The sequence below is a fragment of the Rhipicephalus microplus genome, unplaced genomic scaffold (assembly GCF_043290135.1).
Source record: "Rhipicephalus microplus isolate Deutch F79 unplaced genomic scaffold, USDA_Rmic scaffold_19, whole genome shotgun sequence".
NCBI lineage: Eukaryota > Metazoa > Arthropoda > Arachnida > Ixodida > Ixodidae > Rhipicephalus > Rhipicephalus microplus.
Window position 1 is genome coordinate 2,193,160 of NW_027464592.1, and position 72,089 is coordinate 2,265,248.

Here is a 72,089-nt window from a genome sequence, read left to right on the forward strand (position 1 = left end):
GTCGAAAGGTAGCGCAGGGTCACGGCCGAACAACAGAAAAAAAGGAGAGAACCCAGCGGTGTCGTGTCTGGAAGAATTGTACGCGAATGTTACAAACGGTAACGTAGTGTCCCAGTCGCGGTGATCGGCGGAGACATACATGGAGAGCATGTCGGTGAGAGTGCGATTGAGGCGCTCCGTTAGACCATTTGTTTGTGGATGGTAAGCAGTCGAGAGCTTGTGTTTAGTGGCGCAGGAGCGGAGGAGGTCATCAACCACTTTGGAAAGGAAGTAGCTGCCTCGGTCGGTAAGGAGTTGTCGAGGGGCGCCATGATGTAAGATGACGTCCTCCAAAAGGAAATCGGCCACGTCAGTTGCACAGCTGGTTGGAAGGGCCCGTGTGATCGCGTATCGGGTAGCATAATCGGTTGCTACTGCAATCCACCGATTACCCGCAGCTGACGTAGGAAAAGGGCCAAGCAGGTCCACGCCAACACGGTAGAATGGGTCTTGTGGGATGTGCAGTGGCTGAAGACGTCCGGCCGGAGGGGCATTTGGTTTTTTCCGTCGTTGACAAGGGTCGCAGGCTGCAATATAACGGCAGACGTCGCGGTACATGCCAGGCCAGAAGAAGCGCCGGCGAACTCTGTCGTAGGTCCGTGACACGCCGAGGTGACCCGCTGTAGGTGCATCATGAAGCTGGGCGAGAACAGTGTGACGCAATTGAATGGGAACGACGAGTAGTCTTTCGGGGCCGTCAGGACGCATATTGCAACGGTACAATACACCATCATGTATTTCAAACATTCGAAGGGAAGGGTCGGGCCTCTCCGATGTGAGCCTTCGGATAATACCGTCCAAGAAAGTATCTCGTCGCTGCTCGATTCCAATGTCATGAAACGCGGATAGAGAGAAAACGTCGATAGGAAGGGTGGTTTTAGAGGAGTCGCCGTCTGGAGGGTCGACAGGATACCGGGACAAGCAGTCCGCATCTTGATGCAGGCGGCCGGTTTTATACAGGACTGAGTAATCAAATTCTTGAAGGCGCAGCGCCCAACGGCCAAGACGGCCTGAAGGGTCTTTAAGGGACGAAAGCCAGCACAAGGCGTGGTGATCTGTGATTACTGTGAATGGCCGGCCGTACAAATAGGGACGAAATTTACCGACTGCCCAAACAAGTGCCAAACATTCCCGTTCGGTTATTGAATATTTTCTTTCAGCAGGCGAAAGAAGGCGGCTGGCATAAGCAACAACACGGTCTCGTCCTTGTTGTTTCTGGGCGAGGACTGCACCGATGCCATAGCCACTTGCGTCTGTACGAACTTCTGTTGGAGATGAAATATCAAAGTGGGCGAGGATAGGCGGAGACGTAAGCAGACACACTAGATTTTGAAACGCATCTGCTTGCTCAGGGCCCCAAATGAAGCCAGCGTCTTTTTTGAGAAGTTGAGTGAGAGGGCGTGCTACGTCGGCGAAGTTTTTAACAAAGCGGCGGAAGTAAGAACAGAGGCCAACGAAACTGCGAACGTCTTTGGTACAGGTTGGTACAGGGAAATCTCTTACTGCGCGTATTTTATCTTGATCAGGGCGAACCCCCAGGGAATCAACGAGGTGTCCGAGGACAGAAATTTCACGACGGCCGAAGTGGCACTTTGCCGAATTGAGTTGCAGGCCCGCCTTACGAAAGACAGATAAGATTTTCGATAGCCTTTCAAGGTGCGTCGCAAAAGAAGGCGAAAAAACGATAACGTCGTCCAGGTAGCACAGGCAGATGGACCACTTGAAGCCGTGCAACAGAGCGTCCATCATACGTTCGAAGGTGGCGGGCGCATTACATAAACCGAATGGCATCACTTTAAACTCGTAAAGGCCGTCGGGAGTGATAAACGCCGTTTTCTCACGGTCCATGTCATCAACGGCAATCTGCCAGTACCCAGAGCGGAGGTCAATGGAGGAAAAATATTTTGCGCCGTGAAGGCAATCCAGGGCATCGTCTATGCGTGGTAAAGGGTAGACGTCCTTCTTCGTTATTTTGTTTAAATGGCGATAATCGACGCAAAATCTCCAGCTGTTGTCCTTCTTCTTTACAAGTACAACAGGGGACGCCCAGGGACTGCATGAAGGCTCGATGATATTCCGAGAAAGCATTTTGTCGACCTCCTGTTGGATGATGCGCCGCTCTGCATGGGAAACACGGTAGGGTCTCCGATGGATTGGACTCGTATCGCCTGTATCAATCCGGTGCTTAACAACGGACGTCTGGCCGAGTGGGCGGTCGCCAAGGTCGAAGATGTCCCAAAAAGATGCAAGCAGGGAACGCAGGTCGTTAGCTTGTTCTTTCGGCAAGTCGGGGGCAATCATCTTGGTTAACACACTTTGGTCTGATGGAGGAGTAGACGAAGTTTTTTCGGCACTCGGGATGCTGTCATAACTTAGAGTGCAAATATGGCAGTCTGCCGCCGGCACGATCTCGGCTAGAGATATACCACGAGGGAGGACTTGTGTACATAGTGAAAAATTCACTAAGGGTAGGCAGGATGCATTGGCCGTAATAGTGATGACGGTGTGAGGAAACGCAACGTTGTGCGAAAGCAGGACGTCAACATTGGGGGACACAATATAAACACCGTCTGGGACAGGTGGAACAGGGGAGACGCCTATGTAAGCTACTGTTCGTTGAGGGAGACGCAGGTGTTCTGTAGAACAAAGCCGACTTGGAGGGCAACTTGGAGGGCAACTTGGGCGGCGCGTTGACTTCCCACAGGCCTGCCAAATAGCTCCCGGAGCTTTTGCTTGCATAACTCCCAGCTAGTCAGTTCTTCCTCGTGCGTCTCGTACCAGACCTTTGCGGTACCTCTGAGATAAAAAATCACGTTGGCCAGCATGAGCGTTGGATCCCATCGCATACGTACACCCACTCGTTCGTATGACTTCAGCCAGGCTTCTACGTCAATGCCATCAGTGCCAGAAAAGGTACCTGGATCTCTCGGGGGCTCCAAGATGAGGGTTGACGGTCCAGTTGGAGAAAGCACGGACGTAGTTGGAGAAGGCACGGTAGACGGGGAAGGGTCGGCATTGTTGACTGCAGTCGCCATGGGGGAGACCACTAGGCGCCCGCTACGAAGCTCCGTTTTGCGTGAAGTGAGTACCCAGCACCTCCACCAATGATGTTACGGGAGAATAACTTTACTTTATAAAACGAGGAATAAACTCGGTGGTGGACAAGATGGCGCCCAGTTGGCTCACAGATCTGACAACATCGTCCTCCTCTTTGTCTTCTTCGTCGTTCTCATCCTACCGTTACAATATGCCTAGCGTAACTTCCCTGTCTTCTATATTACCTACTATAAATTCCTTTTGACGTAACAATGCTACCTCTGTCGACAGCCCTGACCTAAAACTGTACTGGGCTGAAGTAAATACCGAATGTTTTGCCAAGAAGTTTGACAGTCTCATAATTATTAACTTTTCTATGGGCTTTGAAAACTATGGTTGAACAGATATGGGCCTATAGTTCAAATCATTTTTGTCTCCTCCCTTAAACAGCACTGTAACTTTTGCATGCTTCATACGTTCTGGGAAAATACCTGTGCCTGAAATAAGGTTATATTTGTATGTTAAGGGCATGACTAATATCTCTATGACAGAATAGACTGGGGCCATCTTTAACCCATCAATACCTTTCAATTTACTTTTCTTTAGTTTTTTTTAAACACCCATACCCGCGTGCTCATTTGTTGGGGAAAGATGAACCGACGAAACTACTGTCTGTGCGGACAAGTAATGTAGTGTGGTAGTGTCACTGACACTGTCTACTAAAGTAAGGTGATTTGAATTTCTCAGCCAATGCTCTGCCCCTGTATGTTCGATCGCCTTCAGTTATCTCTTCTACACTAAAATTACCTTTATGTAATGCATTAACTGAATTTAACTTGCTCCACATCTCCTTTACCCCTGAGACGCCCTCGAACATGCAAGAATAATAACTGCGTTTCGCTTTTTTTATAACTTTAGTTAAATTATTTCTATATTTCCGAAAGGAATTTAATGCGTCTGGATCACGGTTCTTCAAAAATAGTTGATACATGCTATTTTTCACATTTATCAATTTATTGGGTTCTTTGTGGTCCATGGTTTCGGCGAACGTTTAACCTTCTTTATTTCTTTTTAGGGCAAACATCGCTTGTAAATACGGGAAATTATCTTCATAAAACTGTCCTATGCTGCATTTGCTGATGAGCACGAGAGCACTGCTGCCCAATTTGTTCTGCAGATTTCATCTCTAAACTGCGAAAGACAGTTTTCAGTTATATTCTGGCCCTGAAATTTGTAGGTTGGGTTTGACACGACACGGCACTTATCTATAACTAAATATATTGGCAAATGATCACTAAGTGTAATGTTCACTGTCCCAGAAAACAGACTTTCACGTGGTAAGCTGGTAATAAAAAGGTCTAGTAACGTAGCACTAGTTGCTGAAATGCGATTTGGTTGCAGTATCACATTTGATAACAAATACGAACCACGAAGCATACAAAGTTTGGCCTGTTTTTATGTATTTGAAAGCATGTCAATGTTTAGGTAGCCACCTAGGACTAATTTATACTGATGTATATTAGCATGAGAGAATATCGTGTCCAGCTGCTCGAAGAACTCACCTAAATTACCATCAGGTGGACGGTACACCACCGCAAAAAGAAACTTCCCACATTTCAAACTTATTACCCCAATATCTGACGTACATAAAGACAGGTCATCAAGCAGTTCATAATTAATACCTTGTATAATAAAAATACATACGCCTCCACCTCTTCTAATGGGTCTGTTAAAAAAAAACTGCATTATAATCTTCTAGGTGCATGTCATCATCAGCCGTAAACCACGTTTCTGTCAACATGATTACAGAGAACGAGAAGCCGAAATCACTCATAAATACACAGAATTCATCCTGTTTTCCTCGTGCTGACTGCATACTTAAGTGAATAAAAGTAAGAGGTGAATCGCATTTCTCCACCGCATTACGCTTTAACTCTGACGGAGTAACACAAGAAGTGTTCATTTCAGATGCTGATGGGTCAACAGGAAATCGTACATTGTAAAGTTTATATTCATTGCGACACGTAAACCATGCGTCAGAACGACAGGTCAACAACGAAATTGGCGACAACTATTCTTATCGAACAAATTTTATAGCCACAAACTGGATAGCCAGCATCAAGAAAAATAGTAATGAAAACAAGCTACTGCAAGAGCACTGGTGCATCCCAAGGCATTAGGAGGGAGTGTATTTTCTCAAATAAAAACTCACACGCCAAAGTTTTTTGTGATATCATCCTCATCATCATCATCAGCTTGACTACGTGCACTGCAGGACAAAGGCCTCTCCCATGTTCCGCCAGTTAACCCGGTCCTGCGCTTGCTGCTGCCACTTTATACCCGTAAACTTCTTAATCTCATCTTCCCACCTAACCTTCTGTCTCCCCCTAACCCGCTTGCCTTCTCTGGGAATTCAGTTAGTTACCCTTAACGACCAGCGGTTATCCTGTCTACGCGCTACATGCCCAGCCCATGTCCATTTCTTCTTCTTGATTTCAGCTATGATATCCTTAAGCCCCGTTTGTTCCCTAATCCACTCTGCTCTCTTCTTGTCTCTTAAGTTTACACCGACCATTTTTCTTTCCATTGCTCGCTGCGTCGTCCTCAATTTAAGCTGAACCCTCTTTGTAAGTCTCCAGGTTTCTGCTCCGTAGCTAAATACCGGCAAGATACAGCTGTTATATACCTTTCTCTTGAGGGACAGTGGCAATTTACCTGTCATATCCTGAAAAATAAACAAACATTAACCCAACTTCATGAGCATGCGTGGTACTTGACCCACGTAGGAACAAAAAATAAGCATGAAACAAACAACCGAAATTTTCGTTTATAGAGGCGCCGCAATATCTATGCCCACAACACAAACCACCTTTTTCGCTGCACTGCTTTCACGAAGAATTGTTCATTTTGTTTACGTCATCACTGCTTTCGATTTTGATTTTGGGTGCGTTTTCATTCTGCTGCGCAAAGATTTTTCATCGCGCACCCACAAATATCGTGTGCTAAAGAATTTGGCTGGGGATTCACCTTGATAAAGTGTGGGGGCTCAATTTGTTTTTTTCAAAATCTGGGTCAATACGTGTTTAACGAAGACGCACTGCGAAAAAACGAGTGTTTACTTGACCGCACTCGACTGCATAGTTCTGAAGGCCACATGTAAGACAGGATCCTCAATTCCCTCTCAGAAGAAAACGAAGACTGCCCGATACTTTTCAGCTCCTAAAAGCAGAATTTTTCAGTAATGTGGCACCAATTCTGTTTAGCAGTTCAAGAGTACTATTTTAATGCAGGGAGCGGACATCAAAAATGATTAAAGATGGACTTGGATTCAAACAGGTAACATTCATTCGTACATCGTCTGATGCCTCAAGGCGGCGCCTCAAGGCAACATTGAGTGGCCTACCAGAGGCAACACGAAACATCTATTTGAATTTTCTTGAAATGCATAGAAAGCTCTGACATTCCGTCATCAGCATTCCTGGTCACGCGAGATGTGACAGCACAAACTGTGTCTAGACTACAGATTATGTGTCCTAAAGAAGCAAAACAAAGTAGAAAAAAAAGCTTTCGTGAAGTGATAGAATTCCTTTTTTGCTTTCAATAGGCCGTGGGCTGCAGGTAATAGAGAAACTATATGTAATGGACCTTAAAACAGGCATCTTTTGTTACTTTGTAAAATTAAGAAACGAACGATCTTTGTTCAGAATATAAAATGGCGTGAGTAAGCTATGAGAGTGCGTCCTTTCACCACTGCTTTTCAGTTAAAGTACTGCCTCTAATTTACGAAAAATATACTAAAATATGTCAAATAAATAATATCTATTTCGAGCCGAAGGATTTGAAGCATGTGCCCAGCACAGCAGCACGCTATGTTTAGTCCGACTGTTCTAAAGGTGGAGACAAAGTCGAAGCAAGCGCAATGTCCGAACTGGGTTTTCATGCCAAAACAAGAACGCTTTTAGGTGCACTCAATGTTTGTCTAGCTTTCTGTCAAAACTTCATGGCAACTACACGACGGCAGTACCCGTTCAAAAGCCTAAGTGGAAACATACAGCCAGCCATTCCACTGGAGCCGAATGTCAGTGTTCATTTCGCAACGGTTACACTCGCCCGCACTCGATCCACTCAGCCTCATGGATGGCGGTCTCTTTGACCTTCCTGTAAAGTTGAAAAACATGGAAGCTCGAACTTTTTTACGTCTTCACTTAGACCCTGCAGAACTTGATATTACACTCGAAGAATTTCACAATGCATGCGTACCCTAGAGTCAAACTTTGTTTCTAATGCTGCACGCTGAGAGAAGAACTACCCGATTACCATGGCATTCCCTTCCACAATACTCGAGCTTTCGAGAAAACCTTGAAGATTGATTTTCATAAACTCAAATCTGTTTCCTGTTCGTGTATTCATTGCATTGGGGGGTCGTTTCATTGAGTCCATTTTTCTATTGGTCATAATACAGCAGCCGACGATGCAATTTGAACACCCACTTGTATAATTGTACCACGCTTGAGTACGTAAGAGACGTAAATAATATGCCTATTTTTGCTTGTTCCACATGGGCTCCTTGAAACAAGAACAATGAAAAAGGGCTGCCATACCCACGAACTGAATGATCATGAGCGGGTGAAGCCCTGGAGGTAAACCTGGTAAACCATGAATCTTTCGTACATTTTGCCAACTCGATTTTATTACAACGCTCTCGCTAGCGTACGTCGCGGCACTAAATCGAACGATTGCCTTCCACCAATGACACACGCCTTGTGTGACATCATTTTTATTTGATAACATCTAGTATCTTTCATCATCAACTACAAGTACTGCTGTCGAGTTTATAACATCTTGCATTTTTTCATCATCAGTTAGAAGTATCACCATCTAGTGAACACTGCAAGAACTAAACGAGAAGTGGCTACATACAGAGGACGCACAGCCCACACCTTAAGGAGCTTCGTCCCTAAAAATCTGGCTGATTCGAGGTACCTTCGGAAGCGATGTCATCCAAAGCATCCATAGGAAAGATGGTGGTGTAGCATATCTTTATTGAGCGAAACGCAATGAATTGGCGCTAAAGATTTGGGAAATGCACGTATCAATATGTATTAAACAGCTGCGTAAGTTTTATATTATCAGTTTTTTACGGCTGCGTAGCAATGCCAAAAACAACGTGGATATTAGCAACACCAGATGCAGTAAGCTGATATGAGGCGTAGTCGTGGCAGAAAACGCAATAAGGGTAGACGGAATGTACGTTTGGCCGATGAGATTTAAAAGTTTGCAGGTATAGCGTGGCAAGGGAAAGTACAAGACCGGTTTTATTGGCGGATCATGGAATATGCCTCTGCCCAGCAGTGGGCGTATAGTCAGGCTGTTGATGACGATGATTATGATGATATGACACGTAAGGTGATATGAAGCGTTGGTACTCGCAAGAATGTGAGCTTAAGTGTTTCACACTACACACTACAACATCAGCTTCAGTGGATGGCACCTGAATACACTTGACTCCTGACGTGACGGCTGTATCATGTAGCGCTTGTGTCGGCTGTATCGTGTAGGCTGTAGCGGTGTGTCGTGTGTTCCTTCTTTCTCGGTCCGCTTTTTTGCGCTGTTTACCTCAGTACACATGGAATGTTATTAAAACTCAATAGCCATCCAGCTGCGACAATTGACGTTTCACGAACATTAGGGTCTATTTGAATAGTAATTCCGAGAACTGGCGTACCTCTGTGGTAGAATAATTTATTGAGACGTAGATTGCTTGGGTTTGACTCCTGCTGAAGAGGTTTTTCGCTGCTGATGTCAGCTTTTTCTTAAGACGCACGCGTGAAAATACCTAATGTGTGTTCTTGTCCTTCCTGGGTGAACATAAAGTGTAAATCATCTGCGGTACATACCTACATACCAGCGGCACATACCTATCCGTGGGTATCTGCCACTGCCTGGCGGAAAGTGTTTGATGATGTACGTGACAGGATCGTGACATTATTCATATCCAGACAAGTGAGTAGTATATATCAAACCACCTTACCTGCCCATACTACTTTTGTTTACACTGAGCCATGGGGCGGGAGAGGGAGGGTGTTGATCAGATCACTAAGATGTAGGCGAACAGATAGATAGATAGATAGATAGATAGATAGATAGATAGATAGATAGATAGATAGATAGATAGATAGATAAACAGACAGACGCCAAAGGGTCTGCAGTAGGCGAATAAATGTTTCGCGTTTAAAACTGCGAAACTACCGTGTGCGTTGACGTCGTTATATTGCACGTCTGCGGCTCCAGGCATTATTTCACAGTGTGTGATTATTGCTGACCCATGGAACACGGCACATAAGTGCAGTCGTACCTCATTACTAATAGGCTGACGTTCCGCGCCCACGCTTTTCACTCTAAAATTGCTTCCCAGCATTCCTAGGCATTAGTGCAACGACGATGTAACGTGGCTTTATTTCACCTACCGTGGAACGTCTTTGAACGCCGAAAAAAAAGGGGGGGGGGTAGATTCCACGTACAGGAGGACTCATTGATATGCGAAGCACGAATGAGGGAGGTTGATATGTCCTCTTAAAACCAGCACAACGTTACGAGCTGGATAGACATAGTACACAGAAAACACAAGTTGAAATTTCATGTGCACTCACGTATCTAGATAAGATGCAAGTACGTTACTTATAGTCGCGTAACGACGGGACCATTAACGTTTCAAATATCAGCACCAGCAGCGGTAAGCGTGTAAATTATGCCGTACTTGACTTCTATATCTGGACTATCACGTTTGCCTCTGGCGTTTGAGTACGTCATTCATTCACGTCTCGTAATACAAAATTTGATGTATCTGAAGCAAGGAAAATGGCCACAAGCGCGCTATGAGCGTCGCAGCTAGTCAACTTTTATATAACACGCATGTCTTGATTATTATGTTTGCATGTGTCATTTAGCGTCGTCATTCATTCACATTGCGTAATATAAAATTTGCTATATGCGTAGCTAGCGAAACGGCCATGAGTGCATCATGAGCGTGGTATGTAATCTTGTTCTTATATGACACACATTTGATGATTATCATGTTTGCACCAGTCATATGCCTTCGCCATTCATTCACGTCCCGTATTACCAAATTTGGTATAAGTGAAGCAAGCGAAACGGCGGCCGACGCATCATGAGCGTAACAACATGTTTTACATGACACGCTTGTCATGACTCTGAAGTATTATTCACCAGTCACATACCTTCATCGTCCATTCACGTCACGTATTACGATATTTGATATATGTGAACCTGGCAAAATGACTGCTAGCGCACGGTGATCGTGGTGTGTAGTCATGACTTAAATGACATGCATGCCATAATTTCCACATTATTGCCTGATGACTCGACTATGACTGAGTGTGCGCGCATCAGCTACTTATTATGCCGTGTTTATCTCTCTTGCCTATCTCCTCTCTATCTTTCGTCTCCCTCATTTCCTTTCCATCCACAGGGTAGCAAATCTGCTTCTTGTAACGCGTTTTGTAATGTCCTTTTGTAATGTATTGCCTTTTGGCCTAAGTAATGCCCCTGCCACAATTCGCCGCATAATAGGTACGGTAACGCGAGGCTTAAAAACGAAGACCTGTCTTTGCTATCTAGGCGACTTCATCATCTTTTCGTCCAGCTTCGCACAGCATTTGGAACGGCTAGACAAAGTTCTAGTGTGTCTAGCTATGGCTGGTCTCCAGCTCAACACTAAGTAGGGTCGGTTTGCCCGTCGCAGCATTAAGGTTTTTGGTCAGATCGTCAGTAAACATGGCATTGAGCCAAATCCCGACAAGATTGCTGCGGCACTTCAATTTCATACACCAACGGCATCCAAAAACCTTCGCAGCTTTCTTGGCGTAGCACCGTACTTTCGAAGCTTTGTGCGTGATTTCACCACTATCGCCGCTCCTCTGCACAAACGTCTGACTGCGATCCCACCCTTTGTCTGCTCGGATGCCTGAGAAACCACTTTTCACACTCTCAAGCGATGCCTCACATCACGGCCAGTGCTCCGCCATTTCAACCATGCAGCACCTACTGGTTTACACACTGACGCCATTGGACTTGTCATCGGTGCGGTCCTGCTTCAGCGTAACGACGCATTCGAAGAACAAGTCGTGGCCTACGCTAGCCGTACTTTTTCTCCTGCTGAGCGAAATTATAGCATAATCGAACAAGAATTCCTCGCCATCGTGTGGTCTGTGCAATAGTTTCACCCCTATTTATACGGTTGGAATTTTACAATCGTGACTGACCGGCATGCTCGGTGTTGGTTATCAACTCTCATGAATTTGTCAGGACGCCTTGGCAGTTGTGTTCTACGGTTACAGGAGTATGACTGCAGCGTCACACATAGGTGAGGTTGGCAACACCAAGAGGCTGACGCTTTGTCACGCTGCCCACTCGCCAAGTGCCTAACTTTCACCTTCCATCTGCTCGTCACTGACCAGTCAAGCGACCAAGCAGACGGCTGTTGGTCTGAAAGAGTTTGTTGCCTCGGCGAAACCTCTCTCATCCACAAATTTCGCAGCACTCCAGCATACAGATCCATACGCCACACAATCATCGGTAGGCTCACAGGTGTATCCTGGTCTCCAAACAGCCACTTGGGACGACAGCTAGCTTTCACATTTCAAACTTCAGGATGAAAGATTATGTCGGCAAATTTCCCATCCTCTCGATAACCAATGACTTCCGATCGTCTTTCGCCCACTTCTTCTCCAGGTTTTACAAGCTTTTCATGATGACGTGACAGCTGGCTACTTAGGCTTTCCCGAAACTTACGACCGCATCAAGACTCGCTGCTTCTGGCCAGACCTTTCCGCTTGTGTGGCGAAGTACGTCGGTTCGTGTGCGTCATGCCAGCACCAAAAACTTGCGACACCTCTTCCAGCGGGGTCGTTGCAACTTCTGCCACGTCCGTCGACACCTATTGAATTCGTGGGAATAGATTTTACGGACAAGTTTCTTTTACTTCCACCGGTCACCATTGCAATGCTACTGCCGTCAACCACCTTACTCCCGGAGACGGCAGCTTTTCCCTCCCGTGCTACCTCTGGAGCCATCCATTTTATCCAAAGCACCCCGTGGTTGCTCCTTCGTGATCAGGGAGAGACATTTCTTTCGCAAGTCCTTACTGAAGTCGTCCTGGCATTTTAGACCATCCATAAGACCACATCAGCCTACCACCCGCAAACGAATGGTCTGACAGAGCGTTTTCATCGATATTTGTCCAACGTGATCTCCATGTATATAAACCAAGATCACAAAAAACTTGGACACTATATTTCCTTTCATCACATTCGCATACAATAATGCCATAAAACGTACGACTAAATTCAGCCCGTTTTTCCTCGTGTTCCGGACACCAGCTTTTTGTCCACGTGCTCTGCTTCATCTTCGTCTCTGCCAGAAAAGTTTGCTGCTCGCGTCCACTTTGCCTTGAAACTGCCCGCACAAACACCGCTACATTTGAGGACAAGAGCAAAGTCAGTATGGATACGAAACAACGGGTTGTTACGTTTCGCCCCGGCAAAAAAGTGCTTCTGTGGACACCTGTTACTGTACTTGGGCACTGTGAAAAATTCCTTCCCAGGTATCTCGATCCATACACCGTGCTAGAACAAATATCTGATGTAAACTATCGCGTCACTCCCGTCAGTGTGCCTCCCCATTGTCATCACCGCAGGACCGAGATTGCTTATGTATCTCTGCTGAAACGATATATTCGGCGTCCCACCCTCTCAGACTTGATGCTCTCTTTTGTGATAGGAGAGGAAATTGTGTGAGCGCTGACTATTCACTTCATCATCGTCAAATGTACACCCAAAAAGATATTAGACGAAATAGTAATGTATATAAGAAGAAATAAAGTGGGTGAAAAGATAACTTGCCGCGGGCAGGAACCGAACCTGCGACCTTCGAATGACGCATTCAATGCTCTACCACTGAGCTGCCACGACAGCTATTCTCCCAGCCACTTTATTGGGTTTGTATGTGAATTCAACGTGGGAGTGTAAGTCAGCACCACCAGTAGCCATGGCGGCGAGTGTGGCACACTCTTTTTGAGCCTGTTTGGCGTCGCGTAGCACGTGAATTAATTACGAGTGGGCAGTCCCTCGTATACCACCTGAAGGCACGAAGTCTGCCAGTACGAGGCCCTCGTTAATGAATAAAGAAAGAAGTGTTTACTTAAGGGCTCGTTTTTCTGTGTTCTACACAATACTAATGATATCTAACAGACAATAATGCCAAGGAAAGTATAGGGAAAAATATTAGACCGAATTATAACGTAAATATGTAGAAAGAAAAGTGGGTGAAAACATAACTTGCCGTGGGCAGGATCCAAACCATATATATATATATATATATATATATATATATATATATATATATATATATATATATATATATATATGTATATATATATATATATATATATATGAATAAAACCTTCAAGTTCATTTTAGGCGCTGGTGTTGTTCTCTCTCTTTGTCCGTTTCTACACGGAGCGACATTAACCAGCAGACAACGTACCCACTTTATTCTAAAAAGGCATAAAATTCAACCAAATCGTAAAAACAAAACCACAATGGACGAAAAATTACACGACATATCAGCAAAAATGTGCACTTAAACAATGTTTTCGGATCGTTAGTTCATTACGATGAAATGCCTAGAGAAAACGTAGCACTTCTTGGCAATATTTACTGCTCATGCCTGAAGAAAAGCGCGAACATGTGAACGTGACAAGTTTTATAATAAAGGCCAGGTGGCTTGTTCGGGCACTTGTAATGTTTGCTACTTGTAGTTTGCTACTATTTAGTCCTGCGTGGTAGCACTTTATGAAACTTGTGTGGTAGTTCTCTGGTACGTTTTCGGGTTCATTTTATGAATGAGGGGGCAAATGTGACTTCGTTTGGAGAAATGACAATGATAATAACATATGGCGTTTAATGACCAAAATCAGGCTATGAAAGTGAAGCTCCTCCTATTGAGTGGCTTCGGAAGTTTTGACAACCTGGGGTCCCTAATGAGTACCTTATTATGAGTAAACCGGCCTCCAGCATTTTCACCTTCGTAGAAAATGTGGCGGAGCCGATCTTCGATCCCGCAACTATCGGGTCAGCATCGAAGTCTACAGCTTCATAACCAGTAGGCCACGATGGCAGGTAAGGAACAATCGCAATTGCGCGAGTAGCCCTTTTCTGTATTACATGGCGTGTATAATTGTTCGTGAATGTTGTCGTGCGCGTGACCAGATTACAACTGTTTATGTGCAATAAAACATTGTGTAGCACTGTGTAGCAATGCTGAGGCAGACAGGCACACAAATCAAGCGTATTTATAAGACGAACTTGTGCCCACAAGTCTAATGACTAAGATCGTCGAAGTAGCAGTTAGTTGAATTCTACAGATCCAACTGCCTTCTTCTTCCCCGTAGCCAGAGCACACATGCGCGTGGCGCATGCCAGCTAGGTCTGGCCTAGTGCTTTCGCCACGATGGTCGCGGCGGGCTATTTGAACGTGGCCAACCTGTCGCGGCATTATCCTTCTCCTCGGATGAATCGTCCCGATTCTCTAATCAGTGAAAAGATGCATGCGCCCTCTCACTCGTTTTCCGACGATCTGTCATGATAGGGGTTCATGCGGACTAGGTGCACCACTTCCGTGGGGTTGCGGTGTCTTGAGCTCTCGTGTCCAGCGGATCTGACTTTGGCAGTGACGTCGCTAATACTGTAGAGTACTTCATAGGGGCCGAAGTATCGACAAAGAAGCTTTGCTGAGAGTCTGCGGTGGCGCACGGGGATCTATATTCACACTGCGTCATCAGGCTAATAAAGTGCGTCACTGCGTCGCTTGTTGTACCGACTAGAATCGACGTGCTGTTGGCAGAATTTTCGGTATCTTGCCATTTGCCGTGCTTCCTCGGCGATTTGCAAGAATTCATTCAAGTCAGGTGGATAGCTGCTTTCGTCTCGGAGTGGAAACAGCACATCTAGTGGGGTGGTTACTCTTCGTGCGAATACTAGTTCGAAAGGAGCAACGCAGGATATTTCTTTAACGGCTGTATTATATGCGAATGTGATGTAGGGTAGTATTGCATTTCACTGTTTATGTTCGACATTGACATACACTGATAGCATGTCGGTCAGAGTTCTGTTGAGTCGCTCGGTTAAGCAATTCGATTGAGGTTGACACGCCGTTGTTTTCCTGCGATCGTTATTTGTCATGCGCATCAGGCATTGCATTAGGCATTGCATCAGGCAATGCGGTGCTCCCAACCGTAATTATGAAGATGGGCGCACCATATCTGAGGACTATGTTGTTCACAAAGAATTGGCCGACTTCGGCAGCTGTCGCAATGCACAGAGAGTTGGTATAAGCATAGTGGGTCAGATGGTCTGTGGCTACGGCTATTAACTTTTTGCCTGCACACAATGTCAGGAAAGGTTCTAGGAATTCTATTCCGACTTGTTGGAATGGGGCATCTGGAGCTTCTATTGGCTGGAGAAGGCCGGCTTGTTTTACTGGCGTAGTTTTTCGCCGTTGATATTGACGACACGTTTTCACGTAGAACGGTACTGATGTGAGACAAAGGTCAATAGTACTTTAGGCAATCCTGGCGAATGTTTGGTTCACAGCCATGTGTCCAGGCATTGGCTTGTCGTGACATGCATGCAGAATTTCCTCTCGTATGGCTGCAGGTATGGCTAGTAAAACGTTTCGCTGTTAATATTAAGTTCCCCTTGTAACTGACACTTTTTCGGAGGCAAAACGTGGAGAGCCCTCTGGAGTATATGCGAGGGACTTGAACGTCTAGACCTTGCAGGTGTTGTATAAGCGCCAGAAATCTGTGCCATGTCGTTTAGAGATTTTGGATGCGTCAACAACGCCTAGAAACGGGAAGTCTTCCTCTTGGATTGACAGGGATGCATGGCAGGCAGTCGGCATAGCTGTGCTTTTTTTACTAGATTTGTATACGAAAGTGAGGTCATACTCCTGCAGCCTATGGGATCTTGCCAGTCGACCTGACGAATTCTCGAAAATTGCAAGCCAGCATATAGCATGGTGCTCACTTACAGCTCTCAACGGTCTACCATGAAGGTGAGGTCTAAGCTTCCGTAATTGCCAGATGACTGCTAGACACTCTTTTTTCAGTTGCAGAGTTATTTGTCTGAGTCTTTGAGAGTTTGATATTCGCATAGGCCAACAATTTCTCTGAACCATTTTGCTACTGGACCAAGATGGTGGCGAAGCCGGCATTGCTGGCATCGGTATAGACTTGAGTGTTGGCTGTCGCATCAAAAAGGGCAAGTATTCGTAAACCCTGTAGCTGTTTTTTTAATGCTTCAAAAACATCCTGTTATTCACTTTCCCGTGTGAAGGGCACGTTGTCTCTTGTTCGTTCTTTTGTTTTAAAACTTACTTTGCCTTTTATCACATACGCATACAACATGGCAAAGCAAGAAGTCACTGGTTACATTCCTTTCTTCTTGATCTACGCAAACCATCCCCAAAGATTGATCGACACATTACTTCCCAGGTCTCCGCAAGAACAATTCTCGGTAGCTAGCATTTTATGTCGTGCCGAGGAAGCTCGTCGATTGGCTTGACTCAGAACCATTTCGTCTGAAGACCAAGCCTAAACTGGCTATGACGCTAGACACAGGTCTGTCATGGTTGAACCTGGAAACTTCGGTTTGCTTCAGACGCCTGTGCGAAAGAAAGAATTATGCTCTAAGTTTTTGTCTAGTTAGAGCAGAGCATACGTCATAGTTAGACGTTCGATTGTCAAGGCGGTCGTCATCACCGAATGACCTGTGACAATCGGCGATGACGACAAACCCAAACAGGGCACGTTTCCCGGGCGAAGCATTATCATAGCCAGGCTACGTAGCTCGCTCGGCAAGCTTTGTCTCGACCCGGAGCCATTGTCACGCTACAGGAGTCGACCGAAGCGAATATAAGAAGGAAAAAGCGCACGTGACGATGACACTCCTGAAGCGCCGTTGCGGGTATGAACATCCTGTCTCTTGCGCTGCGCTACGTATCTCTTACTTTTCACCTTGTAAATGAATTAATTTCATCGTTACAATATTGTAGCTATGCTGAGGCAGATATGTTAATCAAGCAAACGTAAGTATTAGGGCAAACTTGTGGCCACAAGTCTAATGACTATGGTCGTCGAAGTCCAAGTTAGTGGAATTCCAAAGATCCAACTTTCTCCTTCTTCTTCGTACCCAAATCGCACGAGCGCGTATAGCGCACGCTGGGTCTGGCCTGGTGCTTGTGCCACGATGGTCGCGGCGGACTACTTGAACGTGGCCAACCTGTCGCGGCATTATTAGTATACATAGAAGAAGGAAAGGAGGAAGTGATGGTGAGTAGAAGGTGAAAAAGATGAAAAGAGAGTAAAGCAGAGAACAAATTAAGAAAATATTTAGAGAGAAAGAAATCAGGTGATGATAAAGCAAGACAGATCAAATGGGCATTTAGGGGAATAACAAATGATATAGAAAAAATAGGTAGAAATAGGAAGGAGGAATTGAAGGGAGTGAAAAGGAAAGAGTATTATAATCAAAAATAACATTATGGAGTTTGAAAGAAGTTAATAGACTCAGACAAAAAGTGGGAGGGGAGAGGAAAAAAAAAACAAAGAGTAGAAGATAAAAAAAAGAGAAAATAAAGCGCCACAAAGAAGGGCCACGCAGCCCTGCACTTTTGTTCAGGCTAGGCACGAACAGTGCGAAAATTCCTTATCATGATTTGTTTTTCGCAAAAAACATAACTAGAGCACTATGCGAAGAGTCCTTAGACTTGAAGGGGTCTTGGTATTATCGCCAACGACGATGTGATGAAACAAAGTTCTGGCAGGCTGCGATTTAGTTTTTTGTGACAGCTAAACTGATTGAGATTTAGACGCTATGACCACTCCCACCGGCCCGCTCTCGTATTCGCATACAAAAAAAAAAATAATTGTTTTATTGTGTATTCTTATTTCGTAATTGCTATTTTGTGCTGATTCTTCTGAACTCAAGCTTTTCACGCCACATCTATGTGGCTCTTCTCAATCCTCTGAAGGCAAAAAATACTCGCGAAATCTGATTGCCACTCCACGTAAATGACGACATCCTAATGACGCGTAACCAGGTTTGAAAAAAAAATATTGTGCCAGCTTTCTTCAACGTGAAAGCAAAACCAATGTTCGAAAATAATCTTCTGTGAGCGTGAGCTTTCAGTGAAACGCAGAAACCCATTAGAAATAATAAAACGAATCGAAGCAATTTTTTTTATTTATGACCCAGAAACGCCACCGGCTCAACGTTTTAAATTTTTTTGTGTGATTTACACTGAAGAATACATTTCACGCTGCATGTCGACAATGTATGGTGATGCTCTCAAGCGTGGATATTGAGGCGAGAGGCCTCTACGGAATAGCGTGAAGCAATTGTGCTTATATACGCTAATTTAGCCGTATTGACCGCACTTTGTTATGAGTTACTACTAAACTTTTTTTTTTCAAATCAAGTCATTTGAGGCGAAAAAAAAAGTAAACGTAGAACATAAATTACTGTATACGTAAACAATGCACGTGAATTGGCTTGTTCGCTGGCTTGCGTGGCTTAACTTCCCAAAGCGGCTCAGAAGTTGAGAACGGCCATAGCAGAGGTCTGTGGATAATTTGGGCGACATAAGGTTCTTAAACGGGCATCAACATTGCACGGCACTCATGATCTCGATTATTTCACATTGAAGCAAGACATAACACTTTCTCTATAAGAGGAATCTGTATATGTACATTTTATCGAATATGTGTGCTGTGTACATACTGTATATCACAATATATTATCTGGGTGGGACTTCATAGTACCCTGCTTGCTGCTAAGGCCAGTCTCTGGGTGAACTGAACCCGAGATTCTGTACTGTGCAGATGCACCTTAGAGTACAAAGTCACATCAAACTGCAATCTCACTATAAAAATTCACTGCTTCTTGGAACGTTGTCTTTGCGATTCCAGTGCCCAGACTGTTGCCCTATAGTAGTTACCCATCAGCGGGCTGGGTCCCAACATTCCGACGGGGCGGTTGCATTTGCTGCCCGTAGACAACCTTGCTTCATACTTTTGCAACGATTTGTTGAAGGGAAATTTTTTTTAGCATTCTCTACTGGCCTGCGTCAATAGTTGCTGGCTCAGTGGTCATCAATACCTTTTGAGGTCGTACTTTATGAGTGAATAAAGCTTTCACAACCGCTGCATAACTCAAGAAAATATGATGGGGGCTACATGGTCTTGAGTTTTGCAAGTGAAAACATGCATTGATGGTAACAGCTTTAGAGAGTGTTTTATTTGTGCTGTGAGACGCAAATACAACCATAGTTTTGGATTATGATAAGAAAGAAGAACAGACAATCCTTCATTTGACTGAGTTTATTTTCAGAATTATTTAGCAAAGCATGTTAAAAAAAAACTTCAACACAGACGTATAACTTTACCGATGGGAACACGAGAGTAAGCCGGAAACATACTATAGTCATCAGTAGTCACGCACAAATTATAACCATGAATACGCGTTAGAATAATTTTGTAATATCAGCGCAATAACCTGTCAATAAATTACCCTGCAATATTAAGGCCCCTGTACTCGTTTGCCCCTCCAGCCTGAGTTTCATAAGTACTTACCGTTTTTCTTTTTTTTCACTTGTATAACTGCAAAACAAATCAGCACAATAATCCCGAAACGGCAAATATAAGTATTTTATGCATGTGACATGCAATCTTTTCAGAAAAGGCAGCGTGGCTAGATGCTCCCGTGGTAATTTACTCGAGCCTCTAGCCTCTAGCCTCTAGCCACGGGTTAGATTACCAACAAAGTGGTAATCTTCAATTTGTCGGCATCAGATCTTGAGTAAACTCGGGTAGCGAAGAATAGTTGGCTCGCAGATATCTGTGTGCTAATATAATCAATAATGCATAAAGTATCCATCCAGTAGGTAAGTATTGCTGACCGGACCCCGTTACAGTACCGTTCTACACACTCTTAAAAGCAGTCGCGTGTTTACAACACTTTACATCAGCAATAGCGCTCTAGATTATTCGACGTTTTCGTTCATTCCAAAACTCAGGTCGCACGGTGATTCTCTATGGCTGCCGCGCTGAAACGAGTACAATAACGGCGTGGTTGTAACTTGTGCCCAAAAGTCTAATGACTATGATTGTCGAAGAAGCAGTTAGTTGAGTTTCACAGTTGTTGTTGTTGTTGTTGCCCCTTCGCACTGGCACATACCCACTATGGGGGATTGGCCATGAAATCTAGAAGTATCCTATATGAGATATATTAAAAGGTTTATCCTTAATGAAAAAACTAATGATGTAATAGAAAATAATAATTAACTAAAAAGGAATATTAAACTAAACAAATAATTGAAGATTGAATCAAGAAGAGAAAAGGTGAGGTAATACTACAGTGGAAGACAGAAATTTTGAGTAGACCAGACAATCGAGCTTATCTCACCCGGTCACAATCAAATGAATATGCAAATTTCATTCAAAATTAGACAAGTGTCTTCAGAAATATATTTAAGCAGGCATTATTATGACATGCGCTTTGATTCTCGAATGAAATTGCATACAGCATCGAATACGCTCCTGTGGCAATGTCCCAAGCTAAAGGCACCGAAACTTAGAACATTATCTGCAGTTAAATTTAAACCTACTGCTTGAAACGGAACAATTAAAAGTCTTTTCCTAATTAATGAATAGTTTTTACATGTTATAAAGTAATGCTCTATTGTTTCCGTTTCTTCACAGAATGGACACAGGGGGGATATCGCCAGACCAGCTCTGTGCAAGTAAAAGTTTAATGGAGGGACACGACATCGAAATTTGGTTAAAATAACTTCTAACTTTTTAGATTGACTCCACTGAGGTTTCCAGGGGTATGTTAGGTGCTGATAGTCCGTATATTTAGTAATATTTTCCATAATATCCGTATAAATAGCCCATTTTCTATATCTGATCGACACTATGTGTTCCGATTCTGGTAGTACCGAGATCACAGGGCCATCAAGTGTGGCTCGAGATAGTGAATCGGCTATTTCATTCAACCGTATGCCACAGTGTCCCGGGACCCAGACTAACTTCAGGAACTTCACATGAGGTGGAACTAATGTTTGTAATGTCGCTAGAGCTCTTGATTGTTCTGAAGCTGTGAGAGTAGTACACAGCGAAAGAGAATCAGTAATTATCATTGCACTCTCTTCGTTTGAAGGAAGTTTTCGTAGCGCTAAAATAATAGCCAGGAGCTCAGCTTCGAAAACCGGAGTGAAGTCTGGTAGTCTTACCGAGAATGACCAACCGAGGTAATCTGAGACGATTCCTACTGCTGCCTTTTCTTTATTCACAGAAGCGTCTGTGGCTATTATGTTCTTTATTTCCGCATGAGCTATGTAGTCTTCTAACCTGTCATTTAAGTAACTCGAAGATTGAAACTTAGATAGTGGGGGAAAAATTTCATCACATTCTATCGTAATATTGTGATTTAATGCTTTGGTTCCAATTACCGATCTGATATCCACCTTTATGCTTTCAAGTTTCTTTTGTACAAAAATAATCTGGGGAGTACGAAAGCGTGGCCAGTGAGCGAGGAAGAAGGCGTCGGGGTCACTAATAAAGGCATATGCAGACCGTCTCGCTGATAAGCCGTAAAATTTCAAGTATGTTTGTACTGTTAAGATACGGAATCGGCAAAGAATAGTTGGTATGCGAGCTTCCTGATATAGTACATTAATAGCGACATACCTGGGGAGTCGCAAACACAACCGTAACGCTTCTCGCTCTAATAGAACTAACGGTTTAATTTTGTACGTAGGGCCACCCGAAAATAATATACACCCAAATTCGAGTATTGGGCGCATGTACATTTTATATATCATTAATAAGGTGTGTCTACGTAACCCATATTTTCTGTTGCTCAACCTTCGCAATAAGCCTGAAGCTCGTTGTGCCTTTGCCACGTTATAGTCTATGTGAGGGCTCCAGTTAAGTTTCTCGTTATAAATAATGCCCAAATATTTGATAGACTCTACTTGTGGAATCGGTTCCTGATTATAAAGTACTGAAATTTGAATAGAATCTGCTATAGGGAACACCAGGAGCGCACTTTTACTGATGTTTAGAGACAATGAAATTGAATGCAGCCAAATTTCAAGAGAATACATGTACTTTTGCAATTTTTGATGCAAAGAATAAATGTCACTATCTGCAACGAAAAATGCAATGTCGTCTGCATAAATGTAGACAGTGATATCTCGTTCAATGGGAATTGAGCTCATCAACACATTGAATAACAGCGGAGATAGGACCGCCCCTTGAGGTACTCCACGTTGCTGTTTGAATTTAGATGAGTGACATCCATCCTTTGCGCAATAAAATTCTCTCGATTTTAGAAACTCTGCTACCCAATCAACAATATAACGCGGAAAGTCACATTCGTGTAAAGAATTCAATAAAATTGAGTGCTCAACGCTATCATAAGCTTTAGCTATGTCTAGTGTTACTAGTACCGCGTATTGTCGTCTTTTTCGGGCAAGCTGTATTCGGCTCTCTAAGTCGGCATGAGCACACCAAATTGAGCATTCGCTACGAAAACCTATTTGAAATGGTTTCAATATTAGCTTGTCAGCCATCCAAACTTTTATTCTATTATTGAGAACTCTCTCTATAATTTTGATCAGGTGAGATGTTAGAGAGATTGGTCTGATGTTGTCAATGTTAAAACCTGACCCTTGTTTTTTTAATATGGGAATCACTCTAGCTATTTTCCAGTCATGTGGTATCCAGGCATTGCTTAAGGAATAGTTTATAAGGTTGAGGACGTCGCCGGGTGATATCTGGAATAAAATTTTAATCATAGGAACTGTTATACCGTCAGGACCAGGAGCCGAAGAGGGTAAGTTTCTAATTACGCTTGACATTTCGGACAATGTCACTTTTTCGTAGTCAGTCTTTATAGAGGACTTTTGCCAGTTGATTGTCAAAGTCGACGAAAATCTGTTAGCTAAACCTCTTCCTATTGCCTCTAACGAATTAGTCATTTCTTCCGTCGATAACCTGTCATAATCAGAGTTAGCTAGAGACGGCAGAATTTTGCGCGATCTCATATATCGGAGTTTCACAGATCCAACTGCCTTCTTCTTCTCCGTAGCCAGAGCACACGTGCGCATGGCGCATGCCAGCTTGGTCCGGCCTAGTGCTCGTGCGACGATGGTCACGGCGGGCTATTTGAGCGTGGCCAACCTGTCGCGGCATTATCCTTCTCCTCGGATGAATCGTCCCGATGCTCTAATCAGTGAAAGGATGCATGCGACCTCTTACTTCTTGTCTGACGATCTGTCATGATAGGGGTTCATGCGAACTACGTGCACCACTCCCGTGGGATTACGGTGTGTTGAGCTCTCGTGTCCAGCGGATCTGACTTCGGCAGTGACGTCGCTAATACTGTGGAGTACTTCATAAGAGCCGAAGTATCGGCAAAGAAGCTTTGCTGAGAGTCTGCGGTGGCGCACGGGGATCTATATTCACACTGCGTCATCAGGCTGATAAAGTGCATCACTGCGTCGCTTGTTGTACCGACTAGAATCGACGTGCTGTTGGCGGCATGTTCGGTATCTTGCCATTTGCCGTGCTTCCTCGGCTATTTGCAAGAATTCATTCAAGTCAGGTGAATAGCTGCTTTCGTCTCGTAGTTAAACATGACATCCAGTGGGGTGGTTACTCTTCGTGCGAATACTAGTTCGAAAGGAGCAACGCGGGTTGTTTCTTGAACGGCTGTATTATATGCGAGTGTGATGTAGGGTAGTATTTCATTTCACTGTTTATGTTCGACATTGACGTACACTGATAGCATGTCGGTCAGAGTTCTGTTGAGTCGCTTGGTTAAGGAATTCGATTGAGGTTGACACGCCGTTGTTTTCCTGCGATCGTTATTCGTCATGCGCATCAGGCATTGCACTAGGCATTGCATCAGGCGATGGGGTGCTCCCAACCGTAATAATGAAGATGGGCGCACCATGTTGTAGTTCAATGGTTTGCTGGCCAACCTAAAGTATAGTGACCACTTTGCCTCGTCGTGGTGTTGTACATTGTTAAGTTTCTGATGGTGTGAACACAACAGTTGCTCTAGTTATGAACCAGGATGGCCTCGCCTACAATTTCGTGTTAGGAACGAGTGTTTACTTCTTGGTTTAACAGAGATAGAGCTGCAGGAAACAGGATTTATACAAGGCAAGCCTAAAAATGCAGTGCACGGTGCCACGATCATTCAGGCTGCGAGTTATATCTATCAATCATTTTCTTTTATATTAATGAAGTTATCTAACTCCGCAAAGACATTATTGGGAAGGAAAACATTGCCAGTGGAGGTGCCCCAAATTTATTGTGTCTACATCACTGAAGTAAAAATTTATTCGTAATTGATGAAGTTATTGTTGCACTACGCAGTTCTTATTTTTTTTTCTTTATAAAACAGCGGACAAAAAGTTCAAGCAGGGTGAGCACTATAATACACACGATACACACTAAGCAATAAAGAAAACAGGGTTTAAAAGTGTATTTTACAGAATGTTTTTTTAGTTTACGATAGAGGGTTGTCGCTTAAAAAAAGCAGCAATTGAACAACTTGGCCATAATACAATTCTAAAGAGTCATAAAGAAACAATGTTATTTGTACAAATAGTTGTTGGCGTTGGGAAAATGCTACCATCAAATTAATCCAATCAGCAATTGTTTATGGAGAAAAAGGAGTAGCGAAAAATGCGTGCCCACGCGAAGATTAGAGTTGAAGAATGCGGATAGTGGTGCCGAGTGGGTCTGCTTTACAAAGCTGAAACGTATGCTGTGGTGCCTAAGCATAGCAATGTTATTAAGAAACTCTAGTCAACCTTTTTTTTTCCGAACTTGCAATATATTAATAGAATTTGCAGTTAGTAATGCAGCCAGGGAATCAGTTCACTTAAATTTACTGTAAATAGGCTGTACAGCTTTCTGTTGAAATATTTCTAGATTTTCAATGCTAACATTTTTGTAGTGGTCGCAAAAAATGGAGGCGTATTCAAGATTTCGCCTGATTAAGGAAAAGTAGGAGAGGCGGGGCGAAGTAGCCATAGTTTGTGGAAGGCAGCATAGTAGATGTTACCAATGCGTAAATTCCTGGATGAGAAACACGTTAACGTTAAACCGATGTGTTTATAGGATGCTGCTTAGAGCAAAGGTGCTTAAACTAAACTGTATGTGTAGTCCAGGGAACGTTTCTTGTGGGTTATAGGAGATAAACACATGTATTTGTACCAAGGAGCATTCGCTATTCGTCATACCTTTTTGAAACATTTGGTGCCACTGCATGTGAGGGTGCCACCCGCATAGGTGGCGGAACATCTATTTGTTCCTTTTTTGTTAATATTTGTAATGTCAAGTCTGAGTACATCTTTCAACCTTGAAATAACCCGTCTTTTCGAACATTTGCAAAATTTCCACAATGCCTAAGTTAGTAACAGGCTCGCATTGGTCACCAATGCGACCTTAATAATAGTTTTTACAAACAGCGATAACTAGATTGTCACATTTATAACCATTATGTTCTAACTTTTTGACTTTTTGCCTAGATGTATTGTTTTGGTTGCTTGTAACAAGTTTCCTCCTGGTACCTGTCTGTACCAACTCTTCCGCGTTGTAGAATATGTTGTAAATGAGGCATAATGAAGGTGTAAAATGAAGAAGTGCAACAAAAGCGTGCTTAAATTGTCTTCCCGCGATCTCAGTACTCCTGGCGTAAGAAAGACAAATAAGCAACCAAAACTGAAACTGAACAGAATTATTATAAAATTCACTACATCGCCCCAAGGGGAACTCACGGGATGCGAAACAGCAGTGTTGGGCATTGGTGGCGTAACGCGTTCAACGGCGGCGTCGTGGAGCTGTGGTTAGGGGTGGAACATTCGCTTGAAGCGATAGCGGAACTAGGCCGTGTCACTTCAGCGGATGTTTCGGCGAGCAAAGGAGCGCTGTCATCGGGCGTCCTCTTCATCACATAAAAACGAGCTGAATGAGTGCTACCACTCAATTTGTGATCGAGCGTTGCGAGCAATGAAGAGGCTGAAGCGAGAGTAAGGTGACCCCCGTAGAGAAAGGTTTCAACGCGTACGTTAAGCGCGCGTCAGGTTTATTGCACGTGAACTGACGAATTGGTGGTGTAGTGAGCGGTGGTCGCGGTAGTGGTGCAAGTAGTGGTAGCGGCAGATGTTGCGCGCGAACAAACGATGATGAATCTGCGGGCGCTTCGGCAAGGGCGGGGCTGGCGAGAGAGGAAGTGACGTCACTGCTCACTACAACAAGGGCGTGACGTAACGCGTGTCCGCGGCGTGACCTACTTGGTAACACTCCAACACCTTCGGGGAGGGGAGCGTGTTGTTGCGCGTTCGTATACAGACGCTCGCAGGGACAGCGCTTGACAGGCCAGTGAAATGGCTGCTTCGCGTCTATAAACTGCAAGATGCTTCAGCTTCGCTTTTCAATAGTGCACCGCGACAGCGTAATCGTATCGTGTCCGCATCACCTTCTGAGCTCCTGATCTGCTTCTGTTCGTGGTGCATGCCTCAACCACGACGCAAAAAATGAGGGACTGTACGGTTATTATTTGCCGTTTCCGAATATCATTCAATGCCTATTGCAAGCAAAGTTGTTCAGCGCCTACTACACACCAGTGAAGGACACTCTACGTTTCTGTTGGACTACATGCGAACCGACTGAGCTGCTCACTTTTTTGTTGGTATGCTGCTGACTATGACCAAATACGTTTATGCGCTTTGTACTGAGTGAGCCTTTGAAACTCCCTCTCTTTAATGCGCATCTTTTGACGCGTGGATCGATTCTACGCTTTTGACACGCAATATATGGTGCGTTAAGAAGCCTCATTTCACTACATGACATACGTATAGTGCGTTTTTTTCGCAAGGCAGCTAAAGCAAATCTTGTGACTTTGTGGTAGAACACCTGTTTTCCACGCAGACAGCCTGTGTTGTATCGTCACTTACACCCGGAAGTCCTTATTATTTATTTATTTGCATCTCTCTCAATATCGTTGTGAGGGACAGGACAATGATTTTCACTTACAAACGATGCCGCACACGCCGACTCAGGCAACAACGTCGAAGTTCTCGCGAAACGAGTTCTTTAACGCTATCGCGTTATTAAGGTTTTCTTCTTTTTTAAAAAAGCATCAGCACGCCCCGTGGCTCGGCGATTCACCATCTGCTTGCAACGAAGGCGTGGCAAACAGGTTTGTGATACAGTGTCTGACAAAGAAATTTTCATTATTTGTTTGATTTTCATCTCTCTCGAGTTTTCGGTCACGGACAAAATCATGATTTTTTACCACAATCATTGACGCCAGCGCCGACGCCAGAACATCTGCGAAACGAGTTCTTTAACTCTTTTGCTTCATTAAGAGATATACTTGAGATAGAGTTAAAAGCCATAATCTCACAATATAGGCTTCATTGCAAGTTCACTTGAATGAGCAATGCTAATCATGATGACGTATCATACAGTAACACTGCTGTTGTGCTTAATAATGAATGACGGCAGTCTGCGAAGGAGCAAGTGCTTTTGGATAAAAATGAAAGAATGCCTGTGCTTTGCCGTCAATTGAAGGTCACCATAGCGTAATCAGGCATTGTGCTCATCGCCTTCTGGACTTCTGTAACCCACTTGTAGCTCTTTATGCTATCACATTATTAAGGAACATACTTGAGAGACGGAGTTCGATTCAGGAGTCTCACATTCGAAGATTAGTTGCAAATATGCTTAACCAAGCAAGTATAATATTGATGAGGTTAGAATACGGTAGCACTTTTATTTTCCTTAATTTAGGGCGATCATCGGCAAAGGCACCAATGTACTTAGAATATTTACCCACCCTCGCATTTCACATTTGGAAGGCTACCACTATACAGCATGTACAGCTCTAAATGAACAAATGATGGCTTATAAAGGAGTCATAGATTGTACCTTGCAAATTTAGAGCTAAGTAACGAGGACTATTTTGTTTCTAGCGTCTACGGATCACGCTATAAGGGCATCATTTCCAATGGAACACTAACATACAAACCAATGTTTTCTTTAGAAGTCATAATTTTAACGTAATGACACCGTTAGGCTAAGCACCTCCCTTTAAAACTCGTTCTACAAAAAATGTCTGGTTTTAATTCTGGAGTACTTCACGTCCCCACAGTCGAACGGTTCATCATAGTTAACGTTGTCGCTTGATGCCAATAGCGTGAATTAGTCACACAAAAAGTTATAAAAAAACGATAAAACAAAAGCAAGATGGCAAGTTGGGCTAGTAGGATTACGTCATTGTCAGCCTCTGTCATTGTCAGTCTCTGGCGTTCGTCTGTATTTATGATTATATAACGAAAATTAGGATGGAACGAAAAACTTTGTAAGTTAACTCTTGAAGACTCAACGAAAAATTCGACAGATCCCACGTACCTCCGATATTATGCGAACCATGCGGATGGAAGGTGAGTATGTTGTAATTTATTTTTGAGCAATACGTTAGGAAGTGGCTCTAAAGGTGTGTACTTCAATAACGCGTTCGATGCTCTATCACTGAGCTGCCACGACAGCTGTCCCCCCAGCCACTTGTTCCAATTTTTCCCACTTATTCGAAGGTCGCAGATTCAGATCCTGCCCACGGCAAGTTATCTTTTCACCCACTTTATTTTCTTCTAATTTACATTACAATTTGGCCTAATAACTTCCCCTATGCCTTATTTGGCATTATTGTCTGTTAGAGCGCATTAATATTGAGTAAAAACACTAAAAGCGAACCCTTAAGTATACACTTGTTTCCCTTATTCATTAACGAAGGTCTCGTACTGGCAGACTTGGTGCCTTCAGGTTGTATACGGGGGACTATAGCTCAGCTGCCAGTTAGTAATAAGTTCACGTGCTACGTGACGCCAAACAGGCTCAGTAAAAGTGTGCCACACTCGCCACCATAGCTACTAGTGGCGCTGACTGACACTCCCAAGTTAAAATTGACATAGATACCCAGTAAATTGGCTAGGGGGATAGCTGTCGTGGTAGCTCGGTGGTAGAGCATCGAACGCGTAAGTGGAAGGTCGCTGGTTCGGATCCTGCCCACGGCAAGTTATCTTTTCACCCACTTTTCTCTCTTCTCATTGATATTACAATTTGGCGTAATAACTTCTCCTATATATATATATATATATATATATATATATATATGATGCTGAGGTGGATCGGTAGGCACACTGTCCAACCAGGAGTGCGACAATGCGCTGGATGGCTTGTAACAAATTTGCTGAATATGGCTCGCCATGAGCGAAACCCCTTCAAAATTAGGATGCAAGCCATCAGCGGCCAGTACGCGGTGCGAAGGCAACCATTCGAAGCCATGATCCAGGAAAGATACCAGTCGAGAGCGGCGACACAAATTCTTTAGCAGAGCGTTGAAATAACACGCTTCACGGTTGAAGCAACGCACGAAAGTTTCACTGGGGGGCGATCGTCGGCGGTTTCTGGTCCTTGGTAGGATGAGGGTGGCGTAGATCGAGGTGACTTCGGGTCGTTCTTTGGCAATATGGTTGATAACCTTACAGTAGCTGTCGAAAGCTTTCTGTGCTGAGGCTCGAAGTAGGTCGTTAGTACCTACGTGTAGGACGATTCTAGTGGTGTTCCGAGGCACGAAATCTAATAGAGCTGGCACGTCAGTGATTAAGGCACCGCACTGGGACACAAATGCTGGAGTATCAGCCAGCGCTGGATCGAAGTACTGATGAATGTGCTTCGTCTGAGAGTCTCCTACGACAGTCATAGATGGTACATTCTTTGGGTACCTCCAGTAAATGTGCTTCGACGTGGTCTGCTCCGGAGCCATTGTTTCAGTATACCAAAAACAAAAGTGATGCTTGGTCCGGGAAAGATTATTCGTATAGGAAAGAAGACGCACGTACGAAGTTATTTTATTAACGTTTCGGCCGTGGGTCCGGCCTTCATCAGAATACATTTTATGGCACGAGTGCTGTTTATATACATGTGCATATCAGTAAGATACAAATGTGAAAACCGGCATGAAAGGCGATATATTGGCATATATATATATATATATATATATATATATATATATATATATATGCAAGTCACACAATATGAAGGGCACCTAATGTACGAGTAAAAAGATATTGTTACCATGCGCGAGCACGTTGTTTACAAATAAAAGATGAAACGCATAAAAGATAAACACATAACATGAAGAGTGGTCCGACCGGTAAAAGCAAGAGAAAAAAAGAAAAAACTATAAAATACTAATAAAAATGACAAAGACGTTACAAAGCTACTACGTAATCAACGGATATAGCCAACGTAGTGCGACTTGCTGAGCAAGGTTGAAAAAAGATGGACAGGGTGATACAGGTTACGCAGATACGCAACTAAGTTTTCCTACGTTTTCTTTCAGACCAGATGCGACGGCGTTGAACTTATAGATGAGGAATGATTCACGGGTTTCTCTATCATAACTTGTGCGGAAACCAGATTCTAGTAATGTGACTTGTAGGTTTTCAAAAGAGTGGCCAGGGAGGTGCACGTGTCTTGAAATGGGCAAGTGGGGCAAGGTGCTAGCATGAGATTTATGGTTGTTAAAACGCAGTCTAAAAGGCCCTTCTGTTTGACCAATGTACTGTATTTCACATAGCGCACATTCCATCATGTATATCACGTTCTTAGAATCGCAGTCAAGATTGCCTTTAATTTTTAAGGAAAAGTTGGAACCAGTGCTGGTGACCTGTTGGCATGTGCGCATGTAGGGGCATACTTTGCATCGCGGTTTTTGGCAAGGATGGCACCCGATCGTGTCAGGACTGTCTGCTTTCGATGATGATGAGAGTATGTCTCGAATAGTTTTAGCTTTGCGATACACTGCTTTAGGTGGTTCGGTGAAAATGTTTCTTAAGCGTTCACTTTGCATTAGAATATTGTGGTGCTTTCTCAGCACATTCGAAACACGCGGAACTGACGCAGAATGGGTAAGCACTAAGTTTGTCTGCGGTGAGGGAGTCGAGTTTTTAGCAGCGCACAATAGCGTTCTACGATTAGGCATGTCGGCACCTTTTATTGCGTCATCAATTAATTGCGGCGGATATTTTTGTTTGACTAGAGCATCCTTTAGTGTTCTGCAATTTTTTTGAAACTCTGATTGCTCTGAGCAGATTCTTTTAAAGCGTAAGGCCTGACTGTAAGGGATGCTAGTTTTGCAATGTTTCACGTGGCTACTGTCAAAGTGCAAATACTGTTGCCGGTCTGTAGGCTTCCTGTATAGAGCAGTGGATAGCTTATCATTTACAATCGAAATGCTTACATCAAGAAAACTAAGAGTTGATGTGGAATAGGTATGAGAAAATGATATTGATGGATGGGCATCATTAAAGTCAGATATGAAGGAAAGCAACTCCTGTTCACCATGCGGCCAAATAAGGAAAATGTCATCAATGTAACGTTTATAATAAAAAGGTTTCAGTGCGCGGGTTTGCAAAAATTCACTTTCAAGCTGGCCCATGAATATATTGGCGTAGTTGGGTCCAATACGCGTACCCATTGACGTACCGCTAACTTGGACATAGTGTTGCCCTTCAAATTGAAAGTTATTTAGCTCTAAAATGAGCCTGAGCAATACTGCTAATGTGTTGCTGTCGATAAATTTACCGGGTGATGCTGCTTCATAGGACCTGGCGACTGCCGCTATTCCATCTACATGCGGAATGTTGGTGTATAAAGACGATACGTCTAGCGTGACCAAAAAGGAACCTTGAGGAACAATCAGATCAATTATACCAGAAACAAAGTCGGTAGTGTCCCTTACGTAAGATGGAAGCGATGCTGGGATACTACTGATCAGAGAATCGACATAGCTCTACAATTTTTCTGTGACAGTACCTATACCTGAAATAATGGGACGGCCGGGGTTGTTTATCTTGTGTATTTTAGGCAAAAGGTAAAAACGACCAGGAACAGGACTTAGGGGAATAAGAGAATGAATCGCATTGTCAGGCACCTTTTTGTTTTCCCGAAGCTCTAGCAAAGTGCTCTGGACAAGAGATTTAAATTGTTCAGTAGGGTCGTAATCCAGACGCTTGTAAAAACTCGTGTCTGCGAGCTGTCTTTGGGCCTCTGCTTCGTAATCAGACTTGTTCATTACGACAACAGCCCCACCTTTGTCCGCAGGCTTGATGACGATGTCATTGCGACAGGACAAGGCATTTAATGCTTTCATTTCACTGGTGGTTAGGTTACGGCGAAACGGCGTTTGCTTTCGATACGACTGTAGTACGTCTCGTTGTACAGCTTTGATATACATATCTAAGCATCTGTCTCGTTGTGAGGGAGGTACCCAACGTTTTCCAGAAGGTAATGCGCTGGTGGAACCATTTGTACTTTGCCGGTCATGAAAAAACTCGCGCAAGCGTAAGTAGCGGGCAAAATTATCCAAGTCTTTCAGTAATTGAAATTCACTGTGTCCGCCTGTGGCAGGACAGAAATTAAGACCGCGGCACAGAACACTGCGCTCCTCAGCAGTTAGTACAATGTCCGAAATATTTACTATATTGTTCTGCTCCTTGACGATATGTTTGTCAATGGAAGGTAACAAAGAAGTATCGGGGTAACTTGTACCGGATTCGTTAGCAAAGGGACGTAATTGCATGCATTGTTCTGAATTGTTCTGACTAGGGCACCAAACACCGTCACGCGACATTTTCTTGACTTTCAATGCATAAATTTCACGATGCTTTTTATATGCGAATGCCTCTAGTGCGGCGGATTCATCAGACGAGAGGCTTAAATTTGCTGACATTTGATTTTGTTGGTGCAAGATTTTTTTTGCTTGAAGAACGATAATGATCAAGGGTAACTCGGGTGAGTTGTAGTGAAGCATTTCTTAATATGTCGTCCCACTTATCTATATTTTGCTGAGACATGTTAGATAGGGCTGGTTTCACAATGATACGTAGACCCTTAGGTGCAACAGACGCGGTTAAATAGGTGTTCAAAGTATCTACATGTAGGTCGTTGCGAACACGTTATTCTACAACTTTCCGTAACCTTAAAAATTTTTTCGAACAGAGGCAGGAAGTGTTTTTACCGGGTGACAAAGTCTGTAGTCAATCAGCAGGTCCCTGTCGCATGGTTTGGGTATGGCTGCGAAGCTTGTAGCGGTGACCACTGGCTGAGGGATCTGGAGGGTCCTTTGCTGAATGCGAAAGTCCAATTGACGAACCTCTCGTAGCGGAGTCTGTCGGGCAACTTTTGGAAGCAACCTTGTTGCGATAGTCCTGCGTCACTCACTCGTGGGGCGATGGTGGCTTCTGAGGGGAAGCACAACTTCTTGTTTGGCCAATCACCAGTGCTGTGTCAGACGACTCGCGCACAGCGGTAGGCCTCCTTGCGTGATGCTGAGGTGGATCGGTAGGCACACTGTCCAACCAGGAGTGCGACAATGCGCTGGATGGCTTGTAACAAATGTGCCGAATATGGCTCGCCATGAGCGAAACCCGTTCAAAATTAGGATGCAAGCCATCAGCGGCCAGTACGCGGTGCGAAGGCAACCATTCGAAGCCATGATCCAGGAAAGATACCAGTCGAGAGCGGCGACACAAATTCTTTAGCAGAGCGTTGAAATAACACGCTTCACGGTTCAAGCAACGCACGAAAGTTTCACTGGGGTGCGATCGTCGGCGGTTTCTGGTCCTTGGTAGGATGAGGGTGGCGTAGATCGAGGTGACTTCGGGTCGTTCTTTGGCAATATGGTTGATAACCTTACAGTAGCTGTCGAAAGCTTTCTGTGCTGAGGCTCGAAGTAGGTCGTTAGTACCTACGTGTAGGACGATTCTAGTGGTGTTCCGAGGCACGAAATCTAATAGAGCTGGCACGTCAGTGATTAAGGCACCGCACTGGGACACAAATGCTGGAGTATCAGCCAGCGCTGGATCGAAGTACTGATGAATGTGCTTCGTCTGAGAGTCTCCTACGACAGTCATAGATGGTACATTCTTTGGGTACCTCCAGTAAATGTGCTTCGACGTGGTCTGCTCCGGAGCCATTGTTTCAGTATACCAAAAACAAAAGTGATGCTTGGTCCGTGAAAGATTATTCGTATAGGAAAGAAGACGCACGTACGAAGTTATTTTATTAACGTTTCGGCCGTGGGTCCGGCCTTCATCAGAATACATTTTATGGCACGAGTGCTGTTTATATACATGTGCATATCAGTAAGATACAAATGTGAAAACCGGCATGAAAGGCGATATATTGGCATATATATATATATATATGTATATATATATATATATATATATATATATATATATATATATGCAAGTCACACAATATGAAGGGCACCTAATCTACGAGTAAAAAGATATTGTTACCATGCGCGAGCACGTTGTTTACAAATAAAAGATGAAACGCATAAAAGATAAAGCACATAACATGAAGAGTGGTCCGACCGGTAAAAGCAAGAGAAAAAAAAGAAAAAAACTATGAAATACTAGAAAAAATGACAAAGACGTTACTAAGCTACTACGTAATCAACGGATATAGCCAACGTAGTGCGACTTGCTGAGCAAGGTTGAAAAAAGATGGACAGGGTGATACAGGTTACGCAGATAGGCAACTAAGTTTTCCTACGTTTTCGTTCAGACCAGATGCGACGGCGTTGAACTTATAGATGAGGAATGATTCACGGGCTTCTCTATCATAACTTGTGCGGAAACCAGATTCTAGTAATGTGACTTGTAGGTTTTCAAAAGAGTGGCCAGGGAGGTGCACGTGTCTTGAAATGGGCAAGTGGGGCAAGGTGCTAGCATGAGATTTATGGTTGTTAAAACGCAGTCTAAAAGGCCCTTCTGTTTGACCAATGTACTGTATTTCACATAGCGCACATTCTATCATGTATATCACGTTCTTAGAATCGCACTCAAGATTGCCTTTAATTTTTAAGGAAAAGTTGGAACCAGTGCTGGTGACCTGTTGGCATGTGCGCATGTAGGGGCATACTTTGCATCGCGGTTTTTGGCAAGGATGGCACCCGATCGTGTCAGGACTGTCTGCTTTCGATGATGATGAGAGTATGTCTCGAATAGTTTTAGCTTTGCGATACACTGCTTTAGGTGGTTCGGTGAAAATGTTTCTTAAGCGTTCACTTTGCATTAGAATATTGTGGTGCTTTCTCAGCACATTCGAAACACGCGGAACTGACGCAGAATGGGTAAGCACTAAGTTTGTCTGCGGTGAGGGAGTCGAGTTTTTAGCAGCGCACAATAGCGTTCTACGATTAGGCATGTCGGCACCTTTTATTGCGTCATCAATTAATTGCGGCGGATATTTTTGTTTGACTAGAGCATCCTTTAGTGTTCTGCAATTTTTTTGAAACTCTGATAACTCTGAGCAGATTCTTTTAAAGCGTAAGGCCTGACTGTAAGGGATGCTAGTTTTGCAATGTTTCACGTGGCTACTGTCAAAGTGCAAATACTGTTGCCGGTCTGTAGGCTTCCTGTATAGAGCAGTGGATAGCTTATCATTTACAATCGAAATGCTTACATCAAGAAAACTTAGAGTTGATGTGGAATAGGTATGAGAAAATGATATTGATGGATGGGCATCATTAAAGTCAGATATGAAGGAAAGCAACTCCTGTTCACCATGCGGCCAAATAAGGAAAATGTCATCAATGTAACGTTTATAATAAAAAGGTTTCAGTGCGCGGGTTTGCAAAAATTCACTTTCAAGCTGGCCCATGAATATATTGGCGTAGTTGGGTCCAATACGCGTACCCATTGACGTACCGCTAACTTGGACATAGTGTTGCCCTTCAAATTGAAAGTTATTTAGCTCTAAAATGAGCCTGAGCAATACTGCTAATGTGTTGCTGTCGATAAATTTACCGGGTGATGCTGCTTCATAGGACCTGGCGACTGCCGCTATTCCATCTACATGCGGAATGTTGGTGTATAAAGACGATACGTCTAGCGTGACCAAAAAGGAACCTTGAGGAACAATCAGATCAATTATACCAGAAACAAAGTCGGTAGTGTCCCTTACGTAAGATGGAAGCGATGCTGGGATACTACTGATCAGAGAATCGACATAGCTCTACAATTTTTCTGTGACAGTACCTATACCTGAAATAATGGGACGGCCGGGGTTGTTTATCTTGTGTATTTTAGGCAAAAGGTAAAAACGACCAGGAACAGGACTTAGGGGAATAAGAGAATGAATCGCATTGTCAGGCACCTTTTTGTTTTCCCGAAGCTCTAGCAAAGTGCTCTGGACAAGAGATTTAAATTGTTCAGTAGGGTCGTAATCCAGACGCTTGTAAAAACTCGTGTCTGCGAGCTGTCTTTGGGCCTCTGCTTCGTAATCAGACTTGTTCATTACGACAACAGCCCCACCTTTGTCCGCAGGCTTGATGACGATGTCATTGCGACAGGACAAGGCATTTAATGCTTTCATTTCACTGGTGGTTAGGTTACGGCGAAACGGCGTTTGCTTTCGATACGACTGTAGTACGTCTCGTTGTACAGCTTTGATATACATATCTAAGCATCTGTCTCGTTGTGAGGGAGGTACCCAACGTTTTCCAGAAGGTAATGCGCTGGTGGAACCATTTGTACTTTGCCGGTCATGAAAAAACTCGCGCAAGCGTAAGTTGCGGGCAAAATTATCCAAGTCTTTCAGTAATTGAAATTCACTGTGTCCGCCTGTGGCAGGACAGAAATTAAGACCGCGGCACAGAACACTGCGCTCCTCAGCAGTTAGTACAATGTCCGAAATATTTACTATATTGTTCTGCTCCTTGACGATATGTTTGTCAATGGAAGGTAACAAAGAAGTATCGGGGTAACTTGTACCGGATTCGTTAGCAAAGGGACGTAATTGCATGCATTGTTCTGAATTGTTCTGACTAGGGCACCAAACACCGTCACGCGACATTTTCTTGACTTTCAATGCGTAAATTTCACGATGCTTTTTATATGCGAATGCCTCTAGTGCGGCGGATTCATCAGACGAGAGGCTTAAATTTGCTGACATTTGATTTTGTTGGTGCAAGATTTTTTTTGCTTGAAGAACGATAATGATCAAGGGTAACTCGGGTGAGTTCTAGTGAAGCATTTCTTAATATGTCGTCCCACTTATCTATATTTTGCTGAGACATGTTAGATAGGGCTGGTTTCACAATGATACGTAGACCCTTAGGTGCAACAGACGCGGTTAAGTAGGTGTTCAAAGTATCTACATGTAGGTCGTTGCGAACACGTTATTCTACAACTTTCCGTAACCTTAAAAATTTTTTGGAACAGAGGCAAGAAGTGTTTTTACCGGGTGACAAAGTCTGTAGTCAATCAGCAGGTCCCTGTCGCATGGTTTGGGTATGGCTTCGAAGCTTGTAGCGGTGACCACTGGCTGCGGGATCTGGAGGGTCCTTTTCTGAATGCGAAAGTCCAATTGACGAACCTCTCGTAGCGGAGTCTGTCGGGCAACTTTTGGAAGCAACCTTGTTGCGATAGTCCTGCGTCACTCACTCGTGGGGCGATGGTGGCTTCTGAGGGGAAGCACAACTTCTTGTTTGGCCAGTCACCAGTGCTGTGTCAGACGACTCGCGCACAACGGTAGGCCTCCTTGCGTGATGCTGAGGTGGATCGGTAGGCACACTGTCCAACCAGGAGTGCGACAATGCGCTGGATGGCTTGTAACAAATGTGCCGAATATGGCTCGCCATGAGCGAAACCCCTTCAAAATTAGGATGCAAGCCATCAGCGGCCAGTACGCGGTGCGAAGGCAACCATTCGAAGCCATGATCCAGGAAAGATACCAGTCGAGAGCGGCGACACAAATTCTTTAGCAGAGCGTTGAAATAACACGCTTCACGGTTCAAGCAACGCACGAAAGTTTCACTGGGGTGCGATCGTCGGCGGTTTCTGGTCCTTGGTAGGATGAGGGTGGCGTAGATCGAGGTGACTTCGGGTCGTTCTTTGGCAATATGGTTGATAACCTTACAGTAGCTGTCGAAAGCTTTCTGTGCTGAGGCTCGAAGTAGGTCGTTAGTACCTACGTGTAGGACGATTCTAGTGGTGTTCCGAGGCACGAAATCTAATAGAGCTGGCACGTCAGTGATTAAGGCACCGCACTGGGACACAAATGCTGGAGTATCAGCCAGCGCTGGATCGAAGTACTGATGAATGTGCTTCGTCTGAGAGTCTCCTACGACAGTCATAGATGGTACATTCTTTGGGTACCTCCAGTAAATGTGCTTCGACGTGGTCTGCTCCGGAGCCATTGTTTCAGTATACCAAAAACAAAAGTGATGCTTGGTCCGTGAAAGATTATTCGTATAGGAAAGAAGACGCACGTACGAAGTTATTTTATTAACGTTTCGGCCGTGGGTCCGGCCTTCATCAGAATACATTTTATGGCACGAGTGCTGTTTATATACATGTGCATATCAGTAAGATACAAATGTGAAAACCGGCATGAAAGGCGATATATTGGCATATATATATATATATATATATATATATATATATATATATATATATATATATATATATATATATATATATATATATATATATATATATATATATATATATATATATGCAAGTCACACAATATGAAGGGCACCTAATCTACGAGTAAAAAGATATTGTTACCATGCGCGAGCACGTTGTTTACAAATAAAAGATGAAACGCATAAAAGATAAAGCACATAACATGAAGAGTGGTCCGACCGGTAAAAGCAAGAGAAAAAAAAGAAAAAAACTATAAAATACTAGAAAAAATGACAAAGACGTTACAAAGCTACTACGTAATCAACGGATATAGCCAACGTAGTGCGACTTGCTGAGCAAGGTTGAAAAAAGATGGACAGGGTGATACAGGTTACGCAGATAGGCAACTAAGTTTTCCTACGTTTTCGTTCATACCAGATGCGACGGCGTTGAACTTATAGATGAGGAATGATTCACGGGCTTCTCTATCATAACTTGTGCGGAAACCAGATTCTAGTAATGTGACTTGTAGGTTTTCAAAAGAGTGGCCAGGGAGGTGCACGTGTCTTGAAATCGGCAAGTGGGGCAAGGTGCTAGCATGAGATTTATGGTTGTTAAAACGCAGTCTAAAAGGCCCTTCTGTTTGACCAATGTACTGTATTTCACATAGCGCACATTCTATCATGTATATCACGTTCTTAGAATCGCAGTCAAGATTGCCTTTAATTTTTAAGGAAAAGTTGGAACCAGTGCTGGTGACCTGTTGGCATGTGCGCATGTAGGGGCATACTTTGCATCGCGGTTTTTGGCAAGGATGGCACCCGATCGTGTCAGGACTGTCTGCTTTCGATGATGATGAGAGTATGTCTCGAATAGTTTTAGCTTTGCGATACACTGCTTTAGGTGGTTCGGTGAAAATGTTTCTTAAGCGTTCACTTTGCATCAGAATATTGTGGTGCTTTCTCAGCACATTTGAAACACGCGGAACTGACGCAGAATGGGTAAGCACTAAGTTTGTCTGCGGTGAGGGAGTCGAGTTTTTAGCAGCGCACAATAGCGTTCTACGATTAGGCATGTCGGCACCTTTTATTGCGTCATCAATTAATTGCGGCGGATATTTTTGTTTGACTAGAGCATCCTTTAGTGTTCTGCAATTTTTTTGAAACTCTGATTGCTCTGAGCAGATTCTTTTAAAGCGTAAGGCCTGACTGTAAGGGATGCTAGTTTTGCAATGTTTCACGTGGCTACTGTCAAAGTCCTGCGTCACTCACGTAGTAGCTTTGTAACGTCTTTGTCTTTTTTATTAGTATTTTATAGTTTTTTTCTTTTTTTTCTCTTGCTTTTACCGGTCGGACCACTCTTCATGTTATGTGCTTTATCTTTTATGCGTTTCATCTTTTATTTGTAAACAACGTGCTCGCGCATGGTAACAATATCTTTTTACTCGTAGATTAGGTGCCCTTCATATTGTGTGACTTGCATATATATATATATATATATATATATATATATATATATATATATATATATATATATATATATATATATATATATGCCAATATATCGCCTTTCATGCCGGTTTTCACATTTGTATCTTACTGATATGTACATGTATATAAACAGCACTCGTGCCATAAAATGTATTCTGATGAAGGCCGGACCCACGGCCGAAACGTTAATAAAATAACTTCGTACGTGCGTCTTCTTTCCTATACGAATAATCTTTCCCGGACCAAGCATCACTTTTGTTTTTGGTATACTGAAACAATGGCTCCGGAGCAGACCACGTCGAAGCACATTTACTGGAGGTACCGAAAGAATGTACCATCTATGACTGTCGTAGGAGACTCTCAGACGAAGCACATTCATCAGTACTTCGATCCAGCGCTGGCTGATACTGCAGCATTTGTGTCTGATTGCGGTGCCTTAATCACTGACGTGCCAGCTCTATTAGATTTCGTGCCTCGGAACACCACTAGAATCGTCCTACACGTAGGTACTAACGACCTACTTCGAGCCTCAGCACCGAAAGCTTTCGACAGCTACTGTAAGGTTATCAACCATATTGCCAAAGAACGACCCGAAGTCACCTCGATCTACGCCACCCTCATCCTACCAAGGACCAGAAACCGCCGACGATGGCACCCCAGTGAAACTTTCGTGCGTTGCTTTAACCGTGAAGCGTGTTATTTCAACGCTCTGCTAAAGAATTTGTGTCGCCGCTCTCGACTGGTATCTTTCCTGGATCATGGCTTCGAATGGTTGCCTTCGCACCGCGTACTGGCCGCTGATGGCTTGCATCCTAATTTTGAAGGGGTTTCGCTCATGGCGAGCCATATTCGGCACATTTGTTACAAGCCATCCAGCGCATTGTCGCACTCCTGGTTGGACAGTGTGCCTACCGATCCACCTCAGCATCACGCAAGGAGGCCTACCGTTGTGCGCGAGTCGTCTGACACAGCACTGGTGACTGGCCAAACAAGAAGTTGTGCTTCCCCTCAGAAGCCACCATCGCCCCACGAGTGAGTGACGCAGGATTATCGCAACAAGGTTGCTTCCAAAAGTTGCCCGACAGACTCCGCTACGAGAGGTTCGTCAATTGGACCTTCGCATTCAGCAAAGGACCCTCCAGATCCCTCAGCCAGTGGTCACCGCTACAAGCTTCGCAGCCATACCCAAACCATGCGACAGGGACCTGCTGATTGACTACAGACTTTGTCACCCGGTAAAAACACTTCTTGCCTCTGTTCGAAAAAATTTTTAAGGTTACGGAAAGTTGTAGAAAAACGTGTTCGCAACGACCTACATGTAGATACTTTGAACACCTATTTAACCGCGTCTGTTGCACCTAAGGGTCTACGTATCATTGTGAAACCAGCCCTATCTAACATGTCTCAGCAAAATATAGATAAGTGGGACGACATATTAAGAAATGCTTCACTACAACTCACCCGAGTTACCCTTGATCATTATCGTTCTTCAAGCAAAAAAATCTTGCACCAACAAAATCAAATGTCAGCAAATTTAAGCCTCTCGTCTGATGAATCCGCGCACAAGAGGCATTCGCATATAAAAATCTTTCTTGTTGTGCAGATTGTGGGCGTTCTTGCAAGCCATCCCTTGGATCATCGATCGCTTCCCGCGGTCGAAATTCCGTTTTGCGGCTCGACTTCGGCGTACGTGGATGTCATCTGCGCAGCCACCGATTCTTCATGCGTGTTTGAAAGCGCCGCGCCCAGTCTTCTCAACAGCGCCACGGCTTGCCCTTTCCATGAGCCACGCAGTACAACGTCAGTGACATCGTCACGACTGATAGTGGATGGTTTAAAAGCACACGCCACTTGCCACCCCGCCAGTGGGCACGGATGCACAGACAGAATGAAGAACTTACGGCACATCTTTCTTGTTGTGCAGGTTGGTGATTCCTTTCTCTTGCCTTGCAAATGTTACAAGACTAGTGACCGATTTGCGATTGTGCTTCCGTGCCCAGAAGCATTGCTTGAACCTTTTTCTTCTTTGCTGCTTATGCTTTGTGGGGACATTGAGGAAAACCCTGGGCCTGACAAGACCCTAACGGAACTAATTCAGTTGGTTAAAGAGACAAATGAGCGTTGTATTAGAATCGAGACTAACCAATCGAGCATGTCACAGGCATTGTCTGATCTTAAGGTTTCCCATGAGACAGTTGCAACTGCTGTGGCTGACATTACCGTACGGCTACAAACAGTAGAAAAACGGATTAGCGATCTTCCAAATGTACAGCAAGAACTATCTATCACGCGCCAATCACTAATTCGCGTGGAACAAGAGACAATTGATCTACAAGCCCGGCTTGACGAGGCTGAAGATCGGTCTCGACGTGATAATGTGCTATTTTATGGCTTACCTGACGTGCCAGACGAGAAAGCGCACCAGTCAGAAGAAAAAATTATCACGATGGCCCGTGACAGGTTGGATGTTCGCTTATCACCCGATGACATAGCACGAGCACACCGAATAGGCAGATACTTGGCAGGTAAAAATAGACCCCTCATTGCTAAATTTTCAAATTCCAAGTCAAAAATGCTACTACTGTCTAAGAAATCTATTTTACGAGGTAGTGGCATTGGCCTTTCTGAAGACTTCTCTGTATCAACTCGTGAAGCTCGTAAAAAGCTGACAGAGTTTGGCATTGCTTTAAAAAAACCGTTTAAGTTGCGGTACAAAAAATTATATGCACAAAATAAATGCTATGTGTATGATGCTCGCACCAACGTCGTCTGCGAGGCACCTTCCCCACAAGTTGCCGTTTCCTCTAGCCCTAGGGCGACCAGATCAGGTCGTCCTTATTCTAACACTAGCTAGGACAGTGTGAGGGGTGGTGGCTCATCTTCACCATCGGAGCTTTCAATCCTGTATGCTAATATTCGCAGCCTTATTCCGAAAAGAGACCGCCTAAGTGCTTTAATTAATGACACGGATGCTGACATAATTCTTTTGTCTGAAACCTGGCTTTCCGATCAAATTGCAACAAGTGAGCTTTTTCAGTGCCACAAAACTTTCACTGTACATCGATGTGATCGCTCCGAAAGAAGGGGTGGTGGGGTCCTTATTGCTGTGAATGAGTGTTTTCAATGTACACTTCTGAAAATCCCTTGTAGATTAGAAATTGTCTGGTGCTACGTGACGATTTGTTTTCAAAAAATTGTTTTTGGCATTTGCTATCGCCCGCCTAATTCCAACGGCTCTTTCTGCGAAGAATTACATGATTGCCTAAGTCATATTTCGGCATTAACTCCCGGTATTCCAGTTTTTCTTCTAGGAGATTTTAATTTTCCATCAATCCAATGGTCTCATCCATGCCCGTTTGCAGAGCCTGCTTCAGCTGAAACGAGTTATTTCCTAACCACTTGTTTGGATTACAATCTATCTCAATTAGTGCGTATTCCCACCCGTGTTACTCCTAGCACATCACACCTACTAGATTTGATACTCACCTCATCACCAGATATTGCATCTGAAATAACTCACTTGCCAGGGTTGAGTGACCATGACGTGCTACATTTTTCCATTTCTGTACCGAGGAATAGAAGGAGCAATCGCTTTAAACTTATAAAGGATTACAATAAGACCAACTTTGAGGCTATCAACACCGAGCTTTCCTCATTTCTCGACAGCTTTTGTCTTTCTTACAATGATGCTACGGTCGAGAAAATATGGACGTGTTTCAAAGACAAAGCACTGCATCTAATAAAAAAGCATATCCCTGTAAGGAAGGTTTATCATTCATCCAACGCGCCATGGTATTCAAGGTACCTCAACCGGCTGTCTAACAAAAAAAAAAGGCTCTTTCGTGCCGCCAAGAAATCGTCATCTGCTGATAAGTGGTCCACTTATACAACCGCGGCAAAAGCATACTCCAGTGCATTAAAAGAAACTAAGTTTAAATTTTATAATAATACACTTCCGTCATTGCTCCAAAGCAACCCAAAACGCTTTTGGAATGTCGTGAGAAACCGGGATAATCTAACTATAGCTCTTACTGATAAATCTGGCGAGTCAATCCCAAGCAGCCAGTGCGCTTCCACACTTAACACTGTTTTTGCCCGTTCATTTTGTGCTACTCACCCTGACATCTGTCCACGTTTCACTGCGCCTAGCTACGTTCCCATGGAACCCATTTTACTTGACTCGTCTGGTATCCGCTCCATCATTAACAATTTAAAGAGATCGTCCTCGTGCGGTATTGATGGCATCACGTCGAAATTTTTGCAGGCTACCGCCGAATATAGTTCCATCCTACTAAACCTTATTTTCACGAAATCACTGAACAGTAGTTCCTTACCTAAAGACTGGAAAACAGGCAAGGTGATACCACTTCATAAATCCGGTGACACACACAACCCTCAAAACTATAGACCTATTTCCCTGACTTCAATTCCTTGTAAGATATTCGAACACGTCATTTTCTCCCATCTGGTCAATTTTTTAGAATCGAATAAGTTCTTTCATAGTAGTCAGCATGGGTTTCGTAAGACATTCTCATGCGAAACACAGCTAGCAACATTTTGCAATGATCTTCACGCATTTCTAGACAATGGTTTTACAGTAGACTGCATATTTTTAGATTTCGCCAAGGCTTTTGACCGCGTCAGTCACCGCTTACTCTTATTTAAACTCAGCCAGTTAAGCATTGATCCCCTGGTTTTCAATTGGATTCGAGAGTTTCTATCCAACCGAACGCAATATGTCAGCATTAATGATAAAAACTCTCCTGAAGTACCGGTTGACTCAGGCGTACCTCAGGGCTCTGTTTTAGCACCATTACTTTTTTTAATATACATCAATGATCTTCCTAACCAAATCACAAGTTCCATCTGTTTATTTGCCGATGATTGTGTTTTATATCGCAAGATTGAAGGCCCTAATGATACCCTAACACTGCAGAATGATCTTAATAACATTTCGACATGGTGTAAGCTCTGGGTTATGGACCTTAACACGTCTAAATGCAAAACAATGAGAATTTCCCGTAGTATTTCAGCATGCCCTAATTATTTACTGAATAATACTTCACTTGATCAAGTAATATCCTATAAATATCTTGGTGTGCATATTACTAACAATCTCTCATGGAAAAGACACATAGAATACATTACATCGAAAGCTAACCGCATGCTTGGTTATTTAAAACGTAATTTTTCCTTAGCTCCCCCGAAGTTAAAGCAACAGCTGTACATTACTTATGTTAGGTCTAACCTTGAATACGCATGCTCCATATGGGATCCTGGTCATGCTAGTCTGACAAACATAATTGAAAATGTGCAAAATCGAGCGGTCCGTTTCATCCTTCACAACTACCATCGAACTGCCAGTGTCACTGACATGAAACGAACACTTGGCATTCCCCTTCTTTCTTCTCGTAGGAGGTTATCCCGTCTTTGCCTTTTTCATAAAATATATTATCATAACAATGAGTTGAAGTCCCGATACATCACATCCGCATCCTATATCTCCCCACGTGTCGACCACCCTTTCAAAGTTCACGTACCATCACAGCGCACAGTCACCTACTCATATTCATTCTTGCCAAAAACATCTTATGAATGGAATCACCTGCCTGCGTCACTAGTCGCAATCAGAGACCCTGACCGTTTCCGGAAAGCATTAACGAACACGCTATAAAGCTGCATCACGTTCACAAATGCATTTACAACACACTGAAACTGCAATTTACTTCTTTACCACCTATCTCTGTACAGGTCTTGATCTCAACAAATTTTTTTTTTTTTTTTTTTTTTTTTTGCCTTGCACTGATGTTTTCTTTTTGTGTGTGTAACTCGATAAAATTTGCTTTTTCATGTATCATTTTTTTTTTTTTGAACATGTGTATTTTATTTTTTTTTTTTTTTTTTTGAACATGTGTATTGAAAAGGCATCAGTCGATTATTTTTTGTGCAACATGCACTGACATTCACTGTGATTGCGACGTCAAAGTGTATTTTTTCGTCCTATTTTCTTTTGTTAGTTCATGTATAAACTTATCTAGTTTGTTTCCTTTTGTGCTCTATCTCTTAGTGCCACTTTTTCTGTGTATTCCTTATAGTGTTTTCATTTACTTCAGCCCCTCCCCTCTACAATGCTTCTTGTAAGCCCTGAGGGTACCAATAAATAAATAAATAAATAAATAAATAAGAAGCATCGTGAAATTTACGCATTGAAAGTCAAGAAAATGTCGCGTGACGGTGTTTGGTGCCCTAGTCAGAACAATTCAGAACAATGCATGCAATTACGTCCCTTTGCTAACGAATCCGGTACAAGTTACCCCGATACTTCTTTGTTACCTTCCATTGACAAACATATCGTCAAGGAGCAGAACAATATAGTAAATATTTCGGACATTGTACTAACTGCTGAGGAGCGCAGTGTTCTGTGCCGCGGTCTTAATTTCTGTCCTGCCACAGGCGGACACAGTGAATTTCAATTACTGAAAGACTTGGATAATTTTGCCCGCTACTTACGCTTGCGCGAGTTTTTTCATGACCGGCAAAGTACAAATGGTTCCACCAGCGCATTACCTTCTGGAAAACGTTGGGTACCTCCCTCACAACGAGACAGATGCTTAGATATGTATATCAAAGCTGTACAACGAGACGTACTACAGTCGTATCGAAAGCAAACGCCGTTTCGCCGTAACCTAACCACCAGTGAAATGAAAGCATTAAATGCCTTGTCCTGTCGCAATGAAATCGTCATCAAGCCTGCGGACAAAGGTGGGGCTGTTGTCGTAATGAACCAGTCTGATTACGAGGCAGAGGCCCAAAGACAGCTCGCAGACACGAGTTTTTACAAGCGTCTGGATTACGACCCTACTGAACAATTTAAATCTCTTGTCCAGAGCACTTTGCTAGAGCTTCGGGAAAACAAAAAGGTGCCTGACAATGCGATTCATTCTCTTATTCCCCTAAGTCCTGTTCCTGGTCGTTTTTACCTTTTGCCTAAAATACACAAGATAAACAACCCCGGCCGTCCCATTATTTCAGGTATAGGTACTGTCACAGAAAAATTGTACAGCTATGTCGATTCTCTGATCAGTAGTATCCCAGCATCGCTTCCATCTTACGTAAGGGGCACTACCGACTTTGTTTCTGGTATAATTGATGTGATTGTTCCTCAAGGTTCCTTTTTGGTCACGCTAGACGTATCGTCTTTATACACCAACCTTCCGCATGTAGATGGAATAGCGGCAGTCGCCAGGTCCTATGAAGCAGCATCACCCGGTAAATTTATCGACAGCAACACATTAGCAGTATTGCTCAGGCTCATTTTAGAGCTAAATAACTTTCAATTTGAAGGGCAACACTATGTCCAAGTTAGCGGTACGTCAATGGGTACGCGTATTGGACCCAACTACGCCAATATATTCATGGGCCAGCTTGAAAGTGAATTTTTGCAAACCCGCGCACTGAAACCTTTTTATTATAAACGTTACATTGATGACATTTTCCTTATTTGGCCGCATGGTGAACAGGAGTTGCTTTCCTTCATATCTGACTTTAATGATGCCCATCCATCAATATCATTTTCTCATACCTATTCCACATCAACTCTTAGTTTTCTTGATGTAAGCATTTCGATTGTAAATGATAAGCTATCCACTGCTCTATACAGGAAGCCTACAGACCGGCAACAGTATTTGCACTTTGACAGTAGCCACGTGAAACATTGCAAAACTAGCATCCCTTACAGTCAGGCCTTACGCTTTAAAAGAATCTGCTCAGAGCAATCAGAGTTTCAAAAAAATTGCAGAACACTAAAGGATGCTCTAGTCAAACAAAAATATCCGCCGCAATTAATTGATGACGCAATAAAAGGTGCCGACATGCATAATCGTAGAACGCTATTGTGCGCTGCTAAAAACTCGACTCCCTCACCGCAGACAAACTTTGTGCTTACCCATTCTGCGTCAGTTCCGCGTGTTTCGAATGTGCTGAGAAAGCACCACAATATTCTAATGCAAAGTGAACGCTTAAGAAACATTTTCACCGAACCACCTAAAGCAGTGTATCGCAAAGCTAAAACTATTCGAGACATACTCTCATCATCATCGAAAGCAGACAGTCCTGACACGATCGGGTGCCATCCTTGCCAAAAACCGCGATGCAAAGTATGCCCCTACATGCGCACATGCCAACAGGTCACCAGCACTGGTTCCAACTTTTCCTTAAAAATTAAAGGCAATCTTGACTGCGATTCTAAGAACGTGATATACATGATAGAATGTGCGCTATGTGAAATACAGTACATTGGTCAAACAGAAGGGCCTTTTAGACTGCGTTTTAACAACCATAAATCTCATGCTAGCACCTTGCCCCACTTGCCCATTTCAAGACACGTGCACCTCCCTGGCCACTCTTTTGAAAACCTACAAGTCACATTACTAGAATCTGGTTTCCGCACAAGTTATGATAGAGAAGCCCGTGAATCATTCCTCATCTATAAGTTCAACGCCGTCGCATCTGGTCTGAACGAAAACGTAGGAAAACTTAGTTGCCTATCTGCGTAACCTGTATCACCCTGTCCATCTTTTTTCAACCTTGCTCAGCAAGTCGCACTACGTTGGCTATATCCGTTGATTACGTAGTAGCTTTGTAACGTATTTATAGTTTTTTTCTTTTTTTTCTCTTGCTTTTACCGGTCGGACCACTCTTCATGTTATGTGCTTTATCTTTTATGCGTTTCATCTTTTATTTGTAAACAACGTGCTCGCGCATGGTAACAATATCTTTTTACTCGTAGATTAGGTGCCCTTCATATTGTGTGACTTGCATATATATATATATATATATATATATATATATATGCCAATATATCGCCTTTCATGCCGGTTTTCACATTTGTATCTTACTGATATGCACATGTATATAAACAGCACTCGTGCCATAAAATGTATTCTGATGAAGGCCGGACCCACGGCCGAAACGTTAATAAAATAACTTCGTACGTGCGTCTTCTTTCCTATACGAATATATATATATATATATATATATATATATATATATATATATATATATATATATATATATATATAGTTTATATAGTTGGAGAGCAAGCACTGCAACAACTCTTGAAGTTTCACGGACGTGAAACTTGACACTTACAATTCGCATGCGTTTGGTGACCGCTGCTAATGTCAGCGTTTCTATAACGCTGTCATGTTAAAATTACTCAAGTTTTCGGCAATCATCGGTGGATATAAACTGTCAATCAAATCTGCCACATACCCGCAAAACAATGGCACTTACACGCCCGCGCCTATATGCCACTCTCTTGTGGAAACCTCTTGATGATGTGCGCGATTCAAGCCATGACCAGCAAGTCCTATTCGTCGAACCATCGTACCCTCCCATTGAAACTTGGTGCATCTCAAGTTAATGGGTGTGATCACGAGATAGTCCAAACATAGATAGATAGATAGATGAATGGATAGATAGATAGATAGATAGATAGATAGATAGATAGATAGATAGATAGAGACTGAAAGTTTGTGCATTAGGCAAAGAAATGCTTCTTATTGCAAAGCAACAAAGAAAGCTCGTGCATAGCCGGCCTCAGAGGAAAGGGGTTCTTCTTCCTACTGCGTGAGGTGAGTGACGTGATTTCGGCAGCGCCGTTTAGAAGAAGACACTGACAGAAAAGCGATTTTCTGGAAGAACGCTTTTTCAGAAAAAACGCGAAAATAAAAAAGGACCGACAAATGGGTAAGCAATTACGCAAGGAGAAAGATGCGTGAACGGCGTGCAGCTGCTTCACGCTCTCGCGTCACTTGGTTGATTCTCACACCGCCACTCTTTCTGCAATGACCGAAAAGACAGAGTATGTGTGACGCTGCAGAAAGAAAAAAGAAATGCCGCACGGCGTTTTCAAAAAGCTTTCACGACTACCTCCCTTCGATGGGCTCATCAGGGGAACTGTCGAGCGGGAAACTAATGCACTGACGCGTGGCGTCGTCACTGCTCCCAGGGGAAAAGGAGCAGAAGGACAGGCCCTAGAAATCTGTCTCTGCACTTTGTCGTCTAAAGCGCGCCAAAAAGGCGAGAGCAAGAAAGGCAAATTTGCAATCAGTTCATGGTAAAAATTTTCAGTACATTGATTGGAACGCATCTTTTTTAAACAATGTAAGTATTTCATTGGCATTAAAACATTTCAGAAATGCTTGATTTCCCTAGGGTTCACTAATAAGAATCAATGAATTGGTTTAGACTGATAGACTTTATTCTGAAATTTCAATTGCTTTACGTTTTGCTTTCATAAGTTCCTTATCAGCAGCGCAAATAAAGGTAAAAGTTTCGCGCGTGCCGTCAGAAATTTCAACTGTATTTTGGGTATCTTCGCGACGTCGGCTCAATGAAATTTTTTTATACTTTCTTTACTAGCTTTATGGCACTACAGTGTAAAAAGTATTTTGTTTTTTGTAGACGAGAAGCTAAGTAGACGCCTTCAAAGTCTATGACGTCAAGTTGTTTGCTGCTGGAATCTTAAGGCGGCGTCTGCACCCGTATTTTCTTTGCACGCGGTTTTGCGCTTACCTAGTGTCTTGTCGCGTCAAAAAAGCCGTTTTCTAAATTGTCATGTGGTACTTTACTAATACAGAAAAAATTGTTTTCATCTTCTGTGTATTTGAAATGTTAGAGAATCATTAGCAGTTTTTTTTGCAATAGCTCTACAGGAAGTTTAAAAATTAGGAAAAACAAAAATATAGATTATTATGATGCCTCATATTTATCGTTGGTGACACGTAGTCTTAACCTAAATCACATAGTGGGACGTGAAAAAGTGCAAGACAGTTCGTTTGTACCTGCGCTGTGTAGTGACATCGTCTGCAGTACATTTTTAGAAGAGCTTGCTGAACATTCCGTAACTGGCGGCGATCTAGGAGCAGGAAAGAAAAAAGAAGGAAAGAGACAGACAGGCGCCAAATTTGCATGCTTCTTGTATAGCGCCAGTTACAATATGTTTATCAAACTAAGGCACCAACTCCCCCAAAAGCAAGATATTCTAGGCGAGCCTACTTAGTAACTGTCATGACAGCGTATGGCCTCCTTCGAAGTGTGGTTGAAGGCTAAAACTGCTTCTGGCACAAACACCCAAATTAATGTCGAAAAAAGGCAGTTACAAGCATAAGCCGACCAAAAATGTGTTCAGCCAGAATTACTCAAGGACGTATATCTTGTGCTTATAGGACTGAATTGGGCTCACAAGCACCCTATTTTTTCAGTAGGACTCAATCAAACTAAGGGTCACTGCGTTCTTGACCGAGCTCATCCGCAGTCAAACTCACCGAACTATAATTCACTCGGACTTCACGTGTGCCTTGATCGGAGTCAGAATGAGTGTACGGGAGTCGAGTCATAATGGAGTTAGCCATTGAACGGTTGCAAGACAATATTATAATAAGAGTGTAGTAAACTAAGTGTCTGATTTCCAGCGCGTTGTAGTACCCTTGACATTCATTTGGTTAAAATTTAGCCTACATATTCAAGAACAGCAGCGGAAAACATGTTAGGATGTTTGGGTACTACTAAAAGATAGATGTTTTAATTTGACTACTTTGATCGCTCCATTATACGCATTCATTCCGTCATCCTATTTATTGCCCTGGTTATTTGAGACCAAAGATATCATTGTCATCTTTCTTCCCTCCAACATGTACAAAATCAAGCTGTTCACATTATCACCTCGAGCTGCTGACGCTTCCATGTTAGTAATTTGTACCAAGAACTAAAAATAGTACATATGGACAACCTAAACAAACCTAATGTCTACACACTCGCCTATTGAGTAGTTAAAGCCTAAATCATTCCAAAATTTGCTCTCAACAAAGACCTTTATATTTCGAACAATAGACGTTTTTTCTCAAACAACAATGTTTTACTTCCTTAGGTGCGATCTAAGTAAGGTTCTTAAAGACTAGTTTTTGTTTTATTCGGCTTCTTAAGTTTTTTTCGCATAATAATAAGTTTGAATTTTCTGTTTCGTCATTTAAATTTTAACTGCAAAAATTCATGTTTTATGAATAGCATTCTTTATTGAATGTTATTCAAACACAATTATAGTTATGTCGTTGTAATTAGAGTCTGGTTTTCATTAGACAGCAAGTGATTCTCGCGATATTTTTTAAGTTTTACAATGTAGAACTTCTAGAATCACCACTGCCTAGAATTTTTTACTCTGTACTAGGAATATTACGCTGCCGGCATTTTGCTGGTAAGTAGTGTTTCCTTTATTTACGAGTACAATAATGTCCCCCAAGTGTGTTTACACCTTGGGACATTTTTCTGCGTTGAATGTCATTTTAGTGTATATGTTTTGAAAAGTGAATGAACTTAAAACTTCGAACTTCAAACCAACGCGAAGTGTTGACAACAGTGATTCAAAGCGGCAAGTAACTTTAAAGATGAGTAAGTGTGCCATTATAAATTACACGAAACGTTTTTTTTATTTTTTTCATTTTTATTTTTAATAGAGTGCAAGGATTGTTTGCGTAGCAAAAGAAAACAATATATATATATATATATATATAATTTTTCGCATAACACGTATACATGGTTCGCTCGCAGCGCAAAAACAAAAGGAGGATCCAAACCTCCTTACCAGGCCCTACCGCACTGGGGTAGCAGAAGCAGCGGATTTAAAAAGAAGTCAACTTGGGAAATTGTGAATCAACAAGGACATAATCATTATTATAGTAAGCTTATAATCATCAAATATAGTAATGACCTAGAGACAGTAATGAACATAAACTAATAATGTAATCACAATTGGTGTAAATTATCATTCAGGTTACAACACCTGCTACAAAATGTGCTCGTACAAGTATTTGAGATTGTTGTCATAACATAATCTTACCTCGAATGCACATATCAACTATGTGGTTTCAAAATGCCCAATTTTTTTAGCTGTATACAAATAAATGAACTATACACGGCTTCACATCTAAGAAGCACGATTGAACTCACCGAATCGTCAGCACTTGTGATCGCTTAAGAGGTTTCGCAGCTTTCGCACAGCACAACAGGGAAGCGAATGCAGCAAGCAGCAGCAAGGAGGGTAAAAGAAGGTGCGAGAACTGCAGTGAGCATTTTTATAGTGTCACAAAGTTTTGGAGTTATTTTTTTTGCAAATTTTGGCAGCTGAAATTGAGTATATAACGCAAAAAAAGGTGTGGCATTCTTCCGACAGCAATATATACGGCTCCCTTGCAAGCAAATGAGCATGGGAGTGGTGAACACTAATGCGTTAGTGAATGGACCTAATTTTAGAGTTAACATGATGGTTTTAAATGTATGGGCCTGCTGGCGAGCAAAACGCAGCTATAGCCAGACAGCTGGAATGGGTGACCGTCTCAACGAGCTCTTTCTGTTCTCCAATAACGTGCTAGCCCCAACGTGAAGCAGACATCTTCCTTACAGAATATCTACCCACCAGCCCATAAATCACTGTCTTAGATTGAGCAAATCGTTTGGCGCCTACCTGAAACGGGCACCTTAATTTCCCCCTTCATACACGAGCGAGAAGCCAGAACTTCTTTAAGGATGGAGGAGGAGGGCACAAGTTCAACCACGCCAAAAATAGCTCAGGTGGGGGATGGGGTCAAGAAAAAGAAGATGATGAGCCCTCAGGCCACTCTAGGTGGCTGAAAGTCCGTGCGCTTCGGCGACCCCTATAGTCCAGCGTACGATCCGGAGTTGGTCGTCCAGTTACGAGCTGTATGCGCAGAGCAGCCTCCTATCGCTCAGCCCCCGCAAACGGGGGATTTGGCTTCTTTGAACATGTTCTATATGTTTGGTGAAAGTCGGCTCGGGGCACTCGAACAGAGGCGACAGTGTGAAGTAACGTGTTGTAGTCGATGGCAGCGCGCCATTTGTGCGGTTCAAAATTCAAGGTTCACGCAACACCTGACTCTGTGGGCTGGTGTATAGGCTCGCACTAGTCTCCGTTTCGTACGACCTTCACTGCGTGACCGAGCCTTCCTCGCGTATACAACGAAATGCCCTTCTGCGCTCTTTCCTGTCTCCCTTGTTTTTTTCTTCAAGTTTGTGCAGCAATTCAATTTTTCAAGTCAATCCTTCAACGACAGTGACTGCACAGCACCCTGCTTTCACGTTTTGCCAACAGTACAGCCAAAGAAGAAAAACCTCCCCTTTTATTCAAAAAACACCACAACGGACATTCTGAAATTTCGATTTTGTTTGCAGTGAGCGTCAATGCTCCCGAAGCAGACGAAGCTCTCACTTATTGTGCAACGCAGGTCACGCCTACGGTGATGGCACGTTTTCCCATGTTCCTTTGGTGGGCCTCGCATCCAATATTTATCTTCTACTTATCTCTAAATACTAAATATATATATATATATATATATATATATATATATATATATATATATATAGAGAGAGAGAGAGAGAGCATCGAACGCGTTACTCGAAGGTCGTAGGTTCGATTCCTGCTCACGGCTGGTTATTTTTTCACCCATTTTTCTCTCTTCTTATTTACATTCTATTTGTCCTAATAACTTCCCCTATACATTCCTTGGCATTACTGTGTGTTAGATCTCATTATTATTGTGTCAAAACACGGAAAAACGAGCCCTTAGGTATACAGTTCTTTTCATTATATATATTGCCACGTCCCATTTCCCAAGCTTTTGTTATCGTCCCATAACACCACACGGTTCTCAGCGCAAACCACGCCTGCAGTTTTCGAGAAGGTTCCGGACTGTAGTAGATCAATTCGATAAGATCACGCCCACTGTGTGAACGGTACAGCTTGTTCTGGAACCTACGCCACCGCCAGCGATAACGCTAGAACATTCGACGGCAAGAGTATAAATGCCGACGCGCTTCGCCACTTGTCAGTTGTTGATCGAAGGCCGACGTTCTGTTCGCCGCTATCAGTCCGAGACTGCTATCTGTGCGAGACTGCTGCTGTATTTGGACTTTCCGTTTACCAGGCACAGGTTTGCCCAAATAAACAGTTAAATCTCAACACGAAGTCTCCTGTCTTCGGCCACGTCACGACCCCGTGACATCTGTTGGAGGTGCTGGAGACTTATATACATATATACTTATATATATATACATATAGACTTATATATATATATATACACTAAAGTGAGTATGGCAGGTTGAGAAGGTTTAACGAATATGACGCACCGGTCAAGACATAACAAAGCACTGAAATGCAGCAGCGATATGTTTCGTTTGGCATCTGAACTCAAAATTCTCATTGGCTGATGAATTTGAGAGTAAGCTATATCTGTCCAAACACATGGACTGTCACGGCCAAGCACTGAATAAATGAAAACAACGTCGATTGCGTCAAGTATGCCTGCACGCGATTGCACTGATGTGAGGTCTCTTTTACTTTCTTCTGCTTACATTATGATCAAGAACAGAATATGGCCAACAACGCCCGGTATGCGTATGCTTTTCTTCAGGGTTCATTGTACAAAACAAATAAGCAGGCTGAATTGATTTCAAACGTAACATTCGCAGTTCGAGTCATTAACATCAAATATCCTTCAGAAAATGCGATTAGTTCATTGAAAATGCGAAGACAGATCACACGTAGTAATAAATTGAAATAGACAAGCAAGGAATGCTTTTTCCAATTGTTACTTTCCAAAATGTGCTAAGTCATTTCGGTGATACTAAAACCAATGTTACTGCTCACACTGTATGCAACAAAAGAATTGAATTTATCTGATAAAACTGACCTACCTAGATTTGTCTTCACGTGAAACCAAGAAAATGAAGTGACCTATTCTTTTCCATACTGATGAAAATCACGAGGCGGCAAGTATTGACGTCAAGTTGCTTTCCGTAAACATGGCTTTTTGTGTATTAAATAAAACCTGAGAACAACGTTTACACACCAGTTTCACCAGAAGAAAAGCGCATTGCATTCGTTTATAAAAGATCTTACAATGAAAAATCTCATTTCGCACCATATACCGAAATGATAGATTTCATGAATTATATGATTACATTCATTTTTGCAACGCACTTTTAAAAAGGCTTCAATAACGGGTAACATTTGTATGCTATACGTCAACCTATTCTACATTTTTGAAATGGAATACGAAGTATGATGGGTATCGGGGATCAAAACTGAAGCGGAATGGCTGGTATATTCGAATGTGTTTTTTCCCTGTACCTCGGAGCACGGCTGATGCCAGTATGCACATTTTTATTGGTCAGTCATCCCGCGCGGTCTACAAGACACCTTGCATTTTCACTCAACAGAATGTATATCTAGTAACCAAATCAATATTTAAAATGAATATATTCTGTTTATTGCCTTCACAAACTGGTCTTTGCTTTATGAACATTGCTGTTCTCTTTCATGTAGTGTTTACGTGTCGTAGTTCTGTTGAGTAAACTAATTTTAAGAGTCCTCTTTTAAAGAGAGAGCTGCACAAATGTGCCACCTGCACCTGTACAGTTTGCGTTTATCAGTTCCGGGAGAGCATCACTGGACATTACTCTCTTGCTTCTCTGTAACCATGCTTTTTTTTTTATCACCGTTAATGGGGAGGCCAATGCATGACCTGAGATTTCTCAAAATTCTATCTTTCTTCACACCAGGAAAATTCCTCCTTCAATCCATAAGCACGCTGAAGTAACGCAGACGTTTTGCGTCACTCACGTGTATTGCACGGTTGGAAGAAAACAGAGCTTTACTGAATGCCAGCTGCTGTCAATACCAAGACATCGTCAAAGCTACAGCCCCAAATGTTGATCTCGTATGATAAATAAGTCGTTACGTGGATTACGCCTATCCACGTGGCTGCGACAGCATACACCCCCCATGTGTTTAAACCCTTGGCGGTGAATAATAACTGAAGAAGCCCAGGAAGTAGTAAAGCTAGTTTTTATCATTCTGTCACGCTAACAGCTCTAAGGTGGTTGTAAATAGCGCGTAGTTAGTCTTCCAAAGCAGGTGCCGTTTACGTACTGTGGTTAACACATAGTGTATCAAACACAAGTGAACGTTGACGGGAATACCCTAAAAACTGCCAAGCAGCACTGGCGCTGCTACCGATGGATTACTCTAATTGTGAAAGATATTCTTTAACTTCATGATGCGTCAGTAGTTCTAAGATTTCCTTTTACCGCCGCTTCTAGTAATACCTAATTCAAGTAATAGATTTCCAATGTGTCTTTTCAGTCTTCTTCGTTTTTTTGGAAAAGCGACTGCAGGCGTGGAAGCACAGACGGAGGAGAGAAGTTATGGTAACAGCAATGCCATCTATTAACTTGAACGAAAAAAAAATGAAATGCCCGGCTGAGAATATGTGAGAAGATCTAATCTGAGCACCACTGCCGCAAGCAATTTTTATTCGGAAGCAACGGGTGACTGAAACCTCAAGTAGCTGTCCAGTTGAATTATCTAGAAAGGGCCACATGGTCGGCTTGGATAGGAAATATTTAACATCATTACAATTGGTAAGTATAGATGCAATTGCAAATACATACCTAATAAATATAGCAATTAGAAATACCTAACTAATAAATATAGCAATTAGAACTATATAATTTGGTATATCTTTATGTCCATTCTGGTGAGAGTAAAAAAACAACAAACGTCACCTTCGTAGGATCGCTTTGTACCTATAGAAGCAGCACGCTGTCAAATTTAACAGCTTATCGTTTTGTTTGTGTCGGTCTCTTTGCCCATGCCGGATTATGAACATAAAGTTGGGTTGCTGTTTTCGTTTGGAACGCTGTGGTTAAGGTAATTCTTTAAATATTTATATATGGCAAAATACGGTAAGGTAGGCTACGCTAGAGGCGGCTATCCCAGTATTATGACAGTAATCTACAAAATAAACATAAAAACAAGAAAAATTAAGAATAAAGGAACAAAAACAAATCAGAGACCCTGTGTACATACTATATACACTAAAGTGCCTAATATGCATGAATGAGCGTGGTATGTATGGTCCAGTTCATACATTGGGGTCACATTGCAATACAGTTCGTATGAATAGTTTCATGGTTTAATACGAATTCGATATTCGGATATCGCTGCTCAGCCAAACATATAATATGAACAATAGCAACCAACTTGAATTCTTATTATGCGTAATGCTTATATTTGTCGACAAGCAGTACCTGCAGAAAGCAGTACCACCAGCGCGACAAGCTTTTTCAGGAGAAGGGCACGCGTGCCAGCAAGCGATTCCACGGCAAGTGGTTTGGAGACGCACCCGAAGAATGTGAATTCCCCCGATTCCTGACGGTAAAGCAAACGCTATACATTCACAAAAATCAAAAAACAAAAAAGGACATGGAACAGTCAGTCGAATGGCCAGACGCTCTCGCTGAACACACTTTGGAATATACAGTGCCCTTCCCATTTTTGCTACGGGGGTAATACGTTCACAAACAGGCTGACAACTTGACCTCTATTGAGTAATAATTAGGCAAGTATTCAGCATAGCATAGCCATGTACAGTAATTATTTAGTTATTCACAATACCTCACAGGCTCACAGTTGGAGCATTGTGTAAAAGGGCAATACATGGTAAAACATGACCTGTGTGTACAATCTGGAAAGTGCACTGTGATGTAAATGACTGCCAGAAAAGCAAGAGTAACACCCCAGTACAAAAACTAAACAAAGGAAGAGCATGCACGAAACACGAACTTAATTAACATGAACAGTTAGTGATTGTAAACTAAACAATATTTGGCAGCGTTTACAATACTACAATGCAACATGATACAACGTTAAACAATTTCAAACATGAGATAACACATCTAGAGAGAATGAACAAGAAATAACTACGTAACATGAAACGTTCGAGTAGGTGGTAGTGAAAGGCTTAGCGATTTGTGATAGAAGTGATATCACCAGGGAGATCATTCCAAAGCTGGATGGAGTGTGGCAGCGCAGAACAATTAAACGCCTTTGTGTTGCCGAATATGCGCTCGAAACTGCCACAATTATGGAGCCACCAAGACATGCACAGTGGGGTTTTCAAAGGGAGAGAATGAGGCCTGGTGTTTTAAAGATATCCATGAAACAGGTATAAAAGCGAAACACACCGGTGAACCTGAAGAGGGTGCAGCGAAAGTCCGAGTTTTATTTTAGTGGTACTGGATTTCCATTCGTAATTTCCGGTTATAAAACGAGCAGCATGGTTTTGAACAAGCTCCAAGATGGTAATTAAGTAGTCTTGATGAGGGGAGCGAATAGATGACGCGAATTCTAACTGCGGGGGAATGAAGGTAAAGTACGCTAACTTGCGAATGTTAGGTGGTGATTTACGGAGGTTACGACGAGTGTATCCAAGCGTTTGAGATGCTTTAACACAGAGAGCGGTAATGTGAGGGCGCTATAAAAGATTGTGAGTCATGTTTATCCCAAGATACTTGAATGACTGAACACGACATATGACAGAGTTGTTAATGACGTAGGAAAAATCAGAGTTCGATTGTTTGCGGGTGAAAGAACTGAGTTTAAATTTTCCGGAGTTCATTACAATGGGCCATTTTTGACACCACATATTCATAACGTTAATGTCACTTTGCAGGATGTGGTGATCCTCGGGAGATGTTATTTTTCTATAAATGATACAGTCATCGGCGAACAACCTAATACTTGAGGGAATATTCAGTTTATCAAGTTGGTTTAAAAGAAGAGAGACGGAAGAGGAATGATATGAAGGTGAGAACAAGGAGAAAAGTATGAAAGGAAAGAGAACATTCACTGCTGTTTCCTAACTATTTTCGCTACTATGTGGCATAGAAGGTTGAAACTCCTTTTTTGCTGATCTTTCAACTTTTCCTTGCAAGAGCCGACCTATGGATGATCTGACTTGTTTTCTCAAATTCACCAGTGTCATGCTTTTTAATAGAAAATACCCTGCTTGTAGGGCTCGAATTAACGCGTGTAGGCACTCAGTGATGAATACTTCACAATGTGTGCTTGGTCACACTTGGTCACTTTGTCGCGTATTCGGTATACACCAGGTTATAGCTTGCGATTGTATGTCCTCGTACTTTTCGTTCGTCAGTAGCCACAGTTATTTCCAAGAAAGCGGCTTTTCGCGTATTTCAACGCAGCGCCTATATTCAAGCAGGTTTATTGATTTTGATCGACAGAGGGTCTCATCCCGCCCTTCCCGTACAAGCAGCTTATCGCAAATAAGAAATCTAATAAAGAACTGGTATCTGTCTTTGTCGAATAAAAAAAATGCGGAGAGGTCCACTTCGCCACTGTAAGAACTTACGTTCAGACCTTTTTGAAGAGCTGACCTAGCCCATCTTCGCGCGTCACTCATTATTTCAAGCTTTCCACTGAGCCTCATCACCACCATACCAAGCCCCACTTTTGCCAAGCCGCAAGGCCACATGGCTGGCCTTACGGCATCATCCGATGAGGGAGGGTAGACAAAGACTGGCTTGGCTTTTATATTTGTGCTACAAATGCATACGCCATGGCTGCAAAAGTTTGCAATGGGACAATAGGTTCGCGAACATTGTGTTTACGATGAAGTATTCCGATATTTTATCTCAGAAAAATTAGTTCTGGAAGAGGTAATGACAGTGCATGGATTTCACATCGGCTCAATCCTTTTGATGAGGCGCAAATTTACGGTAAATGCGATAATTATAGGCAGGTGCATTAGTAGAACCTCCCCTGGGGCTTCATTGTTCAATGTCTGATGAATATCATCAGGAAGTGAGTGGCGCGCAAAGTAGAGCAAACGAATAAGAGTAATAATTGCTGGCTTCTGCCAGTAACGAGGAAAGAAGAAATACCAATATCGATTATCGGTAATTCAGACGAGATCTAGTCTAATGACTTCCTGTGATTTGCAACGCTCAAAATGCCTCAATCCTCTGTTTCGGGAGGCGCGTCCTGATGACCGTAGGCTCCTTTGATTTTGATTGCTTTGCTTCTTAGCTACGTTTAACGTTTTGTGTGGTAAATGTAACTCAAAAAATATTGTAACCACCAAATGCAGAAACTACCGGGTTTTGAAGGGCTGACGCGTCATATGTCCATGGAGGTAATAAGCGCGTGATAAGGCCAGATAACGCGAAATTTCACTTGAAGTAACTTTGCTTTACCGAGTGTTTTAGGATTACGAATGTTCTTTGTCCCAAACGGTTCCTAAAAGAAATGAATATACTCGTTCAACTTTCTTTCGTAAAAGTGAGAATTCACAGTAGCTGGCCCTATCACGCGTTCATTATCTCTACGAAAAAAAATATTCCCGGTGGCCTTCCGTTTTATTCTGTAGAAAAATAGTTAAGTTAACGAAATTTCTGAATGGTGATTATTTCTGTTCTACGAGTTTCGTTTATGTTCCCGGGCTCAATTAGAGCAATCAATTCATCGAGGTTTTCTGCTCTGGAGCAAGGACGCAGCTGATGCGCGTGGCCCCCAAATCACGCTTTTATCGGCGGTGTTGTAATATCGCTTGTGCTTCCGGCGCCGCCAAGTCAAAGGGGCTGTATGGTAAGGCACGTGTGCTTCTGTACTTGCGCAGAGCTATCACCTTTGGGATGGCTTAGCGAGGGTGTAGTGGTTAGAGCATTCGACTCGCGTGCAAAAGGTCCGTGGTTCGAATCCCGTACCGCGCAGTTCCCAACAGAATGAAAAAATCCGCGTGGTGATGGAACTGCATTAAGAGGCCTGGGGTGCGGCCTCACTGGTAGCAACTGCCGGCAACACACTCCCTCACCAGAGAAGGATCAGCCACCCTGGTGCAGATCTGGCCACTACCTCCCACATGCATACGTCTAATAACACATGACCCTCAGTCCCCAGCAGCTGCGAAGCAACTGACCATGGCGGTGGTCAGATCTGCAACGCAGCAGAGGGTGCTAAGAATCCCCGGATCTGGACAGGCCGCCAAAGGAACCTGAACTTGGCAACGTTTAACGCTAGAACTTTATCTAGTGAGAGAAGTATAGCTGTACTATTCAAGGAGCTAAAGGGTGTTAAATTAGATAAAATAGGGCTCAGTGAGGTTAGGAGAACAGATGAGGTCTACACGGTGCTACAGAATGGGCACGTCCTTTGCTATAGGGGCTTGGCTGACAGAAGAGAACTAGGAGTGGGGTTCTAATTCACAGAAACATAGCTGACAACATAGAGAAATACTATAGCTTTAATGAAACGGTGGCAGGTATCGTCAATAAACTGAATGAAAGATGCAAGATGAAGGTGGTACAGGCTTACGCGCCTACATCCAGCCATGACGACGCTTCACTTGAAAGCTTCTATGAAGACGTGAAATCGGCAATGAGTAAGGTAAAAACACACTCTACTATAGTGATGGGCGACTTTAACGCAAAGGTAAGGAAGAAGTAGGCTGGCGACCAGGCAGTGGCAGATTACGGCATCGGTAGTAGAAACGCCAGAGGAGAGCTACTAGTAGAAATCGCAAAACGCAATAATTTACGGGTTTTGAAAACCTTCTACCGAAAACGAGGAATCCGGAAGTGGACATGGACGAGCCCTAATGACGAAAATAACAATGAAATAGACTTTATAATGAGTGCACACCCAAGCATCGTACAGATAGTGGAAGTGGTTCGCAAGGTACAATGTAGTGACCATAGAATGGGACGGTCTCGAATTCGCCTAGACTTGAAGAAGGAATGACAGAAACTGATACGCAAGAAGCCAATCAATGAGCTAGCACTGAGAGGGAAAGTACGGGAATTCAGAGTCTCACTTCAGAACAGGTACTCGGCTCTTAGTAAGGAAACCAACCTTAGCGTAGATACAATGAATGATAATCTGACGAGTATCATTATGGAGTGTGCAGTGGAAGTTGGAGGCAGGGTAGCTAGACAGGACACTGGCAAGCTTTCCAAGGAAACGATGAATCTCATTAAGACGCGTCAAATCATGAAAGTCTCAAGTACAACAGACAAAATAGAACTGGCAGAGCTTTTGAAGTTGATTAATAGGCGTAATGTATCCGAAGTAATAAGGTATAACATGGAGAGAATTGAACACGCTCTGAAAAACGGAGGAGGCGTCAAAGCAGTAAAGAGGAAACTTGGGATAGGCAAAAATCGGATGTATGCACTAAGAAACAAAGAAGGCAAACTAACTACCAGTATGGATAGGATAGTTAAATTAGCGGAGGAGTTTTACATAGATATGTACAGTAGCCGGGACAACCAGAACTTTAATTTTTATTTATTTATTTATTTATTTATTTATTTATTACGTACTGCTGACCTGTTTACCAGGCCTTAAGCAGGAATGGGCATACAGAAATGTTTACTTACAAAAACATATTTGACATCACACAACATACTGACAGTGGTTATAATTCAACACTTTTGTATTAATTTACAAAAAACTAAAGAAGAACATTACAACAATGGCTTAGCTTTGTTGACTGAAACGTACTAAAAGATTGGAAGCATTGCGTAACTCTCGGCCGCATGACTGTACAAAAAAAGCTGTTAGTGGTTATTGAGAGCATGTAGAAATAAATCGACTGTTGAACACTGTGCAGCATCGGGTGATAGGCTATTCCACTCACGGGTAGTTCTTGGAAAAATTAATACCTGAATGTGTCTGTGCGGTTTACGTAATCTAAAACTTTCTTTGAATGATGTGAGCGCACAGCATATTCAATTATTTGTCTAATGTACACTGTTTTGTTGATACCGATTTTGTTGTGGAAAATGAGGTAAAAATGCTTCAGCTTCTCAATTCTTCTTCTCTCCTGTAGTTTTTCGAGATCCGCTTTAATTAGTAGAAGTGAAGAGGAAGAACGCCAAATATAACAAATAAAAACAAATCGGACAGACTTTCTTTGGGCCATTTCTAATTTTTTTAATATTGGACTCAGTGAAGGGATCCCACACTGCAGCTGCATATTCTAATACTGGTCTAATGAAAGTTTTGTATGCGAGAAGTTTGATGTGTGGTGTGGCATTAACAAGCCTCCTGCGCAAATAGCCAAGCTTTTTCATTGCCTTTCATTCAATATGTTCTATATGTTCATTCCATTTTAAGTCTGATGTGAGTATGAGTCCTAAATATTTGTGTTCAGTGACTTCGGATAACGCATGGCCATTGACGTGATAGGTAAACAGAAGCGGCTGTTTCTTACGCCTAATTTGCATTGCTAATGTTCTTTTATAATTAATTGTCATCTGCCAATTTTCACACCACGTTTGTAGCGTTGCTAGTGCAGTCTTTAAAGATACTTGATCACTGTAATTATAAATTTCCTGATATAGTATACAATCGTACGCGAAAAGCTTTATTTTTACGGGCAAGTTTAGCACAATATCATTAATTAATAACAGAGTCCCGCCGCGGTGGTCTAGTGGCTAAGGTACTTGGCTGCTGACCCGAAGGGCGCGGGTTCGAATCCCGGCTGCGGCGGCTGCATTTCCGATGGAGGCGGAAATGTTGTAGGCCCGTGTGTTCAGATTTGGGTGCACGTTAAAGAACCCCAGGTGGTCTAAATTTCTGGAGCCCTCCACTACGGCGTCTCTCATAATCATATAGTGGTTTTGGGACGTTAAACCCCACATATCAATCAATTAATTATTAACAGAAAGAAGAACGGCCCCAAAATTGACCCTTGAGGCACACCCGATTTCACGAGGGCGGAACTCGAGGTGAAACCATCAATGGCAACACATTGGCTCCTCATTGAAAAATAAGCAGTTATCCATGCAAGTAATTTCTCATTTTTCAGAATTAGTTTCAGCTTAAATAGTAATTTCTGGTGTCTCACACGATCGAAAGCTTTCTTGAAATCCAATATTATAACATCTACTTGACCATTCTTATCGATCGCTGCTGCTAGGGGATGAAACGTCTCAATGAGCTGGGTTACCGTAGAATACCCTTTGCGAAAGCCATGCTGAAGGGGCGTGATTAGGTTATTTCTATCGACAAACATACACAAATATTTGAATATTATATGCTCTAGAATTTTGACACTAGTGCATAGCAATGAGATAGGCCTAAACGAGGATACAAGCGAATGGTCATCAGTTTTTTGTACTGGAATGATCTTAGCGCGCTTCCAATCACTCGGAAGTTCAGCGCGCAGGAGAGATGATTCAATGATCAAGCATAGGTATTCGGCATTCCATTCAGCATAGCTTGTCAGAAAGGCGTTAGGTACAGAGTCAATGTGCAGTGACTTTTTTGGATTGAGATTAAGCAGAAGCAATAAGACACCCCCTTTAGTGATACAGACGTCATCGATAGGTGGCATGGTGTTATAGGTGATGAAATCAGGCGTAAGGTCATTATCACGCGTGTACACCGAACAGAAGTAATCAATAATCGCCCCTGCTATTGCCCTCTTGTCGGTTATTACATCACCGTAAATAGATAAGCTTGATACAGGACATTTTTGGGTGAAAGATATTGCCAAAACTTATTTGGTGACGTCAAGAGAAAGTTTGTCAAAGCCTCGCCTTGATCATTTTTATTTGCACTTTTCAATTTGGCTTCCAGTGTGTGAAACCTCTCTGATATATTGTCTAGTCCAGACAATGATGGTCGTTCCATTTGTTGCTTTCTTGCCTTTTTTAGCTTGCGCCCTAGGCGTACGATTTCTTTTGTAATACAGGGGCTAGACCGATTTATTAACTTGCGTTTGTGAGGAACAAAGTTTTGAATACATTTAATTACTAGGTCTTAGAAAAAGCACCCCAATCGCCCAAGAGAACATTCACTTTCTTTAGAAAGCGTGAGGAAATCGGAATAAGAATGATCAAGAGCGTATATTACGTCCACATCACTAGAACGCGAGAATAAGTGTACAAAAACGGTCTTTTTATTTAGCATTTTAGCATAGTACAGTTGAAAGCTTAACGACACAATTTTATGGTCGGAAATGCCGTCGTAAATTTCTATTACCGGACTGCGGTAAATATACCTCTACTAACAAAAAACAGGTCTAAAATTGTGCTAGATTCGTTTTGAATGCGAGTGGGTGTTTTCACAAGCTGCGTCAAGTCATGGAAAAGCAAAACAAAAAGAAAGGATACAGATGCAGCAGAGATGGCATGTGGAAATTCATCCGACCAATTTATCATGGGAAAATTAAAGTCGCCACCGATTAAGACGCGCCCCGCCGCGGTGGTCTAGTGGCTAAGGTACTCGGCTGCTGACCCGCAGGTCGCGGGTTCGAATCCCGGCTGCGGTGGCTGCATTTCCGATGGAGGCGGAAATGTTGTAGGCCCGTGTGAACAGATTTGGGTGCACGTTAAAGAACCCCAGGTGGTCGAAATTTCCGGAGCCCTCTACTACGGCGTCTCTCATAATCATATGGTGGTTTTGGGACGTTAAACCCCACAAATCAATCAATCATCACCGATTAAGACGCTGCAACTACTCGTTTGATACTGACACAAAAACTCATTTAATTGTTCCACAAAATTGTCACCACAATTAGGCGGACTTTAAAATCCCCCAACGACAAATGTAGCGCATCAAAAAACACTTTAACGACAACACATTCAATTCCCTTATTATCGGGTAATCGTGTCACCTATAGCAATTTTCGCAACATGATGACAACAACGCCACCACGAGAATCTCTGTCACTACGGTACATTTTGTAGCCTGGTGGCGTTATTTCATCATCACCTATGTCTCGGTGTAGCCACGATTCTGCAATTATTACCATATGTGGTTTGTGGGTTATTATTACACTGTCTCATTCAACGACCTTGTTAATCAAACTACGGGCATTTATGTTAAGACAACGAAACTGCTTAGTTTCTTTGCTCTTCTGTGACTTCCTATATAGCAGCCTGCTACTGCGTCGACTAATAGGAACCCTCTTCATGTGAATACTGTCCCATTGAAACATTTCGTTATCAATTCGATTTTTATCATATGACAGTTTCACCTTTACTCCCGCTTTTCTGCTATCAGAGGCACTATTCCATAGGTTCTTTCAGATTTGCCTCGTGGCTGCCGGGAAGTCCTCAGACACAGAAATGCCCATTCCTTTCAATTTAGAACAGTTCTTCAGCACGTGTATTTTTTTCCTGTTATCTATGAACTTTAAGATCACAGCTCTAGGTCTGTCGGGTTGCTTACGCCCCGTTCTGCATGTGTAGTATTTCGACAGATTTTACCTCTACACCAAGCTTAGTTTTGAACAAGTCTTCAACTATTGCCGATTCCAGTAATTCTGGTGTTTATCCCAGTTTTTCAGGAATGCCAAAAAACAGAAGCTTATTTCTTCTGCTTCTGTCTTCTAAATTCGTCAGTCTTTTTTCTAGTCCTTGCACTGTTTTTTTCGAGGTTGGCGACTTTTGTACTCAGTTCCGTGAGGGTTAACACTGATGTTTCTACCTTTTTAAGTTTCGACTGTGTAGTATCAAGTCGTTTATTCATAGTATTTTGGCCTTCAAGAAGTTCTTTCAATATTTGTTCGGTAGTCGGACCTGGTTTCGATTCGATATCGCCACAAAGATTCAATAGAGACAGTACTATGTTCCGCAAGTAAAGGTAACACATGCATAAGCTGGTGGGGTTCGTCAGCTCGATAAAGCAAGGATCACTAGTTTTGACACAGGAATACTTGCTACTGACCTGCATAAAGAAAACCAAAGGGTTGGTCATGGCTGTTACGAGCGGCCAGCCGACGTGCCCACTGAAGGAGAGCCGTGATGTTGGGCTGCTTATGTAGGCGTCAGTCGATGACGGTGGGGGCGTCCAAGTGTTGAGAAAAGCGATGCCTCTTCTGTGCAGTTGCCGAGATAGATCGGCGCAACGCCGACGGAATCCACTATCTTGTTTGATGCATCGGCTGTGAATGTCGCCCATGCCAGAAGCAACTGCATAAAGAAAACCAAAGGGTTGGTCATGGCTGTTACAGGCGGCCAGCCGACGTGCCCACTCTATAATACAATAAGAACTAGCAGTAACCCAGATGACAACCCACCAATAATGATAAGAATAAGTCAGAAAAGCGTTGGAGAGCATGCAAAGAGGCAAAGCTGCTGGTGAGGATCAGGTAACATCAGATCTGCTGAAAAATGGAGGAGAGATTGTGTTTGAAAAACTAGCCACCCTGTTTACGAGCTGTCTCCTCACCGGAAGAGTACCAGAATCTTGGAAGAACGCAAACATCATCTTAATACATAAGAAAGGAGATGACAAGGACTTGAAGAATTACAGGCCGATCAGCTTGCTCTCTGTAGTATACAAGCTATTTACAAAGGTAATTGCTAACAGAGTGAGGAAAACATTAGAATTCAATCACCCACGGGAACAAGCAGGATTTGCAACAGGCTACTAAACAATCGACCACATTCATACTATCAATCAGGCAATAGAGAAATGCTCAGAATAAAACCAACCGCTATACATAGCCTTCATAGATTACGAGAAGGCGTTTGATTCAGTAGAAATATTAGCCGTCATGCAGACACTGCGGAATCAGGGCGTCGATGAAGTATATATAAACATCCTGGAAAAAATCTACAGGGGATCAACTGCTACCATAGTGCTTCAAAAAAAAAAAGCAACAGAATATTATTCAAGACGGGTGTAAGGCAGGGGGACACAATCTCCCCAATGCTATATACCACGTGCTTACAGGAGGTTTTCAGAAGCCTAGAATGGGAACAGTTAGGGATAAGAGGTAATGAAGAGTACCTTAGTAACCTGCGCTTTGCCGATGACATTGCATTGCTGAGTAACTCAAGGGACGAATCGCAACTCGTGATTACGGAGTTAGACATGGAGAGCAGAAAGGTGGGTCTTAAAATAATCTGCAGAAAATGAAAGTAATCTACAACAATCTTGGAAAAGAGCAGCGCTTCAAGATAGGTAATAGTGCACTTCAAGTTGTAGAAGACTATGTCTACTCAGGGCAGGTAATAACCGTGGAGCCGAACCACGCGATTGAAGTAACTAGAAGAATAAGAATGGGGTGGATCACAATTGACAAGCAGTCTGAAATTATGACAGGTAGATTGCCACTATCCCTCAAGAGCAAGGTTTGTAACAGTTGTATCTTGCCGGTACTTAGCTACGGAGCAGAAACCTGGAGACTTACAAACAGGGTTCAGCTTAAGTTGAGGACGACGCAGAGGGCAATGGAAAGAAAATTGGTAGGTGTAACCTTAAGAGACAAGAAGAGAGCAGAGTGGATTAGGGGAAAAACGGGGGTTAAGGATATCATAGCTGAAATCAAGAAGAAGAAATGGGCATGGGCCGGACATGTAGCGCGTAGACAGGATAACCGCAAGTCATTAAGGATAACTAGCTGGATTCCCAGAGAAGGCAAGTGGGTTAGGGGGAGACAGAAGGCTAGGTAGGCAGAAGAGATTAAGAGGTTTGCGGGTATAAATTGGCAGCAGCAAGCACTGGAGGGGGTAAACTGGGGAAACATGAGAGAGGCCTTCGTCCTGCAGTGGCATGTCATTAACGAAAAGCCTTAAATGCACGAACGTAGAGGTAAGGTTTACTTTTTTGTTTCTAAACCTGTGCTCCTAAATGTTGTTGGTATGATGGAGGCCCTGTTTTGAACCAAAAGTAAAAGAACCATCCAAAACCTTGTTCTTCATTGTCTCAAACATCGTAAGGACTACCAATCTGCGGAACGATAACTTATCGTATCTCTTACAACGGACTAGATGACGATCTCTGTGTCTGAATTTTTTTCTTCAAGTGAAATACGTCTATCGGCCATTCTCTGTTGCTATTGTGAGAAGGCATCTCGCTGCCAATAAAACTGTGCAACTTAAAGGCCTGGATAAAGGGAGCAATAGTATTTGAACGCTTTAATATAGTAAGTATCTATATACGTGCATGTTCAAACCCACGCAAGAACATACACAAAAATGCTTGAGCCCACATTACTTCTCACCGAACGACATTTCTCACCACGCCGCTGACGCCATCTTTCAGGGTGGACTGAATCTGCTTCATCAGCTGCTTGGCAGTGTGCCGACTCATGACACGCACGATCAGTAATGTGAGTCCACACTGAAAACCCGCAACAGAAAACTAGCAGAAATCAATAACTTTGTCGTTGTCATATGACATCTCGACTGAAGTTTGGACAAAGGTGCTTTTGTAGATATTATGTAATTGCTAATAACTTTTTCTTGAGTAATACCTTCCTCTCTTGACTAACATGAAAAGCTGCTTTCAAGTGTAGCTGAGAAAGGACTTTTGAAGTTTAGGTGTAGCTTACGAACTTCCATTTTTCCATTTGCAATTGTGCATTTGCATTTGCAATTCATCAATACATGTTATCCACTAAATCAGTCCCATTTAAATAAAATAGACGCTTCCTAAGGTAAGATCCACAGCCCCTTCTCCCAGAGAAAGCATTTTAGTTTCTACTCTGGTTACGCCTCTCCGCAATTCTCTCCTCCTCCCTCTTTAATGCAAAGAGTTCTCTTTGAAGTGCCGCAAAGTCGTCTGCACATGCAAATCTGTACTCGCAGCCATTAGCAGTCCGGGATCTGATGCCTGAATTCCAACGCCATTCTTCGCTGGGCTTCCGCAGTATTTCCTCAGTGGTCCTTTGTCTGCCGCAGCCTCTTCGCACTTTCGAGGGTGACCGCTTGTGCGGCTGGTCATACGGTTAGTTTTTCGCACGCTCTTGCCTCACACAGTTAAGGCCGTTTACCGTGACACAAAAAGTAGCGATTTTCAGGCTGCGAATTCCGCTCGCAGCGAAAAAAGGGGCAGTTTGCTTCCGCCGCAGTGGTCCGCGGCGAGCTTCCAACATAATGAAAATTTTCGCTCTGATCGCAGCGGCAGGAAAGATTTTTGGTCGGGACCTGTCGAAATAGGGCTGATCCGGCCAAGCCGTCGAAATAGAGTCGACGTGTTTGTTTTGGTAATGGCCAATGCTGTGCATTTTAAAATGGATACAAACTGGAAAGTGTTGCTAAATGACAAAACAAGTGGGCGCTTCGTTACCGTTCACGGTAACTTCATCATATCATAATGCACATATTATTACATTGCATTCTTGTCTGTCACAATGAGTGGTGGCAAGAACATCACCACTACAGTCATATAGCGAAAATGGCGGGCCGTTTGCGGTATATGTGAAACGAAACCGCCATTAGCAGCGGTTGCGAACAGAGTTAATGGAGCGAACAGAACGATTTTTTTTTCGCTGCAATCGCGGCATATGAAACAGCTATTATACGGATTGAATTCGCAGCCACTGATCATTCGCAGTTTTCTTCGTTCATTTTCACTGCTGCACCGCAGTGTGCTTTATTCACTTGCTGGGCGTTTATTTGCTGCGGGATAGCCTGTGCCACGAGCAAAGAGCTCTGAGACGCCCGACTGAGCTTGCTTTTCAGGCGTACTTGTACAGTTTCTCTGAAGGAATTGCGCTTCTTTATTCCTATGGTTATGAATTGCTACAATCTCCATGAGCGATAGCCATTTGTCTCACTCAATAAAGAGCTGCTTCATTTTCTTTTCATAAATCTCTCTGGGTTGCATCTTCAGAAAGCGTGTAACTGCGTGTGAGACAAATCTCGTTTATTCGAGTTCTTTTTCTTTATTTGTACAAAAATGTAAAATTCATCATGGTTATGGTGGTGAACCCAACCGTTACTAAAGTCAGCCTTTCCCACAGTCATTTATGCTCATCATTTGTTCTTCTCAAATCAGCTCATCAACTCGTTTGCAAAAACTTTGAAGGTGATCTTCCCTTTGGTGCCTGTTCGAACTCGTCTTTCACGTTGTTCTTGAAAACCATCTGTTCTGAAGCTTCAAAGTGGCCAATTAAATACGTACACAGCAGCAATACAGCGACCATTTGTTTAGGGAAACATCTACAGATGTTGAAAACCTCCGAACGCCACAGG